The sequence below is a fragment of the Ictalurus punctatus genome, chromosome 4 (genome assembly GCF_001660625.3).
Source record: "Ictalurus punctatus breed USDA103 chromosome 4, Coco_2.0, whole genome shotgun sequence".
In the NCBI taxonomy this organism is placed as follows: Eukaryota; Metazoa; Chordata; class Actinopteri; order Siluriformes; family Ictaluridae; genus Ictalurus; species Ictalurus punctatus.
In genome coordinates, this window is record NC_071284.1 from 29,126,047 (window position 1) to 29,193,546 (window position 67,500).

Genomic DNA, 67,500 nt, shown 5'->3' on the forward strand with positions numbered 1-67,500 from the left:
TCGTAAATCCCTCTCTCCCTCCCCTTCTCCCTCTCTCTCCCTCGGTGAGTCTCAGTTAGGATGTTTCCATGCAACGAGACGCTTTAGTGACGCAGCCGGAAACGCACTTCATCGTTCACCAAAAACATGTATCCCAAACGCTTTTCTGTACCCTATATATGAGCACTACATCTACTGTATAAAACAACACTAACTTAGCCTCCCTATCTAGTGCACTATATATATAAAGAGAGCCATTTCGGATGCAACCAGTCTTTCTAATAAGCGTCTCGTTCACACAGCGCCTCTAGCGGTACAAGGAGGAACTGCTCAGGAACACAGCCGATAAATACATTTCTATTCCATATTAACCCTTTCATTAATTATTTATAGGCATGTCCAAATACTTTAGATTTTCTATCTTTAATTTTTGCTTAAAATGGCATGATGTATGAAGTTTGAGTCTGTCTAAATGTATGAAGTTTGAGTCTGTTAAAAAAGCTAAAACAGTATGCCTGGAATAATAATAAGAAATATTGTTTCTGAACATACAACATTTACAACACTGGAACTAAATTATTACATGAAGTTATTCAGATTAACATGATCATTTCGCTCTTAAGAGATTCCTTTCTCTTAAGAGTACTTTCTTGTTTGTCTCGTGTTTGTGTGCTAGTTTTCTACAGTTCTAATCGTCTTCCTCACTGCTGCTCCAGCTCCACCCTGACCACAAACCATGATCAATGTTTCCATCTGTTTCTAACCGGTTCACACTGGTGTTATGTTTACATGCTTGTGTACCAGGAACGTGAGCAGTCAGAACAAAATACTTTAAATATCATCCCTGAGGCTGTCATGATGGCGCAGCAGGAAGCTTCAGGGGGAGTGGCTACTCTAAAATGCTCCTAGGTGTGAATGAATGTGTAAAAGAAGAGTGTTCCCAGGATAGGGCCCAGATCCACATCAACTCTGACCAGGATAACAGTTTCTAAAGTTGAACAAAGGAACAAATAAATGAACAAATGAATGATTGAATGATTTCTGAGTCTACACCAGAAAATAAAGTTAAGTGGTAAAGTTAAAGTCGTATTGCTATCAGTTCTTCACTGGCTACCTTATTCCCTTCTTCATGAGTGGCTTGTGCAGCAAGACCTGTCCTCACACAAACATCACTACTAATAGTCTGTTTTAGCATTCAAACTCATTCATAAGGATTACTAGGATTTTTAACTGGCATGTCTTTGAAAATTAAATATTTCTGCCTATATCCAATGGGCTCCAAAAGTCTAAGAGCTCTAGTGAAATGTTTCTGTTTGACATTCTTTTTTCAATTTAACACAAGGGAATTCATTACAAATGATATTATCAGCAATAACTTGCTTATATGATCTAAATATGTGCAAATAAGGCAACACCAACATTTGGAGAGCAGGATAATTTTGGAAGTAAATTGTTAACCATAATTGTTAAGCAGTGACTATGCCTTGTCTGCTACATAGTATGTTCTAATCATGTTAAATAAACTATGTGAGATGTTACAATAATAAATCCAGAAATGTCATGAGAGAAAGGTTTGAAAGGTTTTAACTCTGAGTGGCCTGTATGATGTACTCTTTGTACTCTTAATCCACCTTCTCTGAACATGTGCTTGAGATGTTGTCAACAAAGTTTTCACATGCTTTTTTGCTTTGCAGTGATAGATCGTTTGCTAGATGTTTATATACCATACTGGTGCTACGGGGCTACTGGTGCCCATGTGTCTGAACTCTGTGAGCATCTTGTGGTTAAATCAAGGTCAGGTACAAACAAACAGATGGTACAATCACTGATAAGTATAGAAATGACCCTCTTTAGAAGCAAGGTTTAGATATAGAAATTTAACAAAGGATAATAAAGACGTTGGAGTCAATTATAAAAGCAAATGGTTGGTGTAGAACGTAGTCAAGCATATTTAGATCACATTCAAAGGGCGTGTGTAATCTTTTGGATTTAACGTGAACTAATCATTTTTCACTAGTAATTTCTTAACATTCCTGTTTGAGCCTTCTTTTATTACTTGTGATGATGAACAATCATTTATGAATCATAACATGCTGAATATCTTATTGGTTAAAAAAAAAAGGTAATTTCTTTGTCTTTATTTTATTTAAGGTTGTGCAAACATGAACTCTATTTGAACTGTATACTAATCATATATTATACTGTATATAGTCTGGAATATTGAGTATGCTACATAACATGCAAAATACATAGCAATAACAACCAACTCAAAGAGGCACATGGACAGCTTTACAACTGAGATGATCCAAAAACTGTTCCGAGTTAAAATGTATGAATCCATCTTACATGATTATGTGCTTGACGTGTTACAAATTGACACACTTTTCACACACTTTTTTCCTTTGGTGCACCATTTATTGGTTCACTGTTATTGTTTTTTTTGTTGTTGTTGTTTTTTTGTGACTGCTTTGATTGCATTTAATCCTAAGGGTGTGCAAACTTTTGAATTCAGCTGTATAGTAATGTAGTACAAAGTGCACATGTAGTATTGAAAGCAGTACAATATGGACATCTTCTGTTTACTTATTAAATCATCAGTTTAAAAAAAAAGTTTATCTAAATTATTACAATAAATGATTCAAACTAATGTAATAATACAACAAAGATTCTCAGAGAACTTTTTCTTGGTTGTCTCCTGTTTATTTTCTCTAGTTTTCTACAGTTCTTCCTCACTGCTGCTCCAGCTCCACCCTGACCATAAGCCATGATCAATGTTACCATCTGTTTCTAACCAGTTCACACCGGTGTTATGTTTACACACTCGTGTACCGGGGACAAGAGCAGTCAGAACAAAATACTTTAAATATCACAGCAGGTAGCGTTGCCAACTCAGGGTGTGAATGAAAGTTTAAAAGAAGAATGTTACAAAGGATATGGTCCAGGTTCACCTCAACTCTGACCAGAATAAAGCAGTTACTGAAGATGAACGAATGAATGAATAAAGGAATGGATTAATGAATGAACGATTCTACAGCAGAACATAAGCTGACAAAGCTAAAGTTGCATTGCTATCAGTTCTTCACTGGATACCTTCCGCTTGAGTGGCTCTGTTCATTACACATGATTTCATGGATACTTTCAGGATCATACACACAGAATCATACAACTTTAAAACATTCTTATCATCATAACCTTCTTCCACTTACCTTCCAATATCAAATAACATAGAATTGTGTACAGAAACTTTATCTGATTATGTTCACATCCTCAATATTACATATTGTTTGATGTTTTATTCAAGCTCCAAGCAGACTTTCTCTTAATTCAGTACAACATTTGGGCCAAAGTTCAGGGAACTACTCAGAAAACAGTTCAGTGAGTGCAAATGATCAGTAAGTGTTACAATGTACATTTATCACGTTATCTTGACAATTAATCTGTTCTGTTCTGTTCTCAAAGTATGTCCCCTGTCAACATTTTAAACATACCATGTGATTTGCACGTACGCTGCACGATCAGCTTCTATTACAGTATAGTGTATTCAATTAATTTGTATTCTAGGACAGGAAAAAGTCAGTCAACACACAAGATGTAAACATAGCAAAGAATGCGAAGTATTTAATTCAGCGAACACAAATAAACTTCACGTTCACAAAGCAAATATACTTTTCCCGTGTTGATCCGGTGTATTATGTTCTGACTCATAATGGATTTGACATGAGCCGGTACTACAAACTCGGCAGCAGATTTAAAAATATAAAACCATCAAAACTGGTATTCAAAATCTGCACTGAAAATACAACGATATATAATATAAATTCAATTTAGAAATAGAATTACAATTTATTGTCAACTTCTATCACTGGATTCCCACTCTAATTAAACCGTTAAGAAACAAATTATCATGTATTGTGAATGCACTGGGGGACAAAGAAGAAGGTTAGTCTTCCAGAAAGCAAATCAGTCAAAAAGATTAGCATATTTGCATACTTCTGTGTTTTCATGTGCATACTTGTGTCTATCCAATAGAACTGTTCACACTGGCTCCACCCCACAGCTCTGTATTTAGTATAAAACTAAGCAGAAGAGACACATTCTCAACTATCTCTACATGCGACAACATGGCTTCCAGACCCTCTCTGACTGAAGATGATTTCTCCTGTCCTGTGTGCTATGACATCTTCAGGGAGCCTTTACTCCTGTCCTGCTCCCACAGCATCTGTAAAAGCTGCCTGCACACTTTCTGGCAGGAGCGAGGAGCTCAAGAGTGTCCCATCTGCAGGACCGTGTCCTCCACCCCTGAGCCTCCATTGAACATCGTACTGCACAACATGTGCGAGGCGGTACTGAAGGAGCGGAACCGGAGGATGTCAGTGGAAATGGAGGGGCTCTGCAGTATACACCATGAAGTTCTTACCCTGTTCTGTGTAAAGGATCAGAGGCCTCTCTGCACCAAGTGCAAGGACTCCACATTACACAGCAGGCACACTGTCTGCTCCATACGGGAAGCATCACAAGACCTCAAGGTATGGAGGTAGTTTCTCAGGATTAACATAGAATATCCAATACACATTCTCGTTATACATTTACACTGTTGGTTTATGAGAACAGTTTTTACTGTTCGTCACTATGAGTAGTACAGTGTTTGACAGATGAAATGTGTACTTAAGTAATTCTTTAAACACGTAATCTTTAGTTGAGTCCTTTAGTAGTCAAATGTTCTGTTAAACAGGTCCTCCCAGAACGTCGTATTTGACAGCATAATATTAAAGAGAATCTTACACAATACACAGTGACAGAACAATTCACCTACATAAGGTGTTTAGTTACTTTGAGTATTTTCTTTTGTCTACCACATGCGGAACTTTGCAAACAACTTTGCAAACAACTTCACCATGTATCAGGCACATACACATACTATATCCTATAGTTAAAAGAATGACCAAAACAATTGACACTGATTTAATGTAACCAGAAGCAAGTGAGTGATCATCGTATTAACAACCAGCAGCTCATAAAACAGCCAGAAATTTGATCAAGTGAAACTGAAATATAAGTAAATATGAACTTCATTCATTTCAGCTGTACAGAAAACGGTCAATCAACTTTCGTACTTGTATCATATCTCCATGGTGCCCAGCAATTATTGAAATTGAATAATTGTACTGTTAGTTAATCCCCAACCCCAGAACGCCCCCCTCCTCCCTCCAAAAAAAAATACAACTTTTTATTTATTTAATTTTTATCTAGATATTCAAAGCACTTACGATTCTCGAAGGGCTCGTCTTCTCTGATCTAATAACCACACATGTTATTCGCATTTTGGCTTAAAGCATCCAGTCAAACTGATCCATGTAAAAAGCTCATCATCCGCTGTGTCAAACCTAATTTCATCAGTTAAAACCGTGTACTTTTTACTTTTTAATACCCGAGTACATTTAAAAGTAGCAACTTTTAGACTTTCACTTGAGTGCATTTTTGGCTGGATGCTTCCACTTTCATTAAAGAAAGTTTTTGAAACACTTTTCAAGTATAATTTCTCAGTATGCTTGGTTCACACTTGCCTGTGCATTCCATAATTCCTTTTGTCAGTAAATCACATAAAAACAATTAGCTAAGTGTTTAATTATTATATACATTTCACTATTGACCTATTTGAAATAAATGACAATTGAATGGCGTTACCAATTGTAAACACACACCTGGGGGAAATAATATTACACCAAGATATGTGATATTAGAATGCAGCAAGTTATAACTGTGCAGCAAAGAAATGGTTAGGTCTGGGAACCGCAAAAGCTGCTGAGCTGATATGTACATGCATTTCCTACATACACAGGCAGCATGCTACTTACATACAGATACAGATTTTCAAATAATAATAGTAATAATAATAGTAATGGTTCCTTGTTTCACCCCTATGCAGCATGTTCTCCAGATGAAACTGAAACCCTTACATGAGAAGATTAGAATCTATACGGACTTCAGACAATCCTGTCTTAATACTGGAGAGCACATTAAGGTGAGGACTAAAATGATTTCAAGTGTACATTACTTATTCCAATAGAAGACATCTACACCAACTAGGACAGCGTGGCTGACCAATTAGGCTGGGCTATAGTTGGTCAAAGTACAGTATGCCCCTGTATGTATACAGTAGCTGCACGTGATAAACTGACAACTCGATACTGTATACTGTACACTGTATATTTCTCTAGAAACAAAGCAAAAACACAGAGACAATGATCAGGAGGGAATTCGAAAAGCTTCACCAGTTTCTCTGGGATGAAGAGGAGGCCAGAATAACTGCACTGAAAGAGGAAGAGGAGCAGAGAAGTCAGACAATGAAGAAAAAGACTGACAAGATCACAATTCAAATATCTAGTGTATTGGATACCATCAATGCCGTTGAGAAACAGATACAAGGAGAAGATTTGTCATTTCTTCTGGTAAATGAGCTTTTGTTCAATAATAGTACTATAATTACTACTATACTATAGTATCATTCAATAATTTGCTCTTTTGGCAAAATTAACACTGAATTTATATTTCTTGATTTGTAGAACTACAATGCTTCACTTGAAAGGTGAGCAAAACACAGATTTCCACAGTTTTGGTCTCCTCTGTTATTCTCACTCCAAACTAACTGCACTCCATGTCTTTCTAAATTTCTGAATTTTCTTCTAGAACTCAAGCCAAACTAGAAAATCCAGAGAAATTATCTGGAGTTCTGATCAATGTGGCAAAGCATCTGAGCAACCTGAGCTTCCAAGTATCAGAGAAGTTGCACGGCTTTGTACAATACAGTGAGTACTAAGCATGATGCATTACAAATGTGAAACTATTACTGTTTACCTAATTCAGTTCTTTAAAAAAAAAAAAAAAGTGTTATAATTATCACAAGTTCATAAAAATGACCATAGATCACTCTCACCATCTCTGTCTTCTTTCTCACTTTAGCCCCTGTTTCACTAGACCCTAACACTGCCCACGCTGGCCTCATAGTGTCTGATGATCTGATCACGGTGGCGTATAAAGGCGAACTTCAGCAGCTTCCTGATAACTCAGAGAGGTTTGAGGGTTATGTGAGCGTCATAGGCTCTGAGGGCTTTAATTCAGGCACACACTGCTGGGATGTTGAGGTTGGAGACAACACAGCCTGGGCCGTGGGTATCATCTCAGAGTCTGTGTGTAAGCAGAGCGAGAACCACTCACGGTTTGGTATATGGTATATAGGTTTCTCTAATGGCAAATATGGTAAAGGATATGCACCTGAGATCGTGACCCCTCTGCGGGTTAACAAGACAATCCAGAGGATAAGGGTTCAAGTGGACTTTGACAAAGGCAAAGTGATCTTTACTGACTCAGCCCGTAACATCTGTCTGCACATCTTCAAACAATCTTTTAGGGAGAGGGTTTTCCCTTACTTTTACAGCCACTGCAAACTCCATCCTCTGAGAATATTACCAGCAAAATCTTCAATGCCCATTAAGATACACAGTTAGATAATACCAGACACCAAAGCTGTCTCTCTTTAAATGGTATCTTATTATGTACATTGCAGATGAACAGTCTATTCCCTACCAAAAAAAAGCCAAATGTGTGTGTATTATATATATAATGTATGTACATATATCTCACAGGCCACTTTAATGAGAGCACCTGTACACCTGCTCACTCATGCAATTATCCAATCAGCAAGTGCTGCAAAGTGCTGAACTTCCCTGCAGAACAGTCTACAGAGTTTATACAGAATGATGAACAAAAAAACATCCAGTGAGTGGTAGTTCTGCAGGTGGACAGATGATAATGGCCTCTGTCATTTGAGCAGACAGGAAGGCTACTGTAACTCAAATAGCCACTCTTTACAACTATGGTGAGCAGAAAAGCATCTCAGAATGCACAACATGGCTTGGCAGGTGAACTACAACAGCAGAAGATAATGAGTCTTTGTTTGTCACTTATACAGTGCAGCACAGTGAAATTATTTTCTTTGTATACCCCAGCATGTTAGGAAGTTGGGGTCAGAGTACAGGGTCAGCCATGATACAGCGCCGCTGGAGAAGAGAGGGTTAAAGGCCTCGCTCAAGGGCCCAACAGTGGCAGCTTGGCAGCACAGGGGCTTGAACCCCCGACCTTCCGATCAGTAACCCAGAGCCTTAACCTTCAAGCCATCACTGCTTTTTATTATTATTATTATTATTATTATTATTATTATTATTATTATTATTATTATTATTATTATTATTATTATTATTAAAAGATCCCACTGGGTTCCACTTCTGTCAGCCAAGAACAGGAATCTGAGGCTACAACAAAGGCGCCACACCCACACACATACACACACTTATGTACTCATTCACATCTCGGGGAATTTTCAAATGAGGCAATGCTACCATTCAGCACAGTAAGTAGTGTGTTCTGCAGATGGGTGCACTGGCTATACTAAATTGCCCTTAGATGTGTGTGTATGAGTGTGTGGATGGTGCCCTGTGATGGACTGGCAGCTCCCAAGGGTGAGCTCTCCTGCCTTGCACACAGTGAATGAAATATATAGGTGCCTTGCAACCCCATTGTGAAACCCCAAAATTAGTTATTTTGGAAAGTGACATGATAACATTTTTTTGTTTGCTAATAAAGAATTACATATCATTAGCATATGTTGTCTGTAGCTGAGTTTATGGCCCTAGTTCTTTTTGCAAAACATTAAATTTAATTAAAGTCCACAAGAATATTTTAACTTATAAATTCGGATTCTAAATTCATTTGGTGGGCCAGATTATAAAATTTATCAGGCCAGTCCCAGCCTAAGGGCCATAAGATTCTCATGCCTGATTTAAAGTGAACAAACACAGTATTGAGAGACTATTCAGAGAGTATTGAGAGAGTATTGGGAGTTTCCAGAAGTTAAGGGATATTCTTGTTTCTCTGAATTAATTGCAAGTAAAAAATAAAGAACATTACTGTGGTGTGGGAACTATGTATAAGCCAGCTTTAAATTTGATGATCAAGCTGTTCAATAACCTAATCAGACAAATCATTTTCATGTTAAAGACAAATTATTCAATCGCGTTTCAATTAAGTTTCTTGTTACTGTGATCTTTCCATTATTTTGCCTTGTGTGGCACAATCATTGATTGTAAATTACATTTATTTGACTTGAAGATTACTTACTGTGCTTGGATAATTCTTCTTGAATAAAGTCCTAAAGCTGATATTCATCATCGTCCTTGTGTATTGTAGTTGGTACACCATCTGTCAAACATGGTGGAGGAAGTGTTATGGCATGGGCATGTGTATCAGGATGAATTCTGGAGTGTATAGAGCTATACTTTCTACTCAGATTCGGTCAAATACTGCAAAACCAACAGAACAGTACAGTTCACATTATAGATGGATAATGACCCAAAACATACTGCAAAAGCAACCCAAGGGCTTCTTAAGGCAAAGAAATGTAATGTTCTTAAATGGCAGAATCAGTCACCTGACCTCAATCCAATTGAGCTACTTTTCACTTACTGAAGGCAAAACTGAAGACAGAAAGACCCACAAACAAGCAGCAACTTAAGGTGGGTACAGTAAAGGCCTGGCAAAGCATCTCAATGGAGATCTTTGCTGATGTCTGTGGGTTCCATCCTTTTAAGTATTAAAAATAATCCTTATAGAGTCCTTATATTTATGATTATGTCCAATTACTTTTGAGCCTGTGAAAATGGAGGGACTCTGAAAAATGGCAGTAATTCCTAAATGGTTAATGTAATATTTTTTTGTAAAAGCCATTGAATTAAAGCTGAAAGTGTTCATTCGATCACATCGGGATTGCTTTAGTTCAAATCTATTGTGTAAAGTAAGAAAGTAAGTACATTTTATTTATAAAGCACATTTAACACAGCAAAGCTGACCAAAGTGCTGAACAGAGTAAAGAAAAGTAAAATAAAAAACAGAATAAAACCAAATAAAGACAGACAACAGACAATAGTAAAAATTTGATTAAAATGCCTGGGAGAATAGATATGTTTTCAGCCTCTTTTTAAAAGTGGTCATTGAAGGTGCAAGGCAGATATCCAGTGGCAAATGATTCCATAAATGAGGTGCAGCAACTGAAAAAGCTCTATCCCCCTTAGTTTTTAAATGGGCTCGAGAGACATACAGAAGAAACCTGTCAGAAGATCTTAGAAATCTGTTAGATGAATGTGTTGTAAGAAGATCTTTGAGATAACAAGGAGCTTGATCATTAAGATTTTTAAAGACAAACAACAGAATCTTACATCGAATCCTAAAATGGACCGGGAGCCAATGGAGCGATGCTAAAATTGGGGTGACATGATCAAATTTCTTTGCCTTGGTCAACAGCCTTGCAGCTGCATTCTGAACCATCTGGAGACGAGCAAGAGATGACTGAGGAAGACTGAAATACAGTGAATTACAATAATCTAAGCACGAATGGATAAAAGCATGAATAACCTTCTCCAAATCTCGGAAAGACAAAAATGTTTTAAGTTTAGAAATAATCCATAATTGATAAAAAAAAAAAATTAAACTATTCTTAACGACCAAATTTATTTGCTTGGTTAAGCATAATTCTGAGCCCAGGATGATACCAAGGTTCCTATCATAAGAAATTGAGGGGAAGTGATTACGAAGCTCATTTTTCAGACCATCTCTCAATCTCAGAGTACCAAAAACAATTATTTTGGTTTTGTCTTCATTAAGTTGGAGAAAATTATTTGTTGAACATTTTTTAATATCGTCAAGACAGTCCAACAGTGGTTGAATGGAGTCACCAGCTTTCAACGGTATGTACAACTGGTTATCATCAGCATATAAATAAAAAGAGACATTAACCACACATATTGTGGTTGTGTACGGAGGCAATATTACGAAAATTGCATCACTGTCCGAATACTTATGGACCCGGCTGTATCTGCTCTTTAATTTCACCGCTCTTTTAAAAATATTTGTTAATTCACACACTTGAGAAGATCTTACAAATTAACATTAACTTTAACTTTTAGTTGGCATTTTCTAAGCAGACAAAAAATATATTTTTACACACTAAACATAGAAATTCAATGTTATCAGATTCTACTTACCCAAATCAGATAATGCAGAATTGTTTACAGAAACAAACCCTTATACAGATAGGTTTATAACCTCAATATTACCGATTTCCACATCTATAATACAAGCATATTTACTCTTACTTCAGTACAATATCTGTGCCAAAGTTCAGGTCACATCTGGGTAAAAGGTCATGGTGTAGAAAATAATTTTTTTATTATCGCAATGTCCATTAATCAAGTTATCTTGACAATTAATCTCACTGTTCCATTCTTAAAATATGTCCCCTGTCAACATTTCATACATACCATATCATTCGCACGTAGGCTTCCAGATTTTCTGAGCCAGAAATGATGTCCTCTATGATCTTAGGTGTGATTCTTTATAATCTAAAACATGAAAGAGTTAAAGACAGCACTCACAGGTTAAAAATGGAAAGGAATCTGAAATACTCTAGTATAAGTACTACAAACAATCTTCATATGCAGGCTGGAAATAGACATTTCTGGAGTTGAGCTGTTACATTCTGTTACAGGTTTATCATGAACCATTAAGTTGCTTTTGCTATGATGAACTGAACATCCAAAAACATGTTGTTTAAAGTCTATTTCTATTCATTTAATTACTTATTAAATGTCTCGGTTAGAAGTTTATAAATTCAAACATCAAGTTGACTTAAATAGTTCTATTTTTGCAGGGTTGCTATGTTAATCTCTACATTAACTTTTTTTAAACAGTTGTAACATGAATCTAATGGCTAATCATTAGTGCAAACAGTTCTGTCTCTCTCTCTCTCTCTCTCTCTCTCTCTCTCTCTCTCTCTCTCTCTCTCTCTCTCTGTTTGTGTGTGTGTGTGTGTGTGTGTGTGTGTGTGTGTGTGTGTGTGTGTGTGTGTGTTTGTGTCCAGTGTGACTGTTCACACTGGCTCCACCCTACAGCTCTGTATTCAGTATAAATTTCAGAAGGCTACCAGGACAGACAGATGCTCCACTGCCTCTACATGCAACAACATGGCTTCCAGACCCTCTCTGACTGAAGATGATTTCTCCTGTCCTGTGTGCTGTGATATCTTCAGGGAGCCTTTCCTCCTGTCCTGCTCCCACAGCATCTGTAAAAGCTGCCTGCACACTTTCTGGCAGGAGCGAGGAGCTCTAGAGTGTCCCATCTGCAGGACCGTGTCCTCCACCCCTGAGCCTCCATTGAACATCGTACTGCACAACATGTGCGAGGCGGTACTGAAGGAGCGGAACCGGAGGATGTCAGTGGAAATGGAGGGGCTCTGCAGTATACACCATAAAGCTCTTACTCTGTTCTGTGTAAAGGATCAGAGGCCTCTCTGCACCAAGTGCAAGGACTCCACATTACACAGCAGGCACACTGTCTGCTCCATACGGGAAGCATCACAAGACCTCAAGGTATGGAGGTAGTTTAACATTTTAAATACAATGCAATACATATTTACTTGTATCTTTAGTTTTTAATGCTTCACATTTACAATTGGCTAATGTTTTAGAGCAAATATGTAAACTTCAGTCATGTTTAAAGAAAGATATTCTTTGCAGAGCCCATGGAGTGCAAAGTCCTGTCAAACGAGTCCTCCCAGACTTTTGAACTTTCTGCCTTGCTAATAGAAAGACAAAAGGCTGATTTTGACAACATAATTTTCCTGAAAGTCTTGCGCAATGCACATGTTCAGATATTTGAGACATAGAAAAAGTATTGGTTTGCTGATCTGTTACACAGTATTTATTTTTGTAATATTTCCTTGTTTTAACCCCCCTTGCAGCAGGCACTCAAAATGAAACTGAAGCCCTTACATGAGAAGATTAAAATCTATGAGGACTTCAAACAGTCCTGTGTTAATACCAGAGAGCATATTAAGGTGAGGACCAAGAGTACTTTAAGTACTGTTATATTTCAATAAAGATATTTACATATACTCTGTATCTATCTCTCTCTCTCTCTCTCTCTCTCTCTCTCTCTCTCTCTCTCTCTCTCTCTCTCTCTAGAAGCAGAGCCAACACACAGAGGCAATGGTCAGGAGGGAATTCGAAAAGCTTCACCAGTTTCTCTGGGATGAAGAGGAGGCCAGAATAACTGCACTGAAAGAGGAAGAGGAGCAGAGAAGTCAGACAATGAAGAAAAAGATTGACAAGATCACAATTAAAATATCCAACGTCATTGACACCATCAATGCCATTGAGAAACAGATACAAGGAGAAGATTTGCCATTTCTGTTGGTAAAACAGCAGACCGCATTTGTTTCAGCTACTACTTGTGAAATTATTGTATGGTTCATTTGTTCTTTTCGTACAATTAACACTGAATTTATATTTCTTTTTTTTCTTTGTAGAACTACAACACTTCACTTGAAAGGTGAGTAAAACATAGACTGTTTTTTGGTCTCCTCTTTTATTCTCATTCCAAACTAAACTTTCTAATTTTCTTCTAGAACTCAAGCCAAACTAGAAAATCCAGAGAAATTATCTGGAGTTCTGATCAATGTGGCAAAGCATCTGAGCAACCTGAGCTTCCAAGTGTCAGAGAAGATGCACGGCTTTGTACGATACAGTGAGTACTAAGGGTATTGTACTGCAAGTTTGTTTTTTTTTTAATGCTACTTATTCATAATTCAGTTCTTTTTTTAATTTTCTGAATTAGCTCAAGAAAACTTCCATGAAAAGTATGTAGTATATAGCTTTTTTCACGCCTCTTCGTTCTCTTTTTCCCTCTCTCTTTCTAGCCCCTGTGGTGTTTGACCCCAACACTGCCCACGCTGGCCTCATAGTGTCTGATGATCTGATCACGGTGGCGTATAAAGGCGAGCTTCAGCAGCTTCCTGATAACTCAGAGAGGTTTGAGGGTTATGTGAGCGTCATAGGCTCTGAGGGCTTTAATTCAGGCACACACTGCTGGGATGTCGAGGTTGGAGACAACACTGCCTGGGCCGTGGGAATCATCTCAGAGTCTGTGTATGAGCACAGAGAAAATCTCTCGCGGTTTGGGTTGTGGTATGTGGGCTTTTGCAATGACAAATACGGTAAAGGATATGCACCTGAGATCCTGACGCTGTTGCGGGTTAGCGAGAAGATTGATAGGATCAGGGTTACGGTGGATTTTAACAAGGGAAAGGTGATCTTTACTGACTCAGCCCGTAACATCTGTCTGCACATCTTTAAACAATCTTTTAGGGAGAGAGTTTTCCCTTATTTTTACAGCCACTGCAAACTCCATCCTCTGAGAATATTACCAGTAAAGTCTTCAGTGACCATTCAGATGGACAGTTAGATAATACCAGACACAATGACTTAACTCAGGCCAAACAATCATTTTGAGCAGTGGTGGCATCTTACTCAGAAAGTTATGAATTCAAATCCCTGAATTGCCAACCTGCTACTGATTGGTCATTGAGGAAGTCCTTAAATCCCTACAAGATATGCTGGATCCTAGTTTTCTAGCAGTACAATATTTCACTGTACTGTACAAACATGGATATGTGACAGTATAAAATTGAATGATCATAGAGCAGGCTTGTCCAATCTTCTCTGGAAACCGCCGGTGTGGGTGTAGGTTTTCACTCTACCCAAGCAGAAACCACACCTGAGTCTATTGAAAGCCAAGCTCGACTGTATAAACACCAGGTGGAATCAGGTGTGGCTCCTGCTTGATTGGAATGAAAACCTACACCCACACCGGCCCTTGGCAGAAAAGATTGGACACCCCTGTCAAGGACAATAGAAGAGTCAGGGACATTTGTGTAGCTAATAGCTGTCATGGGGGAGTGTCCATGGACGTGGATGCAGAACTTCTTTTAAAAAAACAGAACACAGGGAAACAGACACTAGGAACACCAGAAAACCAGGAAACACCAGGGAACCAAAACAACCAGAAACTAAGGAATACTATATAAACAAGGCTAGAAAATAATTAAACTATCAAAAAGACTATGTATAGTACAAATAACATCAAATGGAAAGGAGCGGGGTCCCCAGCCGAGACGGGAGGCGAAGCGACATCCCCAGCCGAGACGGGAGGCAGAGCGACGTCCCCAGCCGAGACGGGAGGCAGAGCGACGTCCCCAGCCGAGACGGGAGGCAGAGCGACGTCCCCAGCCGAGACGGGAGGCAGAGGGACGTCCCCAGATGAGCAAGGGAGCAGTGCTGTGCCAACAAGTTGGGGGGCGGGGTTGGGGTGGAAGGGTAAATTCACCAGCTGGGACGGGCGGAGGTTGACGGCTGTAATGGGACCATGAAGCAGAGCGATGTCCTCAGCTGAACAAAGCAGAGCGACATCCGCAGCAAGACAGGGAAGCAGGGTGACGACCTCAGCAAGACACAGAGGCGGAGCGACATCCTCAGTGGGGAGCCGAGGATCTCAGTGGGGCGGGGTACGAGTGCAGTGGCGAGCCTCCAGCTTCTAACCACAAACCGTCTCCTAATCCAGTCTATCCCACTGCCCCAAATGTACCTCCTATAGGTGAACCTCAAGAGCCAAAACCCACTCCCATCACAGCACTGGAGTTCTGTTGCATCCATGTGTAGCTGGAGCATTCTGTTAAGGGGGAGAGTCCATGGAGGCGGATATATGTGCAGAACTTTATTTTAAAAAAAAACAGGACACGAGGAACCAGAAAACCAGGAAACACCAGGGAACCAGAACAACTAGAAATACTTAAACTATCAAAAAGATAGAGTTGGGTACTCAATCCTGGATTCGGATTATGAACGAACGTACTCTCCCTTCCTGACAATGTGGCTTTTCTTCACACACCTGAAGTGCACACAGAAATCTGCCTCATCGTGTACCAAATGAACTCTATGCTCAATCGCTTCTGTGTTTTATCTCACCCAGCTCAGTTACATCTGGTGCCGCGCCAGAAGCCGCTTTGGTGATAACTGTGTAAAGATGGCACAGGAAAGTATGACTTATTACACTCAATGTTTACAATACCTTCCCTAGATTACTGTGAATGGTGTTAATTATATTGTGAGGCAGTCAGTTGTTACACCCAACAGTAAGAAAGAGAAGGGCTTATATATTTCGAGTTACATCGACAATTTTTAGGGTGAGTATTCTCATGCTATATCCGACTAGCGAATCTAGCTAAGTCTCTGTTTTCTATCAGTTAATTCCTGTCTTTGCATTATTTGTATTTATTTATCTAATTAAAATGTACTTTATACAATAAATTATCTGCACTTGCATCCACCTCCTCCTCCAGTCCCTGACAACTTGAGTACATGGTTCACTGTAATGGTACTTTTTTGAGTATAGTTAAATCATAGTACTTTTACTTGAGTTTGTTTTTTAAATAAAACATTAACCTTCATTATATTTACTTTTAATCACTGATGCAGACTAAAAAAAAATATAAAGATGCATTTAAACATATAAACATTGAAACATGTTCGGCCGAACTATTGTCTTCCTGCTGTTGATACCTTAACTTTCTGGAAGCCATTAATATAATTGTATATAATACTAATAATACTATAATAATAATAACAATAATACCTATAATAGCTGAATCATTGTAAAATGAATCTGAGTTTTGCTGGTAGTACACTTCACTATATATTTAATGCTATACAAAAGTAAAGTCGCTGGCTGAGATTCTACCGGAAATAATGATGAGTCTTTATTGATCACATATACATTACAGCACAGTGAAATTCTTTTCTTCACATACCCCAGCATGTCAGGAAGCTGGGGTCAGAGCACAGGGTCAGCCATGATACAGCACCCCTGGAGCAGAGAGGGTTAAGGGCCTTGCTCAAGGGCCCAATAGTGGCAGCTTGGCAGTGCTGGGGGTTGAACCCCTGACCTTCCGATCAGTAACCCAACGCCTTAACTGCCAAGCCACCCCTGCCCCATAATATGTAAGCAGCGTTTGTGCATAGAGACTATTAAATTCACTTTAGTGGCTTATTACGGTTGGACAGTCAAATAAATACACACATCATGTCAAAATGCAGGTCTGGCCGAGTATTCATGCAAACACAGTCGGTTATATCTTAAGTGAATGTAAACAGTTGGGAGTAAAAATTGTTGTAAAAATCGGAGCTGTGTCAATACAGTATATTGGATCAGTGCATGAGGTCTTAAAGTGACCAGTCTAATAAACAATTTAAAAAAGATTGTAGTCATATCGCCCGCCCCTAAACATTAGCATTTGGTGATTCCAGTCTTGAATTTCATGTGAAATGGACTTCTTAATGTAGTGAATATCATAAACCTGCTGATGGGGATTTTTTAAAATTCATTTTAGAAATTAAAATGAAAAAGGAAGAACAGGGCTGTGTTCAGAAATGAGTTTGTTGTGATTCATAGACAGATTAAAAGCAGTAATAAAGCATGAACCTTGTTATGACATGCTGCTGAATGTAACTCTACTCTGTACTCTCTATCTCTATCAAATAACTGAAATGTCAACTCGGACTTGAGGACACAAAATAGGGTGATACTATAACAAAACAGGTTATTTTGCATTTTTATACACTTGTAATATAATAAAAGTTCTACATATACCTCTACATCCCTTTTTATTGAAACTATTTTTTTTATTAAAAAAAAATATTAAATAGCAATGCCACAATATAATAGAGGTATTTTTTGTTACATTTATTTTGCAATTGGTTTGTGAAGGTTAAAATATTAATCTAACAGCTCAGTGTTAAGCTTACAATTGCAATTTTGAATCTTTTTTTTTAATTTAATTACTTTCTGGACTCTGCAGTTAAGGACTCGGACTTGAGTCCAACTCGGTCCCTTTTGGACTTTTGGTTAAGCACTTGGTCTCGACTCTGACCCAACACTACAAAAAGACTAAGTATAATACAAGGAAGGAAGGAAGGAAGGAAGGAAGGTAGGTAGGTAGGTAGGTAGACCATAACATAACCCGAACATACCGCTCCATCCACAAATGAAAGAAAACAGGGAACTTAAATAGGTTAACTAATAAAGAAAAACAACAGGTGAGCATGATAAAACAGGAAATCAGTGAGACAACAGAAGAAGTTCTGCAAGCACAGTCAGGGTGCCCCTAGTGGTCCACGATAGAATTGCACCTGGGAGCCATGATAATAGCTGTTTTGAAGTAGTGTGCCAATGCAAATTATCACAGTCAATAATAAAGCATTAAGCCATGAGAGAGTGTGTATTATATTGATTTTAACACAAACAAGCCTGTACTTCACTTTGCGTTCGGAAAACATCCTTACCCTGACCAGGATTTATTGTTTACTGAAGATGACTGAATGAAAGAATTAACTTTTGAGATATTAAATAACAGTAAAAGTAAAATAGTAGTGGATAGTAGACAATGTTAACTTTATTGTTATGTTACACGAAAAAGACATAAGTATTCAGCAGATGAATGGGAAATCACATCAGTCACACTTGTCTGACAGATCTAATGTTTCCTTTATCTTCTACTTTGCTATGGAATGACTGAGAGAAGACAATATCCTAAAACATGTATTTGCAAACACTGTAAAACATCTCCTGATTGGCAGACCGACTCTGAACCTCGCAGCACACGTGTTTTGCTATCAATACTTTGTCACATTGGTGTGGTATGATGCTTTTAATGTGAGCCTGCTGTTCTGAGACAGAGTCCTAATTTTTTTTTTTTAGAGGAATGCTAGCTGGTCTTGCAGGGCCATATGTACCTAAATATTAAGCATTATCTGTAAATGTAAAACAAAAATGAATATGCTAAATGTGTGACTAGGAGTTATGTAAATACAACCTATGTAATAACAAATTGCTGCTTGCCAAAATGTGTTTATGAGGCTGCGGAGATGCTGGATCATCTACCTCATAACTACTGAAGAAGCCTTCTAATATGCAGTGAACATCAATGTAGTCAGATGTACTGATTTTATCATGGGTTAGGAACACTGGGAGCCCTGGATGGGATGCCATTGCAATTCCATCACAGAGACCATACACACACACACACACACATACATTCACATTCACACAGTCACAATCAGAGGCAGGTAGTAACGCACTACATTTACTTCATTACACTTACTTGAGTAAAAAGTACTTTAAGAGTAGGTTTAACTGGCCATACTTATACTCTTACTCAAATTCATTTTTAATAACGTTACTTCGCTACATTCATGGCGTTCCGTTACTGTTAAACATGCATGAATATATACAGTATGTAGTTTTAATCATTTGTTTAGATCACATATAATGTCGTCTCTGTTGTTCTCTGTTGTCCTGTTTAAATGAAGATGCTGACAAGTTTGTGTTGTTAACATGCTGTGAAAATAAAGACAGTCAACTGTTAGGAAAACCTTTGTTTTTTTGGAGTGTGTGTGTGAGATTTTGTGTTGAAAATGTCAGGTTGTGTGTTATTATGCTCATCACAGGACTGGGATATGCTGCTTCATATTGAACCCAGGTTTGATATCGTATAAACAGAACAGACAGACTTTCAAAGAGAGGTGTGACTTATAGCTCTCCATGTAGTCCGAGATTCAGGATTTTTCCCTTCATTTTAATCAGATCCGAAGTAATTAGTAGCTTAATTGCTATTTGAGTCTTTTCATTGGGATAGTTTATTACTCTTACTCAAGTAATTATTAACATTATTAACCCAAATTATGTTTGGGTACTCTACACACATCTGGTCGCAACTGGGGGCAAATTGAGAATAGCTAATCCACCTACTGAGTTAGCACACGATTCACACACAGATATGTACATACAGTACTGAAGATTCTCCACAAGAGGGAGCTATTAACATTCAATAATCTTTGTGTAACCCAGGTAAAGGACTGTGCTGCATGACCAGGTTTCACATCACTGAGACTGTGTCCTTATTTACCATAAACACACACAAACCATTGTATTTAATATTTGACTTGTGTTCTGATTAGTTGTAGGATTAACCGCGAATAAGAAAAGCAAATAGTACTTGATCTCTCACCCAATGCGGAGTAATTTTTCCTATTCCGAGATGTTGCAATAATGTCAGAAATCTTGTTGTCTAATGCACGTTATGATTCATTTATATGTTCATTGTGTTGGGGAAGGAGATTTCGTTTAAAATAACTGGTTACCTACCTGCAGCTTGATGCAACAACATTTAACATTCATTTAAATACATTGTCAGAGACAGCAGACTCATTTGCAGCCAGGAAATCTTTACTTAACTGTACTCCACTCAACCGACAGAAATTTACATCCATACATTTAATTTTAAATAAATATAGCACATTGGTAAGAAATTGAATGATTTATGCAACACCACTGCTACTTCACGAAATGGTTTGTCATTTTAACTACTTACAAGCCACTTGATTTTGAACAAGGACACTATGTGGCAATGTTACTGATCAGAGCTGTTTGCCCTACGTATATATCTCTTCATATTGTACTGTAAGAACAACAAATGGATCAAACTGTTAGTTTTATTTAGAAACTGCACTCTAGACCGCTCTCAAAAAACATAAGCTGTGTATTTTCATGTTCTCTGGCTCAGATCAGTAGTAAACTGGCTTGCTAATTAATTTGTGGAAGGTTTATTTGAAGTGTTGCAGAGTTATTTAGGGAGTCTCTGCTGCTTCACAGTCTTTATTAAGAGAAAAGAGTGAGGTGATGGTTAATCAGCGATATCCAGGATCAGTGGGGCAGTGTACTCCGAGTGACGGATACCAAAGGAGAAGCTGGGAGCTTTGGTTCTTGTGAAGTTCACCTACAAAGATATATATGTATATATATCCATCAGTTTTTAAGGATAATTTATACCAACTAAATGTGCTCACAAGGTACAAACTGTCAGATATTCCTATACTTGTGAAGATATTTGGTCCCCACTAAGATATAAAAACATGCTTATTTTTAAGAGAAACTACTTTTTGTGAAGAAAAAAAATAATGTAAGTTACTGAAGTTAAGGATAGGGTTCAGTTTGGGCACTATGTCTATGTCTATGTCAATAGAAAGTCCTATATAGAAAAAAGATCTATGACCTACCTGCTCTGGATAGTGAGCTCCAGGCCCTGGCTTCTTGGTCGTATCACCAGGAAAGCTGTTGCGGCCGACAATGCTGTACTGCGGGGATTTTGGTCTGTACACGTTTGGATCCACAACTGTGTAAGTCCCAGGACCTGGTGTCTAAGAGAAGCATAGGAATTTATTATCATTAAAAAAACCATAGATCTCCAACGTTTCCTTTTTTTTTTTAACGTGTTTTTCACATGATTTTTACCTTCTTTAAATCTTCATGGAAGCTGCCAATATTGCTGCGGCCTCTGAGGGAGATGTTCGGGGCAGATCTTTTACTCACTGATTTTGGCCCGAGCACTGGGGGAAGCATGTACGCAGCAGGCCCTGGGTGGAGGAAAAACAGAATTAGTATACGCTAGAGGATAAGAATCTGCATCTGATGTGCGATTCATGCTGAGGTGTAGTGTGTACCTGGTGTTTGGTCATTACGAAACAATTTGGTCCGAGGGTGCAGTGAGTATGCAGGAGCAGAATAAAAGGTTGCTGTTGCTGATGTCTCAGGGTGATAAGTCCCTGCAAAAAAAAAGTTATTTATATATATAACTTATTCAATATATATATATATATATATATATATATATATATATATATATATATATATATATATATATATTGAGACTTTTCTTCAAGCTACACTTTACCGTACGTGTGTAAGCAGGTTTATTGTGTGTGTGGGTGTGTTCCAACCTGGTCCTGGGGTCTGGAAGAGCTGAGGGTCTTTGGGTCGACTGTTTAGTGAATACGCAGGGTTGCCATCGCGTCCGATTCTGGTGATATTGGAGGGTATGAGGTAGCCAGGTCCGGGCGAGCAGCTGTCACTTAATTGCTGATGCTGTATTCCAAAACTGTATGCAGGAGCTTTCCATTTCCGTGGGTCATGCCCACTTTCACCTGATCAGCAAAAAGCACATGCAGGAATAAATCTGTAACGATTGCAATACACTCAGAAAAAAAAAGGGGTACTGTACCATTCCTTGTCACTGGGGTGGTACGCTCAAGCATACACCTTTCTACATTTAGTATGTAATAATAATAATAATAATAATCATCATCATCATCATCATCATCATATTTTTATATACTATAAAGCTGCCATGGTTAATCTTCTGCTTAGTTGTATTCTGCACATTACTGGATTATGGTTTACTTTATACTATAATTACAATTACAAGTATTTGATTTGCAAAATTTACAGTATATTACTGAAGATATACAGTATGATACTGTAAACATAACAGTAATGTTCTCTGTAAAGGTATTACAGCATTTTACTCTGAATGTTTCACAGTTATTTACTGTAAGTTTTACAGTAAATGTTTTACAGTAACTGTTTTACAGTGTAATTACAGTCCAATTATACACCATATATTTTTTTAAAGGTACACTATATCCACATTTCCAGATGAAAGATACAAGGCTGAGTCAAATTAAAATCTTGATTATTGAAAATAGGTTTCATAAAAGTCTACTGAGGGCACATGGTGTCTTAGTGTTTAGCACGGTCGCCTCACACCACAACAGTCGGGGGTTCAAATCTTGAATCCTGCCTCCGCCCTGTGTGTGTGTGGAGTTTGTATGTTCTCCCCATGCTGCGGGGGTTTCCTCCGGGTACTCAGGTTTCCTCCTCCATTCCAAAGACATGCATGTCCAAAGTGTCCGTAGTGTATGTAGGGTGTGTGAATGTGTATGTGATTGTGCCCTGCGATGGACGGATTGGCACCCCGTCCAGGGTGCACCCTACTTTGTACCCGATGCTCCAGGTTCCCCGTGACCCTGTAGGATAGGCGGTATAGAAAATGGATGGATGGAAATGTCTATTTGCAACTGTCACGCTTTTAAGATTTACATTTGACTCACACTCGTACACATTAAAGGAATAAAAAACTGCAGTACAGTTTAGGCGCACTTCTTTCTGAGAGTCTACAAGCAACCTGAGAGCCCGGGACCCTTCGTTTTGATTGTTTGCTCGATCATTTACCTGTAACCGCTGGGAGGGCATACTTGGGCCCGGGGCCGCGGTACAGTGCAGCAATAGGACCTCTTGGCTTGTGAGGCCTCCAGGAACCAACCCACGGATCAGGACTGGCCATACCTAATCTCCAGAAACTCAACAAATAACACACACAGTAAAATCCATAGAGATGAATGAACACCCAGAGTGTTTATTTGAGTCCAGTGGACTTATATGAATACTGTGCCTCCCCTGAGTCATCATGAAATGTAAAAAAAAAAAAATAATGAAAATAATAATGACATTTAAAAATAAATAAATATTTCTCCACTGATCTGTGATAGAAATGTAATTATTGCATGATTCCAATTATTCCAATGATTTTTATAGTCAATATCGCAGAATTTGTGTATTTTCCTGTTCAAATATGGGGGAAAGACGTGAAGGGAGGCAGCGGCGAGCTGAGCCTCCTCTCGGATTGCGCAATCCCTCACAAACTGGGTTGAGCTGCTCTTTTTTTTTTTGCTCAACTTGAGCACGTGCAATTCATCTCTCTGTATGTCACCAATGTAATGTTTGTACACACTTTTATTATATGTCCTCACATTCCATAGTCTAGTTCATGTATTTCACGTATGTGTATAACATATTAGTCTTGCAGATCTGAAATAACGCCGCAGTGAAAAATCAGGAGGGGAGGGAGCCAGTACCACTGCCTCACTGAATGGGGCGTGTGTGAGCATACGGGCTTGTTCTGCTATTATTCTTCTTCACGTATTACAGCCAAATGGCATTGTGGCCCACAATTTGTGGGTAATATGCTAGCTAAAAAAGTCAAGGAGAGAAAGTCAAGTGCACCGCATCAGTCCGTTTATTTATTTATTTTTTTGCCCTTACTGCAAAAATGGAAGGTTATATATATATATATATATATATATATATATATATATATATATATATATATATATATATATATATAAGCTAAAACCTAAAGCATTTATCAAAACTGGACTTTCAATCAAAACTGGAAGTGGTAAATAATGGAAGACCGATGCCAGAGACTTTTAAAACTAAAAGAAGATAAAGAGGACTTTTACACCAAAGTCATAGAGATGTTTGTCCAGAAGGATAGGCGAAAGGACTTCATTTACAAGTAAAGGTAAGACCATGCATACACTGCTGTACAGTCCACGACAAAAATAAAAGACCGGCCATTTTTAAATAATAACTAAAAAATTATATAAAACAAGATAAGAAAAAAAAAAGTTCTTTTAAAGAATAAAACTACATTTAACTTTTTGTTGTGGACTGTATAAACACTTTCATTTGTATTGAATGAGTAGGAATTGTGGAATTGTGATGGCAAATTAAGAACACACAGAGGGTGCAGAGCAAATGCGCTCTCTCTGAGCCGCTATAAATTTAACTTTCTTCTTTGGCCAGATAATTACCTATGTGTATGTGTAAAGAATGCTGATATGGGATATGAAACATAACCATGTGCAAGCAGCCAGCTGAATGGTGAATTTATGCTACTCTGTTGAATTCATATATTTGTAAATCTGACTTTGAAAGTGTCAACACACTGTGGGTGTTAAATCAACACTGCTGATTTTGCTGTGCAGGTATTCCAGAAACAATGCATCTCCTCTATGAATGAGAATATGCGCTCATCCTGGGTTCAGAACAAACATGCGAAGGTGAATTTCTATCATTCAGATTGAAAAGACAAGGAATAGCAAAGGAGCGCGTGAATGCTACGTTGTCATAGCAACAGGCATTGCGAAGCGCACGAGCAAGGACGCGGTAACAGTAACTTAACAGACATGAATTAGTTTGTTTACCTGAAATGGAATAGAAATTATATGACTACAGCTTCACTTTAAAGTCGTCCTCCAATCACACTCCTGAACACAAACAACCCTGTATCACAAGCAGTCCTTTTACATTTAGACTAAATTCTATTCTTAACACTCACCTGAAATCAGAGAACTTGCTCGAATAGAACCAAAAAAAAAAAACGCACGGTGTGCTTTCTTTTTCCGATTAAAAAAAAAAACAGAGAGAAAAAAGTGAGAATGGAATATTGTGATATTTTAGGAAATGTCGCAACTGAAGCTCGCGCGGACGACGCTGGAACTCACGTGCAGCTCAGACCACATATAAACAGCTGAGATTCTGAATGTTTACTTCGCTGTCACTATGACGTCGCGTCACCATGGAGACACATTTTGAAGGACAGTTCACGCTTTGTGAGCAGCCTCAACTTACACCACCAACATGGTCGATTATTATACCCTATAATCATATAGGCTATATCACATGATCTTAACTTGCCTCTATACTACAACACTTAATCAACTCTTGTTTTAAATATGATTTATAAATCAAATCTACTTACTTACTTCTTACTTCAACACACCTGGTCACATAGACCATATAATTAAAGCTAACAATCATTCATACTCATTAGTACTCTACACTAATTGACATACCTGTGGATTGCAAGATGCAAAAGACGCTTTCGTATCCAGGTTTATATTTTGGTGATTTTATTTTGAGCCCCAGGTATAACCTTTTAACAACAGACATTGTCACAAAGCAGCTTTATAGAAATCTGGAGGTATCTTGAGATCCCTAATGAACAACCCAGAGGTGAGAGTTGCAAGAAAAATCCCCCCTGAAATGACCTGAAGAAGAATCCTTGAGAGAAACCAGACTGGAATGGGAACTCAAAAGGGAATAGATATATTTGGATCTGGCTGCCAGACTTTTAAATATGACTGGCTGTGAAATTAAATACTGCATATAACAATTTAGACCAATCATCCTGTTCAAAAGTTTACATCTCCGTGGCTCTTAACGTATCGTGTTGCCTTCTTGAGCATCAGTGAATGTTTGCACCTTTTGTAATAGTCGTGACTGTACGAGTCCCTCAGTTGTCCTCAGTGTGAAAAGATGGATCTGAACATCATATAGCCGCTGTTGGAAAGTGGGTAAATATGCAGAAGATGCTGGAAAACACATTCAAACACCCATTCAAACACCATGGACAATTTAGAGATGCCAATCAGCCTACAATGCATGTCTTTTGGACTGGATGAGGAAACCGGAGTACCTGGAGGAAACCCCCGAAGCACGGGGAGAACATGCAACATGCAAACTTTGCGCACGCAGGAGCAGAGGCGGGAATCGAATCCCCAACCCCAGAAGTGCGAGGCAAACATACCACTAAGCCACCCAGTTCATAGGGGAAAAACAGTGTATTTTAATGGATTTATTTATGCATTTTTTGGTCCATTTGGTCCACAGCACTTTAATATATTTTTCCGATTGCTGACATCCCTGTAGCCACGTGGAAGCATGAGAGATGCTTGATATCTCTTACTTTGGCTCCAAACATCTTCAGCAAGACATTATAGCTCTCTGTTTCTTCTGTACGGTACTGTTAGAAAGAAAAACAGAGCGTACAAATAAAACAATATTAAGAAAATTAAAATACATTTGTAAAACTAATTATTCATTTTGATCATTCTCATCATTTCCTTTGCCATCGCGTATACATTGTCATAAAATGCATGCAGACACAAAGACACACTAACTCACACATTCATAATGAGGTGAGAGTACATATAGAATATAAACACATAAATGTATTAGCATATATACAGCCGACTGTTACCCTGGTCAGTGCCTTGATAAGCTTCTGCAGGACAGGGGCTTCAAGGTGTGGACACTGAGATGTCACTTGAGCCACACAGCTCAGCAAACAACACAGAGTGCTACGCTGTGACTAAAATGTGCATACACACATGACACAGATGCACACACAGTGACGAAGACAGCGAGACAGAAATAGTTCAGTTTTGTATATTAAGTCCTACGTTCCTCAGCTTAGCTGTTTACATCAGGAGTATGGTATCATATATTTGACAATTAAACATTTTTATTAAAAAAAAAGTGTTAGGTCAGTGTGATTTCAGGTTACTCAAGTCACCTTGTGCAGCATTTTTAGGGGATTTGGACCAGGCGTATTTGTTAGTTTACTTATGTCGTCTGCACTCAGGACAGGATCCTGTTAACACACACAGCACTATATTGTAAACCTTTACAGAGACTAGGTGAAAGCAAGATGCTTCATCGTGGTTTATATATATATATATATATATATATATATATATATATATATATATATATACAGCACCACTAAATTCACACATTCTCCACAAACTTATTCACAGGGACTTGTATTACAGATGCTACAGATTCATAAAACTATTAATAAAAACATTTAACAAAGAAATGTATAATCATTGATATGGTGAACATTAATGCAAAGAGATGTTTAACATTTATGGAAGGATTCATGTCATAGGAAAGTCTTTATATATATATAATAATAATAATAACTTCAAGAGAGAGGAAGAATGAGAGGCTGGTGAAGGAACAACTGTTCATAGATGCTTACTGTATATAACATAAGTAATAATCTTGTCTCACAGATGTTCCACAACTTTAAATGTAATAACTATAAACTGTTAAAAAGAATAATGCATCATTCATTAATATATTACAAATTGTAATAATTGGCAAATCACTGTGGTATAAAAGGAATGAAACACTTCAGGGCATGCTGTTGTGTTGAGCCATGTTACACCACCACCATCGTGGATTTACGTTCCTATAACAGCACACATTGTCGCGTTTTATTCCTTACTTCAACATGAGTCGGAATACAAAGCAGGTACTGTTTGTGTGCTAATGAGATTCATCACTAGTCTAACTGCTTCCTTACCTTTAGTTTTTCTAACCAGATCCACATCAGAGCACTTAGAACTTTCGGGTCTGTCTCCATGGCCAGTGTGGCCCATCCATAAGCGCTGATGTTCAGTTCCTCCTGTGGGAGTGTAGACATTATAGGAAAAGCCTCTACACATGTTCTGTACATATTATATAGTGCCCTCCACTAATATTGGTACCATTGGTAAATATGAGCAAAGAAGGCTGTGAAAAATTGTCTTTATTGTTTAACTTTTTGATCTTTTGTTTAAAAAAAAATCACAAAAATACTCTGCTCTCATGGATATCAAACAATTGCAAACACAACACAGGTTTATCAAAAAATATCTTTATTAAATATATGTGTGCCACAATTATTGGAACCCCGAAGAATTAATGTGAGAAAAATATATCTGAAGTATATTCCCATTGATATTTAAAAAAAAATTAGTACACCTGGGTGACTAGGAACAGGAAATTGTTCAACCATGACATCCTGTTTCACAGGGGTATAAAAATGAGGGAACACAATTCTCTTAGTCATTCGTAACAATGGGTAAGACCAAGGAATATAGCTGTGATGTGCGGCAAAAGGTTGTTGAGCTTCACAAAATGGGAAGTGGCTATAAGAAAATAGCACAGGCATTGAAAATGCCCATTTCCACCATCAGGGCAATAATTAAGAAGTTCCAGTCAACTGGAAATGTTATGAATCAACCTGGAAGTTAGTTGCAGAAGTTAGTTGCGTCTTGGGGCCAGAAAGTCTCCAAAACTACAATCTGAAGTCACCTACATCACCACAAGGTGTTTGGAAGGGTTTCAAGAAAAAAGCCTCTACTCTAATCCAAAAATAAACTCGAGCGTCTTCAGTTTGCCAGACTCTACTGGAACTTCAAACGAGATCGGGTTCTATGGTCAGATGAAACCAAAATAGAGCTTTTTGGCAATAAACACCAGAGGTGGATTTGGCGCACACAGAGAGGTAGCCATATGGAAAAGTACCTCATGCCCACAGTTAAATATGGTGGCGGCTCTTTAATGTTTTGGGGCTGTTTTTCTGCCTGGACATTTTGTTAGGATACATGGCATCATGGACTCATGATATCAACAGATATTAAATGAAAACCTGACTGCCTCTGCCAGAAAGGTTAAAATGGGCCGTGGTTGGACCTTCCAGCAGGACAATGATCCAAAACATCCATCAAAATCAACACAAAAATGGTTTACTGACCACAAAATCAAGGTCCTGCCATGGCCATCCCAGTCCCCTGACCTGAACCCCATAGAAAACCTGTGGGGTGAACTGAAGAGGAGAGTCCACCAGCGTGGACCTCGACATTTGAAGGATCTGGAGAGATTCTGTATGGAGGAACGGTCTCAGATCCCTCGCCATGTATTCTCCAACCTTATCAGGCATTATAAGAGAAGACTCAGAGCTGATATCTTGGCAAAGGGAGGTAGCACAAAGTATTGACTAAAAGGGTGACAATAATTGTGGCACACATATATTTAACTAAGTTTTTTTTTTAAATATAAATGAACCTGTTTTATGTTTGTAATTGTTTGATATCCATGAGAGCAGAGTATTTTTTGTGATTTTTTTTTTTTAAAAAAGATCAAAAAGTTCAACAATAAAGATGATTTTTCATAGCTTTCTTTGCTTATATTTACCAAGAGTGCCAATATTAATGTAGGATACCTCCTCACTGTACCTCCTCACTCAATAATACTGTTATAACTAAAGACCACAGTTCAAAGTAAAGTGACTAAAATGGCCTAGAAATGTACATAAGATTAGCTATTGATATATTGATGTATTGTAGTGACACAGAATACAAAAACGAGAGTCCAGAAAGTTGGGAACACTTTACAGTAACAGTACAAGGATAATCATACACTAATACCTGAATTAATACTTACTTAAATATGAACTAATGATGTAGTAATCACAAACTAATGAAGAGCTAACCTTAACTACGTTGTGAGTCTTATGAACTCGTGTGAATAACAACCAACTTAAGTACATGTTAGTACATGTTTGTTAGTTAATGTATTAATTCAAACAAAGGGATAAACTAGATCAAACACTTGTTTTAAATGTTAATAGATAACAGCATCTGCTAAATGAATAAATCTTACTTTATATATTTCACCCAAAGGAGCATTGCCCCAGGCCCGAGCCACCCAGAGCACATACTAGTACTACAGTGGGATTAGAAGAGAAATAGATGGAGAATAATTCAAAACAGGCTGAGATGAAATTATTGGTGTTTATTATTCGTGTGTCTTTCTACGACCTATAAAGAGGGTCAGTGTAAATTCTGAAAGTAATCCAGCAACATCCAATGATCTTTTGGATAGAGCACATTTGATTTAGTTTACACATACGTGTTAATTAACACATTAACAAACAAACATGTACTAATGTACTTCACGTGGTCGTTATTCAAGAGTTCATAAGACACATGTCGTAGTTAAGGTTAGCTCTTCATTAATTCTTGATTAGTACATGCCTTAACTCATCATTAGTTTATATTCAAGTAAGTATTAATTCATGTATTAGTGTATGGTTATCCATGTACTGTTACTGTAAAGTGTTACCGAAAAGTTTATATCTCAAATATATTTATGTAAAAAAATATTTTTGCAGTACATTTATTACATGTTTGTATCAAATTAGTTTACTGAAAGCACTATGCAGGTTTGTTTGGGTTTTTTTTTTTTTTTGGAAAAGACTCAGTAAAGGTTTCTAACCTGTAATAGTGCAGCTCTTTGCAGGATTTTGCTGCCTGCGGGTTCCTGTTGTGCCATTGCTTTAGCAACAGCTCTTGATGCGGTTGACCCTTTTCCATACTTGTTATTTTTACAGAGCTTTGTACATAAAACAAAACAAAACAATAAAAAAAAAAAATCCACCATCACTGTATATCAGCAAACAGGAAACCTGCATTCGTGGGGTGGCTAGAAGTTCAAAAAACGAACAATTCCACTAATCTTTACCTTTTGTGCAGAACTGTATGTTTGTCAGTGTATGGAAATCAACTCACCTCGATATTGGAGCTGAATTTTGGGAATTCTTTAGATGTTTTCATCATGCACATTGCCCTCTTGCCAGCATTGGGCTTACCCAGGTGATGATTTGATGATGATATGTGTGTCTGTCTGTCTGTTACACAGTTAGACTCATTTATCCAGACACTCAAAGCAGGATTTACCGATTCCTCCTTTCTTAAATGACTCGAAATTCCATTATAGACTTTACCATCATTCCCAAACAGTGTCGACCTGTGTATAAATTTCATGTCCTGGAGAAAAGACAGAAGAATCTCAGGTTTTTATCATGAATTGAAAAGTTTAGAACCTAGAACAATGTAAGAAAAGCCGTGAAACCAAAAATAGCACTGATTTATGATTCACTTTTATGCCGACATGTGATTCATGTTAAGATGTGATTGTATGTGTGTGTATGTAAAGTATCCTAGCATTTAGTTTCACCAAAGTATCTTAAAGTCAAGCAATGGTTTTGTGAAACACAGTTATAATTTGTTCTCACCTTGTTTAGAGAAATTTTGCTGAGGTCTGATTCACTGTAACTGCGCTTGTTCAAAAGCATTTCCCTCTTCCTTTCTAAAAATCCGAAAGGCTCGTCCCAGGAAGAGACAGACACGCAACGGTCTTCCCCTTCCACCAGGACAGGCAAATACCACTGACGTGCCAATACATTCCTCACAGCCTGCTGTAGAACCAAAATGGCTGCTTTTTTCTCCAGTTCCTGCCGAACATCTAGAGGACTGGCTGTTCCCTGGGCGAGGGCTGTCAGCAGGCTGCACAGAAAATGCAAGATCTTTGGTGTGTGTGCAAGGGAATGGGCCTCTTCACCATGTAAGAGCATGACCTGGCGCTGAAGATACTGCCTCATACTGAATGGGGCACCAGGCCGCATGTTTGGCATTGGGTACTGCACAAGCTGGGAGCCCAGGAGCCTCGCAAAGTCAAACACCAGGTTGATCTGGGCACGGGTCTGAATCGAGCAAGGCCTCTTTATCCGCACATAGTGCACAGCCTCGCTAGCACTGATCCTTAACGTGTAGATCAAGTAGCATGCAATCAGCACTCCTGTAATGTTACACCGATTGTCAGAAATCATACATAAACAAATTAGTGTTCACTAATACTTGTATGTATATTTAGTGAGCTAATTATTTGGTAAGTTCTGGTTCATAATGGGCATGAATAGACATGTTTGAGCTTAATATGTAATCTTAAGGCTTGCCTGTTCTGCCCAGTCCAGCATGACAGTGTACAGCCACTTTACCCTCCTGCACAGAGAAGGCCAAAACCTTCACTGCATCTAGAATCCCCTCCGGAGATGACACGCCAAAATCAGCCATGCCAAAGTTATAGAAGTAAACTGACCAAGAAGGAGGCAATCACATAAAACACTGCACCACTTACTGATTTTTTAAAAATCGGTTATACAGTAAACGTGTGTATGAAAGACTGACTCTGATTCTCCATGAATATCTGAGGTGAGTATGTGAAGCCGCTGTCAGGCTCCAGTTCAGGACCGCAGTGAGCGTGCTCACCTGGCAGCTGCATATTAATGATGGATTTAATGTTCAACCTGTAGACACACACAGACACTCATGCATACAGATATGTCATTACTTATTCATTAAATAACCAGTCTTTATCTTTAATAATCTTTAAAAAATAATAATAAATAAAATAAAAAAACAGTAATCAGACTCTTACTTCAAACTTTTACTTGTATTAGTGTTACATAAACAATCAAAAATATGACATTTTTCAAAACTACCTTGCGTCAGACAATTCACTGCTGAATTGTAACTGATTGTTCCAATTAACAAGTATATATTTAAATGATGTAACTATATATTAAAAGGTGTATTATGCCTATAGACAAGTCTATAGACCATTAATAGTCCCCTGTAAAGCAGGCTCAACATTTAAGCTGACATTTTGTAACCTACTTTTAAGTGGTCTTTATAACACTTGGTGCTCAAAACTGAAAAATTTCACCACAACCTAAATTATGGATCAGCGTATAAAGCGACGCAGTGGATAAATGATCTGCAAGCAAATTGTGTTTTCACATAACTAAAACGTACATGTGAAGAGTTTAATTCATAAATATATGCCAGCTTATTGCCCTAGAAACAATATACACAAAAAACAGATACATACCATATGATATGAATAATCCATTTTTATTTTGTTAAATACAGTATAATTTATGATAGATGATAGTAAGACGTTTCTTATATTTTTATTTTGCCATATTAGTGTTTAGATATTCAGTATTCTGATACTATACTGATATCGATATCAAAGTCAATATTGTTATTGTGACAAACCTGTTATAGCGGTAAATGAGTCAAAACACTTACTTTTTAAACTGGTCTATTAAGTTGTACGTCTTAATGAGATTGGTGGATGGCCTTGCCATGGCAACAATGTCGTCAGTCACCCTTAAATCAAAAATAAATAGACGTTTGGTGTAAATTGTTTTAATGACTGGCTTAAACCAGTGGTTTGAGGTTTACAATATATTTAATCTGACATATAATATGTTATGAAAATTTGCGCTTCAGTTATATGGAACACTGTATAACAAATATTCGTATAATATAGCAGACATTCTGAGAGAGGAGACTCACCAGCTAGAGAAGAGGCCCTTAATGGCCTGTTGGCTTGGTCTCCAGCACACTGGCCCCTCATAGCGGCAGTCTCTTCCCCCACAGGCCAGCAAGCAGATGACCTTTGGGGGAATGGCCTTTACCAGGGTTTCCCTGGCCTGGGAATATGAGGGCTTTGGCACTGGAATCAGCGAGGTCATACCGGAGACAGGATGTAGACGGAGGACAGGTAGAGTGGACGGAGATCAAACACTGCTAGTTAGCAGGCTACACTACAGGCACAGGTTAAGTGAGGCAGTTTGGTGGGAACCTGCATGTAATTGGCTGTATGCTTACATCTGAGCAGTAATAACTAGTTTTCAGCATTGCTAAGGGATAAATAGCTAAAGAGAAAACAAGAAATTATTTGTTTTAGGCACAGGAAGAACCATACAAATAGAAACTGAGTAAAACTATTCACACCCTTCGCTGGCACCAGCTGCAGGTTTTATGTTATCCGCATTTACTAGAATGCAGACATTTGAAACTCTGGAAAATTCTTATTCATATTCAGTAAAAAAAAAAAAAAAACAACATAACATTAAAACATGTATCACATAAAAGCTTTATATAATCAGTCCTCAAGCAATAACTTACCTGTCTTTGGCTCCATCTGCACAGGTGACATATGAACAGTGTGCATGCATGTGTGTGAAATAAGTAACGGTAATCCCACACTGCCATGCTGTAGATGCTCGTAAGATTGACCTAGCTTCAGAGCACTCTAATCCTTATTAACTGTCATAAACACATTAGTGGACATACAGTACTGTGCAAAAGTCTTAGGAAGCCTATTTTTTTACAACAAACTTTGTTATAGATTTTTATTTGATGACTTCTACATTATCGAGTCAGTACAAAAACATTTTAGATTCCCAAACATTAGTTTTTAAGCACAAAATTAAAATGTTACAGAAAAATGTTTGTATGTCAGTAAAGAAAGCAGCAGATTAAGCGGTAGGAGACACTTTTTAGACAAAAAACACAATGAAGGCTGCTGGGTTTTGCTGCAGAAATAAGAAGCGAGTGTGGCAGTCAAAGTCTCCAGAAGAACCGTGTCTGGTTCTGCAAGATGCTCAATAAACCCTACAGATCATTTCCTTATAAAACTGCACTAATTCTACCTGCGACTACTTTTCTTTTAAGCAAAGGGTCGTCACACCAAATATTGCCTTTCTTTCATTTATTACTGTTTACTGCTCTATATAATATTTTTAAATGGAGAAACATTTAATTTCATTATTTTTGAAGGCATATTTGCACTACAGCATTTCTTTGCATGACTTTTGCACAGTACTGTACATTCACCAATCATAGAAACATCTGATTATATAACATGGCCTGACCACTCCCATATATGACTTCATATACATGGTGATAAACAGGTTAGTATTAGGTTTAGTATTGTTAAACAATCAAGCTGCAGACAAGTGCAGGAGAGGGATTTGTACAAGCCCAAAATGTAAATAAAAACAGAATGCAATGATTTGCAAATCTCATAAACCCATGTGTTATTCACAGTAGAACATAGAAAATGTATCAAATGTTTAAACTGATGAAATGTACCATTTTAATAAAAAAAAAATAAGAATGAATTTGATGGCTGCAACACGTCTCAAAAAAGTTGGGATGGGGCAAGAAATGACTGGAAAAGTAAGTGTTACTAAAAAGAAACAGCTGGAGGAACATTTTGCAACTAATTAGGTTAACTGGCAACAGGTCAATAACATGATTGTGTGTAAAAAATAAAAAATAAAAAATCTCAGAGAGGCAGAGTCTCTCAGAAGTAAAGATGGGGTGGAGTTTGGATGGGAACATTTGTTGCTCTAAAACCTGTATATACCTTTCAGCATTGATGGTGTCTTTCCAGATGTGCAACCTGCCAATTCCATAGGCACTAATGCACCCCCATCCCATCAGAGATTCAGGCTTTTGAACTGAGTGCTGATAAAAAGCCGGAAGGTCCCTCTCCAAAAAACTCCGGGTACTCTGGTTTCCTCCCCCAGTCTAAAGACATGTCTTGTAGGATGATTAGTGTTTCCTAATTGTCTGTTGTGTGTGTGAGGTGTGCCCCGAGTTGCCTAGGACAGGCTTCAGGCTCCCTCCAACCTTGTGTAGGATAAGCGGCATAGATGGATGGATGGATAGATGGATGGATAGATAAAGCGGCATAGATGGATGGATGGATAGATGGATGGATAGATGGATAGATAGATGGAGGTGTGCTGGGAGTAGGGAAAACACTAAAATGTGCAGGATATGGGGTACTCCAGGACCAAGCTTGGGGAATCCTTTAACTCCGTGGTTTTCAAAGTGGGGGCCGCCAGGGGGCGCCCGGGGAGGGTCTCAACAATTTGGTGTGAAGAATAAATAAATGTATGTTTTCTCTTTCTCACTCTCAGACAACCACACACACAATCAATTCCTAATATAATGTAAAGATGTAATTAAATAATAATAAAAAAGGGGGATATATTCAGAAGTCTGTATTTTTAATGTGTTTTAAAGACATCTTGCAAAAGGGGGGCCTCGGTCAAATTTTAATGCCATTTGAGGGGCCTTGTCGTGGAAAAGTTTGGGAACCCCTGTTTTAACTTATAGGGTCTTATAGGGTCAGGTGTGGATATTGTTTAAATGTACAAGCTAATCGGGACTTTTTTGTATAAACGTGAATGTTCCATTACTCTCAATGAATTGACCAATTTCCCAACATTGCTGAAATATCAAACGTGACCTTACAATATCTTTAGAATGAGCTGCAGCTTTCCAGCGTTAGAAACTTCGTCGGCTTTTATTTTGACACACAAAAGCGACCTCTCGCGTTCCGGCTGATCTACACGCTCATTGGTTATAAACGCGCACGATGTTGGTCGTGTGACTTACAGTAACGCGGAAGTAAACAAATGACGCGGTCGGCTCGAAATAAACTGTGCAGTTTGTAATTTGGGAGAAGGTAGCAATAATGTAATCAAACTCAGATCAAATACATGCGTCCTTTTTGTTCTCTTGTCTTGTTTTCCAGTAGGTTTTATTTCAGACTGAAATGTTAGACCGTTAAATTGATAAACAACTCCTTCACGTGTTCACCATGTGACCAAACCAAAGCACCGCCATATAGATCTTATGACATGATTAGCGTTGGATCTGTTGCATTTCATTTTAATCAGGAATTATTGAATGCAGACAAAGCTAGTTATCATTTATATCCCCAAGTTTAACTGTAGATGATGCCATGGACTGGAATGCGACAGAATCGATCATCCAGTCTGATGAACAGCACGCGGAAAGCAGCGAGTGTGTGGACGCGAGAAATAAACGCGAGGAAGAGAAGGTTGAGAATCAGACTGTTAACATCAGCTTGTGCGGATCCACGCCTTTGCTGTGGAGGGCGGCCGACATTAGGAAGTGTAGAGAAGAGGTCGGGGTGATCGGGACTCTTGTGGGGTCTCTGGCCAGACAGCCAAGGCAGAACATCAGACTGGGAAGACCGCTGGAACTCCTGCAGGAAGAGGCTCGGTTGCTGGTGCAGACTGGAAAGGCGACTGCTTTACGGCATAAAGAGGTAACCACTGACCTCAGAGCTTGATGCTGATGAGGAGTGTTACGTCATAGTGTTTGATATCAAGGCACTTACATGCAACCAACAATATAAGGTGTTTTTGTGTGATAATTGTCATTTTTTGGTGCATATTTTGTGTGTCAAATGTCAACTTAAGTAAAGTGGGTTTTTATTTCATTACTCTATACAGCTTGTACACATTGGAACAAAATCTTGTTTCTACAGGTGCATCGTGCAATGACAAAAGTGTCCATACACAGGGGAAATATCTTCCCAAACTTTCATACAGTCATTTATATTATACACATTACCGGGCAAAAATTTGGAGACACTCGACTGAAATGTTTCACATGACCCTTTAAAAAACCTCTTGATCCGAAGGTGTATGATTAAATGTTTGAAATGGGTGTTGTAGACAATATATATATATATATATATATATATATATATTTATATATATGTGTATATATATATATATATATATATATATATATAAATATATATATATATGTATATATATATACATATTTATATATATATATTTATATATATGTGTATATATATATATATATATAAATATGTATATATATATATATATATATACATATATATATATATATATATATATATATATATATTTATATATATATATTTATATATATGTGTATATATATATATATATATATATATAAATATATATATATGTATATATATATACATATTTATATATATATATATTTATATATATGTATATATATATATATATATAAATATGTATATATATATATATATATATAAATATATATATATATTTATATATATATATATATATATATATATATATATATATATATATATATATATATAATCGTGCCAACATGTTAATTTCTTTCATTAGAAAACTAACATTTTATTTACAAAAAAAAAAAAATTTTTAAACGGATGACTTGGTGTGAAATATTTCGAAAAGCAGCCGATAAGTGTCCAGTGTAGGTGGGAACTGCTTTAATACTGATTAAAAAGCATCTCGGGGAGATTCCTCAAGAAATTAGTTGAGAAAATGCCAAGAATACATTTCTGGAAATTCTAGGCAAAAAGGGGGTCTACTATGAAGATATTAAATTATTTTGGTTTTGGATTTTTTATCACAAAATAATTCCCATAGTTCCATTCGTGTTATTCCAGATGGAATATTTTGATGACTTTATTATTATTCTAAAATGTGAGGAGGGAAATAAAAATAAAGAATGCGTGACCGGTAGTATTATATTTCAGAAAATCTTTAAGAACGCCTTAGACAAAAGAAGAACGTATTGAAAGCATTCTCATGGCTGGATCGGGAAGCTGTCGCAAGGTTGAGATGGACTTTAACAGTAAACATGGCGGGCACATCACACATGACACTGCCACCAAACTTATTAACAAATTGAAAAAGACTGGAAGTGTTGCGGACCGATCGAGAAATGGACGTCCACTAACATCCAGTAACCGATGTGGTGCTGGCAAACATAATCCCCAAGAGTGTGAGATGAATGCAGAACAATTCATACACAGAACAGGGCAATAATACACAGGACATGGGCTGTAAACTATTGGTAGGGTAGCGGTAATATGTGTAGTGTTCCATAAAGTGTGTGCTTCAGCCTTGTAAAGTGTAGGTGTGTAGCATCAAGTACAGACGCAAAAGAAATCTGTAGACTTTGTGCAACAGAGGCTACATAACGTGCTTACCAAAGTTTGTTTGTCTTTATAACAGAATTAAAACTAAATTCATTCATTTTCATTAAGTGCTTTATTCTGGTCTGGGTTGTGGTGGACCTGGTGTCGGTCCTGGGAATACTAGATGGAACACCAGTCTACTGCAGGGCATCATGCAAACACACATTCACGCACTCATTCAAACCTAGGGGGATCAATATTAGTGGATTCTTTCAGTTACATTTTTCTTTTTAATCCCATTTTTTATTCACCCATTTGTTTAATCCCAAAACTGGGGATTGAATGGGTTCAGTATTGTGTGAATAATATTGTTTACATATTAATCGTGTTTTCGCATTGACTTATTTCCACAGCTGTCTGAAAATGCAGGAAGTCGTTTGAAGGCGGTTGAGTTGTACCGGGCCAGACTAGAGCAGAGTTATGAGGAGCAATGTGCTCTCGCCCTGGAGGAAAGGAAGGCTGTACTGCAAAGAGTAATGAATGAGAAACAGAATGGTGAGTGACACTCCATAGAATATTCAATACTGTAAATACAAACAACACCAATGCATTCACTCTGAATGATGACTAGTGTGTGCCTGAGCCTTTCTATTTACAGAATAGGCAAAAATAGGTTTTAGAAAATAAATATTATATACAATGATTCAAATTTTCCCGTCAAAATAATTGGAGAAAATATTGACTCTTCCTGTAACAAAAATCATTATTGCAATCTTTCTTTAAACAATAGTATTATATCCTCCAAAACATATGCAAAACATGTATACCCGTTAATAAATGCAAACAAATTGACATTTTTAAATTAATTCTATTATTATTATTATTATTATTATTATTATTATTTAAAAATTACCCTCAGTCTACAGGACTCCTGTAACAGGAGTTGTCATTGCTTATGATCATAACCAGAACATGAGGTTCTACTATTTTTAATCCATCCAAATATGATACTGAATATGAAAACACATAAGCAGTTAACATGCCATTAAACACAGTTATTTCTATAATAAAATTATAGTTTAAAAGCTTGAAACAGTTCAAGATTTCTGAAGAAATGGAGGTAAGAGTGATATATTTCTAATAGGATTGCCAATACTTCTGAAATTGACTGCATTTTGTATTTTATTTATTTATTTATTTATTTATTTATTTATTTATTTATTTTTTAATTTTTTTTCAGTCCTTACAGGATTTTGCAGAGTTTTTTTTGTGATTATTACTGCCAAAATGTTTGATTTTGTTGAGGCTTTTTTTTTAAATTTGCGATTCAAGTTGTGGAGTTTTTTTGTCCCTTTTTTTTTTTTTTTGAAAATGACTTGAATTGGTGAAATTGCAATTGCACTAAATTGTTTTGCATGGTCTTTCGAAGTGATGTTTGTTGGTAAATTAGACTTTTTAGCTGTACTCATTTTTGGCTCATGTGAATCGAAGAAGGCTTTGGCTGAATGCGCGTTGTGATGACGTCACATGACCGGTCTTGGTCTAAATCTGCGGTAATTTTGAAAAACTGCAAACTCATCAGAATATTGCAGAGTATTGCTTGATTTTGAGTTCATTTCTGTGATCGTAAAATCCTGGAGGGAATGAATATTAGAGCTTCTTTTAAAGCTTAATTCCCATCGTGTCAGTATATAAACCGATTATTTGAATGTTGCTCTATCTGACATGGAGACTGTACATTTTTTGTGTCTTGTCTTTAAGTTCATAAGGATAATGAGGGAGCAGAGCTGGCAGTAAGGGAAAGACTTGAATCTCTGGAGAAGAGCTTCTCATTCCCACGCTCTGCCATGGCTATCCAACTCTATACTGCTCGTGCTGGCTTCAGTCACTGTCCTGAGGAACATGCTTTCTTAGCTGCTGATTGGCCAATGCCTAGAGACGAGCGCTCGGAGACGAGGTTCCGGGTTTATAAGGATCTTAGGAGTAAAGGCTTCTACCTAACTACAGCAGGGAAGTTTGGGGGAGATTATTTGGTGTATCCAGGTGAGATCATTATGGATGAATACATTTTTACTTGATCTTGCAGTCCTGTTATAAAGTACTGCAGTAACATGGTGTTCCGAGCCATTACACAGTTAAGTGATTTGTTAATTGATCATTATTGGATAATTATCGTGTTATTTTCCTTTTCCTACAGGTGATCCACTCCGCTTTCACGCCCACTTCATTGCCCTGTGCTTGCCTATGGATGAAAAAGTACCACTCTGTGACATTCTCGCTATTGCAAGGCTTGGGTCCAATGTAAAGAAAACAGTGATACTTTGCTCACCACAGGATACCAGTGACAGCGGAGAGGAAATAGAAGAGGAGGTTGTGTATTCATCTCTGCAGTGGAGTGGAATAGTATAGCATACAGGGTGAACAGACCCAGAGGAGTGCTCTCTTTGTCTTTCAGGACTTCATAAGCTGCTGGACTGAGCCTGTTTGAAAGCATGAGTATTTACTATAAAATTTAATCTGTTCATTTTCTCATGGCTGGTCATTTGTTTTCGATTTATTTCCATGTCTACCATAAAGCAATATCTGGGATGTATCCAATAAATATCTGGTTCTGGTGGATGTTTGCCATATGGTTTCACCATGACTGTGTGAAGTGTTGAGGACATGTGGTTTTCTCTTTTTATGCTGACATAACTGGCAAATAAATTAATGTTTGTTCCATATAAAATACAGTGCCCTCCACTAAGATTGGCACCCTTGGTAAATATGAGCAAAGAAGGCTGGGAAATTTTGTCATTATTGTTTAACCTTTTGAGCTTTTGTTCAAAAAATTCACAGAAATACTCTGCTCTCATTGATAAGATGCTTGAGTTTGTTTTTGGACGAGAGTAGAGACTTTTTTCTTGAAACCCTTCCAAACAACTTGTGGTGATGTAGGTGACTTCGGATTGTACTTTTGGAGACTTTCTGACCCCAAGACACAACTGTCTTCTGCAATTCTCCAGCTGTGATCCTTGGAGACGATATAGACCCACGTCCAATTCCAGGTTGATTCATAACATTTCTAGTTGACTGGAACTTCTTAATTATTGCCCTGATGGTGGAAATGGGCATTTTCAATGCTTGTGCTATTTTCTTATAGCCACATGCCATTTTGTGAAAAAACAACAACCTTTTGTGAAGCTCAACAAACATTAACAAAAAATTTAAGGTGCTATTAGGGTGTTCAAAAGTTGAAAAAAAATAGCATTATTGATTTTCATATTTAGGACAGAAGATGGATAAAGATATACTATATGGTCCGACGTATGTGGACACCTGACCATCACACCCATATATGAGTCTTCCCCAAAACTGTTGGTACAAAGTTGCATACAATTGTCTAGAATGTCTTTAGCATGATGATATCTGTAGTATGAAACAAACTGGCCTAGCCCTGACTTGTTCCAGCATTTCTTTTGTACAAAGCGAACCGTATGAAGACATGGTTTGCTGATGTTGGTGGGGAAGAATTTGGGTGGTCTGCACTTATATAGAGCTTTTTTAACCTTAGCGGTTCTACAAAGTGCTTTACACTGGTTCTCGTTCACCCATTCACACACACTCACACACCAATGGTAGCAGAGATGCCATGCAAGGCGCTAACTTGCCAATGGGAGCAACTTGGGGTTCAGTGTCTTGCCTAAGGACACTTTGGCATGTGGAGTAACGTGGGCCTGGAATCGAACCCTATGATTAGTGGACAACCCACTCTACCACCTGAGCCACAGCCTCCCAGAGTGGCCTGCTCAGAGCCCTGACCTCAACCCCACTGGACACCTTTGGGATGAACCTCCTCACTCGACATCAGTGCCTGACCTCATTAATGCTCTTGTGGCTGCATGAGCACAAATCCCCTCAGCCATGCTCTAAAATCTAGTGGAAAGCCTTCCCAGAACAGTGAAGATTATTATAACAGCAAAGGGGAGAATAAATCTATATTACTGCTAGTGGTTTTGGAACGGGATGGTTAACAAGCATTATCGGTTATGAGGGTCAGGTATCCACATAAGAGTAGTCCTTTCTCAAAATTGGCATATAAAACTGTTTAAAATGATAATTATAAGATAGTAAAATTTCTCTCTCCCATCCCTTCTACATCATGGGTTCTTGAAATTTTAGCAGCCCAGGTCCTCTTTAACTGTAAAATAATCCCATGGACGCCCTCAATGGATGCCCTATTTAATTTATGAACATAATCCTAAACTATTCATATAATAGGTTCATTATTTAAATGTATATAATAATGTAATGACTATTAATTGGAAGTATTGAGCTTTTATTTCTAAAATTTTCACTGACAGAACACACTAAACCCAAGTAAACATTGTGTTTTTGATTTGTTGAGGTTTGGATTAAACCCTTCATTTAACCAGTCACTTCCTTAGCAGACATGGACATATCTGTACGAACCAATCGTGGTTACATTTATTTATTAAGAAAAAAAAAATTACAGTCTTGTTTAAAAAAAAAAAAAAAAAAAAGGTGGTCTGACGTCTGTATATGACCTTGGCAGAAAAGCTGTAGTGATTGTTTACAGCCATTGGGCGCTAACGAAGAGGAAGAAGAAAATAATAATCAAATCTCGGGTAATGAAATCTCGCGAGATCGTGGACGGCGCGGCCAAATCGCAGGCAGCAGAGGGGAGAAGGGAAAGAGAGGCAACTCATATAATAACTCATCAAAATGTCCGGACGATCAGTACGAGCAGAAACGCGAAGCCGTGCAAAAGATGATATCAAAAAAGTCATGGCGGCGATCGAAAGGGTCCGAAGATGGTAAGCTGAACAATATAAAGACGGTTAAGTTTCCTACTGTAAAAGCAACAGCTAAGCTAGTCATGAAAACACAAACTTCAGTGTGGCCTGTGGGCGGGGCGAAGTGTGGATTGACAGTTGTACGGTCGAGAGGTGACCAATAGCATGCCGACTCTTGACCGTTATGCAAAAGAGGGCGTGTCCTAAGAATGTCAGCCTGAAGGCGTAGCTCAGGTGAAGATGAGCTAACTGCAGTACCGTTCGTTTTACCTCATTGGCAACTAGGTGTTTATATTTCTAGGAAATTGTCGCACAAAGAATATATAATAGATGAATATAATGGAAATGTCGAACTTTCCATGTTTGATGTTGTGTCTGTGGATGTGAACAAGCTATGCTTACAGCTATACTTTGAAATACTAACCTAATCCCTCTGTCTTTCAAATATCAAGAAAGTAAATATTAAAAACATTTAATTAAGATTAATTAATGCAAACACTTGTCGTAATTAAAGTGGATTATTTTTGATTTTGCTCTCACAGATACGAATGCAAAATCAAGCAGACTCTATAATATTCAGCGGATCTTGCAATTTTCAGCCAGTTCATACAAAGCCCTGTTCGGTTCACTTGCGAAAGTTAAAAGGTCTCATTTACCAACAAACATCACTGTGAAAGACCGTGCAAAACAATTTCGCGCAATTGCATTTTGACCGAGTAGTTTTCAGCAATTTTTTTTTTTAAAAAGGGGGTGCGGCGCAGCGAAATCGAGTGTTTTTGGCTGCGAAAATCACACACCAAAAAAAACGTATGTGAAATTCAGTACGGACTGCTTTGTGGGAAAAACCACCAATGGTTGTAAGAAAAAATGCAAGAATGGTATGAAGAAGTGAGGCTGGGGCTGATTTTGTTCTATCCCAGACTGTAGATCCATGCCACGTCAGGTCTGGAGCGAAACGCCACCTAGATTATATTTGTCAAGCCGCTTCACTGAGACATCCATACCACATCGTCAAACGTGGAAAACATCCGTGAGTGTACTGAACATGAATGAGGTGGATTATTTACTCTCTAATATCTTCCTAAAATGGCTTTAGATGAGAAACCAAAAGCACACGTTGTCCGGTGAAAGTACAAATTACACACAGGAAAGAACTGTTTAGTGTTTTACAACTTTTCTGTGCTACTTGGAGGACACACGGCATGAACCCAGGAGTCATTACAGACAAAAAAGATAGAAATCATGAATGCAGCTACTTATCTGCCTTTAGCTTATTTTTATATATGGCATCAATGAGACCTTTATAAGATGAGATGCAATGCTTAAACCCTAATGGTTGGATTCTGATATGGATTAGATTTTAGCCTCCATTAGTCACTGATTATTTCAGACATTTCAGTCTGTCAGGTCTGTTTTATAATTATATATGCTTCATGTAACGTGTGATGCTTTTCATATAGGGAGAAAAAGTGGGTAACTGTGGGCGACACATCCTTACGAATCTTTAAGTGGGTTCCTGTATCAGAGACGAAGCAGGTATGAGGTCTTAAATTAGGAGAAATAAATTAAGAGAAGTGTCAGCTCATTTACAAGTTGACATTCTGTTTCTCTCTTCATCTCAGATATTTAAAGCTAAAGGCCCAGGAGGGGCATCGAGGGAACTGAAGGGCTTTCCTACAGACGTGGTGCTAGAAAATGCTCGCTCAGTCTTACTGGATTTCCAAGGTAATGTACCTGAGAACGATGAATTCAGAAATGTATTATTCAAATTGTAAATGTTCCAGTTATAAATGTAAAGGCCCATGTTAAGGCCATGCTCATATAATTTTTTGAGTTCAGTGGGAAAAAAAACAAACACATAACCTTTCTCAGTTACATCTTTCAGTTTGTTTGATCATGCTTTAATCTTGCTTAACAGATGACAATAGTAACCAGAGTTTCTTGTCGGATGCCTATCAGTCGAATAACAAAGTGGACAGCAGCAGTAACTCTAGTTCACAGCATGCCAGTGGGGCAGTGAGCCCTACTCACACTCCCTACTTCCGCACAGAGGACTCGCAGCCACCCACCCTGGGACAGGAGACCATGGAGGGTAAGGCTTGTCACACATTCTTTACTTTATCAATGACCATGACAACAGCTGTTCTATATCTTCCATTTTTATGTACCAGTACAAAACATTGATAATTCAGGTATACCATCGTGAGAGATTTTTTTAAAATATCTATTTAGACCAGTTGTCAGTGCAGCTGATTGTAATGAGTCAGAATTCTAGCTTATATTTATAGAGTAATCCAGTCGACAAAATAAAATATATTCATGTTTGTCAGATATATAGTATTTGTTGTCATATCTTTTCAGGGGAAAGTAGCTAATATACTGTACACTCAAACAGTCGCTAGAAGTTGGCAGAGGAATCATAGACCAATTTGCATATTCATGAATCTCTGTCATCCTTTGCATATTGAAACATGTTACATGAAGGAGAATTTTCTGAAGACAGAATATTTGCTAAGGACACAGTGAACAGTGTTCAGGGTTGGGAACAGTGATTGGTTGTTGGGAAACAATGGTGATCAGTGATTGGTTGTTGGGAAACAATGGTGATCGATGATTGGTTGTTGGGAAACACTGGTGCTCGATGATTGGGAAACAATGGTGATCGATAATTGGTTGTTGGGAAACAATGGTGATCAATGATTGGTTGTTGGGAAACAATGGTGATCAATGATTGGTTGTTGGGAAACAATGATGATCAATGATTGGTTGTTGGGAAACAATGGTGATCGATGATTGGTTGTTGGGAAACTGGTGATCAGTGATTGGTTGTTGGGACACAATGGTGATTAATGATTGGTAGTTAGGAACACTGGTGATCAGTGATTAGTCATTGTGAAACAGTGGCGATCAGTTATGGGTTGTTGGGAAACTATGGCGATCAGTTATGGGTTGTTGGGAAACGATGGTGATCAGTAATTGGTTGTTGGGAAACCTAATCACACATTATGCATCAAAACATCTGCTATTGCATATTTATACCGTATTTCTTTTAAAGCCTATTTCATCCTCTCATTTTGCTCATAGAGCCATCAATGGCCAGCAGTGAAGTCACTGATGAACCTCCAACTCTGATAAAAGAGGATTTGCTGCCTCTGTCTGCTCAGGTAATATACCTTATCTTAAGTAATATTATATATGCTCTAAAGACAGCTAAAGAAACTGCCTATGAGTTATCCAAATACCTTATTCTGTGTGTGACTGTCACTTTTACAGGAGGATGAGGATGTGGCAGTTGCTCCGCCGTTGAAAAGAGTTTGCACAGAATAAAAGGCTTTTACTAAAAGCCAAGTCTTAAGATAGACACATCATGATCAAAACAGCTCACCTGGACACATGGGACTGAAATGAGCAGCCATGTTGTGAACTCTGTGTCTGTCGGCTGCATTAGAATTTGATAAGGAAACAATGATATCACTTCCCTGGACCGATTAACTAAAATTAGCAAGCAATTAATAAAAGAAACAACTACAGATCTCTATCAAAACTGTACAAAGGACTGAAAAGGCACAAACTATGAAATGGTTGGAAATTAATTTAAATTTTTTCCCCCAAAGTTTTTACATATTTTTACCATGAAGTATTTACTTGAAGACAAATCTGTAAGTATTATATTTGCTGTAAATAACTCCATGTGGGAGAGAACACTATAACAGTATAGTGTGTCATGGCATCATTTTAGAACATTTAAGTATCTACTCATTTGTATTGCATTTTAAAGCTTTTCTAAGTTTGTGTAGAATATTTGCTTTCACTGTGAGTGCATGTGTTGCTTTATTATTATTATTATTATTATTATTATTACTATTTTTTTTTTACTGCATGCATGAAGGAGCAGTTGTTTAGACGTTTTACCAAACCGGATTTATTTGTTAACAAGCTAAATTTAGCAACGGTAGAGTTCAACAAAGTCATGTTGGACTCAGCTCAGGTACCTTAAGTTGAAATGTTAAATTGATCTTTCAGAATCAGAGAGAAGCAGATACAAATGGAGAATATAACAAAAAATTTAACATACTGTACTGTGTGGTGTTAAAGTTATTTTCAATACATAATTGACCAGCAGTTCTAGTAATTCCCTATTTTCAGACTTGCACTGGAAATATCAAGGTCTTGACATTTACATGCTTTGTTTTAATAGTCTATGGAGATGTCTTTTTAGAAAAAAGAAATTCTATAAAATATCAACATAAAATGTGTGTGATATGAGTATGTTTCAGAATTAATCTAATAGAGTATGTCTTCACATTAAACGGCTCAAATAAGTATTTTTCAAAATATTTTTGAAACATGGAGTGTAATCTGAGCAAGAGACCATAACAGAAATATGGAAGACATTGGAAGACAAAACCAATGGGTATCTTTAATTAGGCTTCAAAGAAATACTTCAGTGATTCTCAACTTTCAATTTCTACTTAACAGAACTGTAGAGCAACTGTGTGATCACCATGAAGAAGGATTTCGACACGTTTTCCCTGTGTTGAAATGGAAAAATTGTTTACTCAACACTTGCTTATAAGGGAAGCCTAAGGGCAGCTGTTGGAGCCGTCAGTCAATGTTTATGAGAAACGTATTTTTGTAGAATGCGTTCATGAACTTTTATGAAAAAGTTAAAAGGAAATTAAATTATAAATCTGCATCACTCATTCTTTCAGAGCTGTGACTTTTTTCAGAAGGTTGAATTTGTCTGATTGTTATCAGCAGTCAACTGGCAAAGATTAATTAGAATATCTATTGTTTAAAAAACATTACCCTATTCACCTGAACTTGTTGCCACACTGTAATTTTCTTTATCTCTGAAGTGATATCAACAATGTTTTGTATCTTTAATATGTATCTTTTACCTGTGAAGGGAAATGTTTTGTTCCTTTAATTAACTTTTAGAGTAAAGCTTTAAAGGCCTAGGCCTTTAAAGTGGTATTAAAGGCCCTTGATATTACCACCCCATTAACAAGCAAACATCCAGTTTGGTATTTTTTGTATTATTTTTTTTTTATATACAAGAGTGTTTAGTATTTTGCTTCAGCAACAAGTTTAGAATTTGTGCTCTGTGCACAGTTCAGTATCCTGATTGTACTTGGGTGGGGTCTTAACACATCTTACTGTTATTTCAGACCAGTTTCTCTCTTTAACGAAGAAGACATGACTATCAAAAGTGGCCTTTACCTGGACGTTGAAACTTTTGGCTAGCACTAGTGGAACGATAGTACCACTGCCTGACCATTTGATTTCATTAGTTCACAGGTTCCCAACCTTGGTCCTGGAGTACCCCCTGTCCTGCACATTTTATTGTTTTTCCCTGCTCTAATGCACCCATTTCAGCCTCAGAAAGGGTAGATAATTAGCTAAGTATTTAGTTGAAGCAGGTGTATTGGGAGCAGGGAAAACACTAAAATGTGCAGGACAGGGCCAGAGTTGGGAACCTGTGCATTCATTGCAGAAAGGACCCTTGTCAAACACATTTCAGCATACTCTCTACAGACATGTTGTGGTAGGAAGTACATTAACATTACATGATACCTTTAATGACCCCATGCAAATGTACAGTTTACCCACTGCATCATGCATTACATAAAAATAAAGAATTGCCATTTGGTAGAAATGTGTTCGCATGACATCTATAAAGCAGGCATCATAAACTAATTTCCAAAATGACTCCTGTTATTTAGATTAGATGCCATTGTACAGAAAGTGTATATATTGTGATATCTGAATGATGACAATAATGTGACAGGCTTGTTTAAATGTATGCTAATCTCACGTTGTCTCAAACTTCTTGTAGCCAGAGAACCCTTTTCTTCTTCTATTCCTAAACTTTGCACTGACCGACCGACGTTAGGTCCAAGCCGCTGATTTATTGTCCTACTTCACTGCTGAGGAAAAAACAATACAAACAGTCACAGAAATTCTAATGGTTTCCACAACATATACCATTAGAAAACATCAGCTATTACCAAATGTCAAAGGTGTTCTATTGGTCCTTAATGGTATCCACTAGACATAACAGGCCACCAATAGAAGGCAACAAATTACCACTAGAGACCCACAGGGACCGTTACAGTTTCCATTAAAACCAATACAAATTCTATGAGGGGGTTTCTATTGGTTTTTTATTGGGTTATATTTGAGTTACTGTGGTTTCCATTGAACTCATTCATGTGCCCAGACAACCAGGTTAAACACTATAAGTACTTAATATTAAATGTAGTAACGATGATAATGGCGAAATGGTGAAAATCCAACCTACTTCGTTATCCAACTTCTCTAAACGGAGCTTTACCACTTCCTCCTAAGCTTTTATATCAGGGGCGTTGCTATGATTTTATGCTGGGCGTGGCAATAACGACAGTCAGCCAAATAGGCCAATCAAATCCCTCCGCTTCGGTAGCTAGCGCTGCTCAGAGCCAATCGGTGGCCGCGGTGGGAGGGACAAATGTGTCGGATTCCGCGCGCTGCCGGTCGCGGTGTGGTGGTGTTCGGGGTCGTCCGGGAGTGTTTACCGGTGGAGTCGTATCTCCCGCCATTTTTTTTTTCAACCTGACATTCTCTTTCTCTCATTTGTTCTTTTGTAACAAATACACCCTGCGACCATCTTGGAAGGGTCAGGAGTGTTTGTTTGTTTGTTTGTTTTTTTGCTCCTCGCGAACAGAAGAAAAGAACAACAGCATTCGTCACCCAGTGAAGACCAAAGTGCATGCTGGGAGTTCTTTTAGAAAGCGCGCCATCGTAATCCTTGTGCCGGGCGCCTTGCATTCACTGCGCCGGGGCTGCGACTCGGGGAGAGCCGTCTCTTTCCATTCCGGCTTTTGGTGAAGTTTATTTGGAGCGCTGTTTTCTTTCCTCTTTAAAACTATTGGATGTTGACGCGCTATGCCCCAACCGTCTCCTTTAATGCGAAGAGAACCGAGGAGAGGACGTTGCTAATCCCACCGCGTCGCACTTATTGTTATTTAGCTGAAGCTAAGCTAGGCTAAGCTAACTCGAGCCTAGCTTTGATGCTAGCTAGGCGTTAAATGTCGAGGAAAAGCGCCTTGTGTGATTTCTGTCTAGATTCCCGGAATACATGTTTGTACTGGCGGTCATTTTAACTTAAAGCTCTACACCACGCCGAAGTTTATTTGTGGGAGAAAACAGTCGTAATGGCGCCGCTGCTGGGCCGGAAGCCGTACCCGCTCGCTAAGCCGCCAGCCGAGCCGCCGGGCCCGGCAGAGCAGCTCTACATCATCCCGCATACCAAAGAGGCCTTCATCAACAAAGAGTATCCTTTCCTTTCTTAGCAAGCTTGCTAACTAGCGTCATGGCTTTTCAACCACAACGCAGTGCTATACACTCTTACACTTTATATCAAATAACAGCGCGTTTATTGTGATTAAAATTAGCTTAACGTTTTTTTGTTGTTGCTGTAGTAATATGTCCCGGTTTTGGAGTTGAGCAGTATGTGAAACAAAACTCTCCAAGTGTCTAATTTGCAACATTTAGTGGCTCTATATGTCGTATTGAATGTTTTGTTTATTTGTCCTGAGTTAGCACAGGCTAGTTCTCTGTCACAACCTTTTCATTGAAGTTAGCTAGGCTTTGTTTGCTGTAATGTGATTAGTAATGTCAGGAGCTGGTGCTATTTTTAAAGCCGGTGAGACAGAGAGTCGAGCCAGACTCGTATTTGGTGTGAAGAAGCTAAAGCCGAGATGGTTTTTGTGGTTTCGGTGCCGCTGAGTGAAGCTCGTGGAATGATCTTCCGGTTAGCATACACGCTAACATGATGTAGCCGATGTGCTTGTAGTGGTCGTAGGGTGTAGATAGACATACAGGTGTCGTTTTCGGTTTTTTAGCTTACGACATCATTTGTGGGTGCTGATTGTTTTGTGAAGGACAGGGGATCAGACTCGGAGCTGGATTTCATCTCATCTCCTTTTACCCTTCTCTGAGAGTTGATCTGAGGTGCAGTGAAGTCTGCACTAAACTCTAAAACTGCTGTTGTTTAGTATAAATACTCGGTGATTTGACACATGCAACTGTCAAACCACTTCTCCATGCTCTGTTTCTAACGTCACACACACACTGGTGTTACAGGGATCTTCCAAAGACGGGCTGGTATCATTCATTTTAGTTTTTGTTAATCCCGGTGGAGTTGGGATTCCCCCTGTATTATCACCACGTCATCAGAAAGCGCTTCAGATGCAGATATGTCTTGGCATGACTTGTGATCAGGGTTTACAGCGCTGTATAGAAAAGCATAAAGCTTCAGAAAGTTGATACAAAACGATACGGGTATCTTTCTTTTTTTGCTTTCAGTTTTGTTCTATCCAGTTCCCATACCTGCTAACTGGAATCTTCTAGAGTTAACACGCCTTAAGAGTGTCAACACGCTGTCTCTTTGACGACAGAGATTTGAACTCATGTAGCGACAGACCTGACGATAGGACGCTTAGATTGTTGTGCCACTAAGCAGCGGGTCGTCAGAGCCACTCGTAATCTCCCAGCATCATATTCCAAAATATGTCTTGTCTAAGAGCTGAGCCTGATGCCGCACCTTTTAATAATTGAGCTTCTCTGCTACACCCGGTTGTTAATTATGAACAAGGCCTCTCTTTCTCTCTCACACACGCATGCAGAGCCCAGGATGCAGGGTTCTACCGTGAGCAAAGCATAACGTCACCTACTCTCGCATGTAGGTGTTTTTACAAATTCAGTGTTTTATGCCTTTTTTTTGTCTCTGCTGTGCTGTTTTGTTTGTTTGTTTTCTTTAACCGTGCTGTTCAGAGAGTATGAGGCCCGAATGCAGAGATACAGTGAACGGATCTGGACGTGCAAAAGCACCGGCAGCAGTCAGCTCACACACCTGGAGGCCTGGGAGGAAGAGCAGGAGGTCACTGAGCTGTGAGTAACATCATCACTGAACAAGTGCTACTCTTCATCTGTAAATCAAAAGGCATTTAGTCCGAGCGGTTTAATTTTGTAGCTACCAAGCAGGTATTTCAGATTCATGTTTTACACCGCATGATTGTTTATTTGTGGTAAAGTTTCAGCATGTGAGTCAAGAACAGTTAAAAAAAAAAATGAATAATTGGTCAGCTTCTCCCGCTGCTCTATACCGAATCAAGTGAATGTCACTTGAGCACACTTTCACACTTTGTCTGCTGGCCCAACACTTTTCCAGTCTCATAACAGAAGCGTAATTTTCCTCACAGTGTACCATGGCTGCACACACACACACTCATGGAGTTGCATAAACACTGAAGATTAGAGCCTGTGATTGCCCTTGTGTCTACATGTTAGTCTTAGTGCTGGTGGTTTCCCCTATAGCGCCCTCTGCTGGTGTGAGTTATCACAGCGTTTACAGTTGCTCTTTGATAAATGATTGATTTTAATTTAGTCTAGGTAGCCTGCTTTATTTATTCAAATCATTAAATCTGTTTTGCTGTAAAAAGCCATTTACATTCTGTAGTAATATAGAAATAGTTCATCAGATTACATATTGTGACACGGTTCTTTGCATTGTGGTCAGATGTTTGTTTTTGAAAGCTGTGTTTGTGGTCTTGTGCTTTATTCTCTCCAGGCTGCAAGAGGAATACCCTGTGTGGTTTGAGAAGCCAGTTTTGGAAATTGTACATCATAACACGGTGTCGCTGGACAAACTGGTGGATCTGGCCTGGGTGGAGATTCTCACTAAATACGCCGTAGACGAGGAGTGTGACTTCCTGGTAGGAATTTCTTTCCTGAATGTAATTCCATGATTATTTCTTAACGTTGTTGTTGTTTTTTTTGTTTGTTTGTTTGTTGTTGTTTTTTTAACTTTCTTATCTCCTAATTTTTTCTGTCTTTCACCACAGGTCGGAAAGGATAAAAGTTTGCGAGTGAAGGTGGTGAAAATTCATCCTCTGGAAAAGGCTCAGGAGGACCAGACGCAGAAAAAGTTGGAGGGAGCGTGTGATTCTCCGTCCAGCGACAAGGAGAACGCCAGCCAGGAGAACCAAAAGAAAGAGCCGCCCAAAGAAGAGGAGAACAACAGGAGAGAGAGCCTTTGTAAGTAACTGTAATTTATTATCTTTAGAGATTTTCTATAGGAACAAACTTTCACTGTACTGCGAGACTCTGTAATATTCAACGATATATCTTTTTTTTTTTTTTCCCGGTAGGTGATCGGGCACGTCGTTCCCCCAGAAAACTCCCCACCACTATGAAGGAGGAGAAGAAGAAATGGGTGATGCCTAAATTTCTGCCCCACAAATATGACGTGAAGCTCCTCGACGAGGACAAAGTAATCAGCGACGTCCCTGCTGACAGCCTCTTCAGAACGGAGAGGCCTCCCAATAAAGAGATAATGCGCTACTTCATCAGGCACTACGCTCTCAGGCTTGGCATGGGAGAGAGCGCCCCGTGGGTGGTGGAGGATGAGCTGGTGAAAAAATTCAACCTACCCAGCAAATTCAGCGACTTTCTCTTAGACCCACACAAGGTAGCGTATAGTTACTGACTTGGGGTTAATTCAGTTGCTTTTGTTTCGCAGCAGCAGTCAGTAATACCGGGTTGTTACCTGTTGCTGAAAACTAGATTGTGTAAATGTATAACATAAAAATATAAACCTTGCTGCTTTTGTAATGACTGTATTTGATGTATTTAGTTCTTAGCAGAAAATCCCTCATCCAAGAGAAGGAGTCTCAGCTCACCGGAAGGAAAGCCCAACAAGAAATTGAAGCTTCAGGGCTCAGAGTCAGGCATGGACGCAAACGGCGTCAACGAAAAAGGAGAGAACGAGAAAAAGCGGAAGAAAAAGCAAAACATGCCTCTGAGCCCCACTCTCTGGGCAAACATGCAGGTAGGCATTTTGATGAATGTCGCGTTTGTTCATGATGCCTAGATGTAGTACGTTAGCACACGAGCAGCATGTTTTGCTGTCCAAAAAGTTTTTTAGGCCATCGTTATATGGACAAATTATAGCGTAAAAGAAGGAAACAAAATAATGGTTAAAAATTACTGTGATAAAGCAATATGTAAAAAAAACAAAAAAAAAACCATATCCGTGATATCTCATGAACGAGTACTTTTTTTCGTTTCTAGTCCCAGTGCCTAAGTGGTTTTCATATAAGCGAAGCCTGGCTAATCAGTACCTGATCCTGTTTTCTTGCACTGTCTTTATATAAAAAAAAAAAAAAAGTGCCAGTTTAGATCGGTGACTCCAATTTGCCTCTAGGTTTTTGTGTGACGTCTGATGATTGCTTTTCCAGAGTGTATCTTTCAGCCAGTTTTCCAGATCTGCTGTAGCTCTGACAGGATAAAAATGCTTACTGAAGATGAGCAGAAGTATTTCCCCCCATCTGTGTATTTTGAATTATTCTACTGTGTTTTTTCAGGTGAAGAACCTGAACGGCTCTCCGCTGAAGGTTAAGAATTCAGGCACGCCCAAGAAACCGACGGACGGGAAGAGGAATCACAAGAGCGGCGCAACCAAAACACCCAACAGCCATAAAGCCTCGAAAAAAGACGAAAAGACCTCTAAGAAGCCCCGGATGAAGCAGATGACCTTGCTGGATCTGGCGAAGAGTCCCGCTGCTGCGGGCAGTCCTAAAAAGAGAGCACGGAGCACCGGGCCTGGCACGCCGAAGCTGGGTAAACCTCTGCCTCCCATGGCTCTGCATCTGCTGCGCTTTTATAAGGAAAACAAGGGCAAAGAGGACAAGAAGAGCACGCTGTCTTCGTTAGTGAGCAGGGCAGCGAAGACCTTGTCTGCGGAAGACCGCGGGCGACTCCCCGACGAACTGAAGGAGATGGTGCAGAAGCGCTGGGAGCGGCTGGAGGAGAAGCGGCGATGGGCTCTCATGAGCGAGGAGGAACGGCAGGAGGCGATGCGCAAGAAGCGGGAAGAATTGAAAGAGAAGCTGCGTGAGAAGGCGAAGGAACGGCGCGAGAAGGAATTGCAGCTGAGGCGTGAGCAGCAGCGACGCTTCGAGGACCAGGAGCTCACCGGAAAGAGCCTGCCCACATTCCGGCTGGTGGACATGCCCGAGGGCCTGCCAAACGCTCTGTTCGGTGACATAGCTATGGTCGCAGACTTCCTCAGCTGCTACTCTGATCTACTGTTGCCTGACAAGCAGTACCCGATCACAGCGCAGTCACTTATGGAGGCTCTAGCAGGTGACAAGGGAGGCTTTCTCTACCTAAATCGTGTCCTGGTGGTGCTGCTCCAGACGCTGTTGCAGGATGAGCTGGCCGAGGCCTACAGTGAGCTGGACATGGCTCTGTCTGAAATCCCGCTGACGATGCACTCCGCGTCGGAGTTAGCACGCCTGTGCCTGCGCCCGACCGACGTGCTGGGTGGCGAGAGCGCCCGCGACTCTGACGACTGGCACGGCGGTGGCTGTTTCGACGACGTCTTGGGTGCGGAGCTCCTGGAACGGCTCGAGACGACCGAGGTGTTTGAGCTTGCGCCGGCCGAGAAGGCGAGTCTGCTGGTGGCCCTGTGCCATCGCATCCTCATGACCTACTCTGTGGAGGACCACGTGGAATCGGCGCACCTGCGCTCTTCTGAGCTCTGGAAGGAACGCATCGCCACGCTCAAGGAGGCCAACGTGCGCCGCAAGGCTGAGAAGCAAAAGCGCAAGGAGCAGATGGAGTCCAAGACCCAGGATGTGGCAGTTAAAAAGGAGAAGAAGAAGGAGACGAACGGCAAGGAGGACGTGTCCAAAGTCAAGGTGGAACCAGAAGACATGATCAGCACGGTGAAGAGCCGCAGGCTGATGGCTATGCAGGCCAAAAAGGAGAAGGAGGAACTTGAACGCCAGAACAGAGGTGAGCGAGAGACAAGAACGTGTGATAGAAGATAGAGGGAGGGAGGACAGAAGAGATTCTGGTTATAATTCAAACGATAAGCTTACATTTGCGCAATTGGGATTATGCGTAAATACTAGGTTTACACGAATCAGTCAGTAATCTGATCACGTTTAGAAAAATTCTCCAGAGAGTCTCAATGTTCACTGGTGCTACAGCACAAATTATGTTGTGAAAGAAGCGGAAACTGCACGAAAAGTGAGGGTGAAGCACATCCATGTTCTTGAGAAATACAGGAAGTTGTATACTCTTAGCCTCTGTATTTACCGTGCTGTTCTTCCGTACGGACGTAGAGCGCATGGAGAAAGAAGCTGAGGAGGAGCGGATCAGGAAGCAGAGGGCTGCAGTAGAGCGTGCCTTCCACGAGGGCCTAGCTAAGGCCAAGCTGGTGATGAGGAGAGCGCCACTTGGCACTGACCGCAACCACAACCGGTATACACTCGCTCACACACACTCACTCATCTAAAAATATACCAACAAAAACATCCCTATAATTAAAGACATTGGTTCCATGGATTAAAGCCTCAGGAAAAAGAGCAGAGTTATCAGTAGTTGTTTTTATATTGTCACAAACATAAGTATTCACAAATGAAAACGTTTTCCTTTTTTTAGATCCTAAGAGTTGTAGTGATGTTTAAGCCTACCAGCGCCTGAGACCTGGGAGAAGCACGAGCAGTCGTTCATGTTTGTTTAAAAAAAAAAAAAAATTTTATTGGTGACTATTTGTAGGTAAACGGAGAGTTTTTAGTTATAACTGGTCTGAATTTTAAATTAGTCACTAGGTAGATCAGATAAGATGCATATTTTTCACATGTTTATGGTCTAATGCTGAAAATGTGTCGGCGTTGTAAAAAAAACACGCTTTTCAACACCACCAAATCCAAGGAGTTATTTATAAATGCAAGAAGAAGAAAGCCCAGAAATTCTGTATTTATCATTCATTTCCATCCCTATAGAGAATCTCCTGCCTGATCACTAGCCAAATGGCTGGTTTCTGCTTTGGATAATGGATGCGATAGGGCCATCATGTTGCCGTTTGTATTTATTTATTTGTTTGTTTGTTTGTGTGTGTGTGTAGGTATTGGCTGTTCTCTGACGTTGTTCCTGGACTTTATATAGAAAAAGGCTGGGTGCATGAGAGCATCGACTACAGCTTCACTCTTCCACCTGAGCAGACACAGGGAGATGAGGAAGAGGAAGATGAAGAGACGGAGGGTGAGGGTGCTATCGACGTTTACTTGAATGGAGACAATTCACAATACAGAGATATTTTCATTAATTTTGTTTATTTATGATGAGTGTGAAATGACAACTTGCCCTCTTGTTCCAGCAGGCATGTTTGAGTGAAATCTTGCATTTGTTAACGATACTGTGTGTGTTACATGCACCTTTTATCGTTACCAATAAAGGTACTCATAAGTTCACTAAATTCATTTGAAATAAATCCAGCATTATCTCTTCTCTAGATGTGGAGAAAGAAGATGAGGCAAGTATAGCCAGCGCTACTAATGAGAGTGGCCAGCAGGGGGCTCCAGCTCCGGAGACCTGCATAGAGACGACCGTGCCCAAGCTGGGCCAAAACCTCTGGTAAATAAATCTTAGAAATTCTTAGAGTTCAGTGAAAAGGCGGGTTTGCTTATCTACTTCTATTTTATTGTATCTGTGGGAGCATTTGAGGTTAATGAAGTGGTATGCAGCTCAGCTCTATGTAGACCATAGCTAATAAGATATGCAACCCAAGTAGTTAGCGTCTTTTTTTTTTTTGTTGTTTGTTTTTTGTTTTTTTTTTCTCCCAAGCGCACACATGCCTTTTATGCACGACGGTTTTGTAGAATGTTTTCTCTTCACTCAGGTTTGTGTGCGACACTCAGAAAGATCTGGATGAGCTCATAGAAAGCCTTCACTCACAAGGTGTGCGAGAGAGCGAACTGAAAATGCAACTGGAACTCAAGTGAGTGCGTGTGTTCCCTGAGCTAATACATGAAGTGTTGTGCATGTACATTGTGCTTTATGATTGGATATTTGTATTATTTATTTAAGGTACCAGGATATCATGCACTCCATCCACCTGAGCCGGAAGGTGAACACCGGTCTGCGCACTTGTGATGGCTACCAGGAGCTCCTCAAATACCTGCGCAGCGACATCATCGAGGTATCTTCGCGTCTGGAGAAGGGCGGACTCGGCTTAATGGAAAACACGGCCGTGTTCGAGGAGCAGGTGAGGGACTTGGGGAGAGGGATCCTCCTGGTGCTTGTGTTTTGAGGCGGGTCAGTAGGTTTGAGGTTTGGGCTCTCCCGTCTCATCCTGAACGCTGTTATTGTTAGGAAGGTGGCAACATTTTAATAAGGGTCTTGATATGTCAATTGGTTTTAATCATATTCATAACGTTTAAGGTGTATAATTAAATTAAACGTGAACATTTAGCAGATTTTTGTTTGAAGAAATTCATTTCCTCCGAGAACTGAAATTGTTTCTTGATTTAAAATACATAAATAAATAAATTATTTTCTTTCAGGTGCGACACCTGGAAAACCTGAAGGACTTTGGTGAGTGTGTGATAACGTTGCAGGAGAGTGTGGTTAAGAAGTTTCTTCAGGGCTTCATGGCTCCGAAGCAGAAGAAAAAGAAGAAGCAGACAGGGGAAGAGAGCGGAAAGACTGAGGAAGTGGATGAGGAGAAAAAACTGGCTGAGGAGGCTAGGGTGAGTGTGTGTGCATGATTGTGTTAATTTTGTGAGAACAGGTTTTTCTGTGTTTCAACCAGGATTAATGTTTAAAAAAAAAAAAAAAGAGGTTTTATTGGATTTCTTTCTGCAGGTGGCGACTGCTGTGGAGAAGTGGAAGTTTGCTATACGCGAGGCTCAGACCTTCTCACGCATGCACGTGCTCTTGGGAATGCTGGACGCGTGCATCAAGTGGGACATGTCAGCGGAGAACGCTCGCTGCAAAGTGTGCCGCAAAAAAGGTACGACTGCAGCAGGTTTATGGCGTCTCATGTAAGGTTCTAAAGCAACACTCTGTAAAGAACCAAAGTACGTTTGCTGCAGATTCACAACCACAAAATGTCCTTAAACTCTCCACTTTTTTCATTTCCCAGTAGGAGAGGACGACAAGTTAATCCTGTGTGACGAGTGCAACAAAGCCTTCCACCTCTTCTGCCTGAGGCCTGCACTCTATCGCATTCCCGAAGGGGAGTGGTTGTGCCCGGCCTGCCAACCGACCATCGCCCGCCGCTGCTCGCGTGGAAGGTGAGAGAAGGAAACGTGTCTGAGAATGTACACACCCGTAACACGTCCATACTCTCTCGGGCATTCCTTATATACAAGAGCACACCCCGATCCTCTTCTCTCATCTGTGTGTGATCGACAGAAACTATAACGAAGACACGGAGGAAGAGCAGGATGAAGAGGATGAAGAGGAGGACGAGTCAGAAGAGGATGACTCTGAGGACGAGGAGCAGAGGGATACAGGGCACAGCTGTGAGTCATTATTATTATTATTATTATTATTATTATTATTATTATTAAACCTTGATATCTCCTCCTCCTTTCTCCAGCGCTCACCAGGGTTCCAGAAACCATTCACCTGACGCACGTTTTAACTGATTGACTTACATTTTCATTGTTCTTTCTGATTTAACAGTGAGACCGAGGAAGAAGATGAAATCGTTCCTGAGGCCCAAAGCTCAGAGCAAGTCATCGTCCAAGAAGCATTCGCCACCAAGTGCCAAAACTGCATCTAAATCTAAAGCTGCTGCCAAATCACGGACAAGCAACAGTGCAGACATTGATGAATTGGTGAGTTTAAAAGTTAAAATAAAATTGTTAAATGTACACGTGCGTTAGGGCATCAACTGGATTTTTTTTTTTTTTTTTTTCTCCAAATAATTTATTTTGAGAAGAATACACCCCTGTATTAACCTGATACATGCATACTGGAGCATGTGTAACCCTATAAGCAACAACACAAGTCTGTACATTCAGGTATGTATAGTGTGCCCCCAACCCCCCCCCCGGGCATTTGGGACTGTTATGTTGGGTTGGAATGGGAATTGTTGGTTAAACAAAAACCAGAAATTGTCCAGTGACAAATATACTTCCAAAGGTGGGTGTGTGTGTGGTGGTGTGTTTTTTTTTTTTTTTTTTTTTTTTTTTTTTGTGTACCTTGTTTTGATGATTAAAAAAAAAAAGTACACATGCGCGTGTCACGAGAACTGATACTTCGGTACCAAGTTGGTACCAACATTCTTAAAACGTGACTGTACTTGTTTTTCTGGAGTAGTGTTAGCACCGTTTGTAATGAAAGTACTGAGCTTGCTATTCTTCCGGACCTGATGGGGGCAGCAAATACACGTAAGTGTTTTACTCGGTCCACAAGTGGTGAAGAAGAGGGGGAACGCCTACAAGCACACGGGAAAAACTACAGAAGTTTAGCTTGGCTTAACAAGTTTAGCTCCGCCCTGACTCGAGAGGAAAGCTAGTATCGGTTTCCAGTGTGCAACCGATGTTATCGTTCATTTCAAACAAAGCGAGGAAAAGGTCCTATATTATGTTTGTTTGAGGCAGCTGGCATTGTAGCTGTGAAACCAGCTAGCGTTATGTTCCATGTAATGTTAGCGATAGCCAGTTATTTTTTTAAAGACGCTAACACATTGCAATGTTATAAACTACCTCCTAATGGGCCTCCATACATCGCCATTCAGCCCGTGTCCCGTCAGCTAAATGTAGCCTAATGTCACTAATAATTATTCAAATGTTCATGCTTTTAATAAATCTTTTTGGCCTGCCACCATATCAGTGAATTTAAACTAATGCTTGCATTCAGAGTATAAGGTGTGTGCGCGCGTGCGTGCGTGCGTTTAGGAGTGCACCTTCGGAGACACATTGGCAGACAGTGTTTGATAACTAAAATTCTCTCCCTCGCTCTCTTTGCCAGTATCAGCCAGAGGAAGATGTCCTCCAGGAGAGTTTTTATTTTATTTTATTTTTATACCACACCATGGTATCGACTTTGGTATCGAATATCATGTTCTTTTGGTGGTATCAATACCGACTACTAGATTTTTGGTATCGTGACATCCCTAGTGTGCACACATGGCAACTGCGTATGAATGAGAACAAAGATTCTTCTGAAGAATTGACCCTGCTTGGGTTATGCCACACAAACAGGTTTAACATTTTTAGGCATCTCATAATGATTGTGGTTAATTTTGCATTTGACTTCTGCAGGTGCGCCAGAGCTCCAGAACAGGAGGAAACAAGCAAGCACAGGAGCTTGAGAAGTGCGAAGAGATCCTCCAAAAATTGATTAAATTCCGTTATAGCTGGCCCTTCAGGTACTCTCTCTCTCTCTCTCTCTCTCTCTCTCTCTCTCTCTCTCTCTCTCTCTCTCTCTCTCTCTCTCTCTCTCTCTGTCAAAAGTTTAGACACTCTATTTTTCCACATTTTAGAGTAGTAATGGTCATCAAAACTCTGGAATAACACAAATGGAACTATGGGAATAATGTTGATTAAAAGTTTAGAGTGTGCCTATTATGGTTTTTCAAATATTCCCTTTCATGTAGTGTGTTATTTAGTTGTTTGTGAATGCAAAACGTCTGCAAACATTCAAAAATCAAAGCGCACGACAAGCTGAGTTATCGACTCCCAAAAGAAGGAACCGATTCTGAACAGCTGAAACGAGTCGTTAGTGATTCCAGACTTTACTTCCTGTACGAAACTACCTAGGTTTGTAACAAAAGACCCCGCCTCTGGTCTTCATCGGCTGCTCGCTGACAGACAGAGCTGATATTCTTTATGGTAGTGTGCATTTCCTTTTAGACACACGCGGTGGTAGACCAATCACAACAGACTGGAACATCTGACCAATCAGAGCAGAGTATGCTCTCTGAAAAGAGGAGTTTAGAATGAATAACTTAGGACTGATCATTTAACAATGAGCTCATTAAAGTGGTGTGTTTTTTGTTTGTTTGTTTTTTTAAACCTTAGATGCAGCTATTGTAAATCTATTGTACGAGTCCTCTAAAACAAAATTAGGCACGCTTCAAAACCATAATAGGTGTGTTTTAATATTTTAGCATCTTCAAAGTAGACACACTTTTGGCCTAGAATTTTCAGAAATGTATTGTTTTCTCAACTGATTTCTTGAGGAATCTCCCTGAGATGCTTTTTAATCAGTATTAAAGGAGTTCCCACCTACCCTGGACTCTTACTAGCTGCTTTTCAAAATATTTTGCTCAGTCAACCGTAAAAAATAAGTAATTTTGTAAATAAAATGTTTTCTAATGAAAGAAATGAACAGTTATATTTGTTTACAACACCAATTTCAAACATTTACTCATACACTTTCAGATCAAAAGGTTTTTAAGATCATGAGAAACATTTCAGTCGAGTGTCTTTTGACCGGTAGTGTACATGCCATAATTTATTTTCAGGCTACCTGTGAGCTATTAATGTTAAATATCTGATATCTTAAACCTTTTATTTTTCTGGACAAACTCCCCAGTCGATGTATATGCACACTACATAGGGCATAAGTGTTTTAGAATCTGTGCAGTATACTTTGTCCAGTATTTTACCTTTTTTTTAAAAAAAAACAGACTCATTTAAAAATGTGATTATTTGAAGTGCATCACAGGCCCTGTTCACACCTGTAATTAACATACGTTTTTGGGGATGGGATCACACGTGGACTTCGCTAAGTACAGGCCCGAATAGGATCAAACGTCTCTCGAATACTCCCTGAAATCCGATCGCGCGAACCAAATCCGGTGGTCTGGGATGTATACAGCCACGTCACGTTTGTAGTCTGAACGTGAATAAGTTTCGATGCGTCCCAGAAAACATTTAAGGAGCGTCTAATCGACTGCATGCGTTGCTGGAAATTATCATCACAAGGCTGTACTGAACAGTAGAGCTTTCTGCCTACTGGATAAGTGATGCTATAACAGCAAAGGTTTTTCATAGCTTCCTTTGTCACCTCATCTCTCTTTCATTACCAGGCCACACAGTTATAACATTTGAGACAGTCCGTACAGGTAAACGGGACAGGATTTGTGGGACATTTCCAACTGGAAACAAACACAGCAGAAGACTGCTGTAATAAATGTCAGACAGCCTTTCTCCAGCAGAAATTATTCATGAAATCTGGTCCCTGGAGATCCGTTTGTTACGCAGGGTTTGAACGGCTGCACGTCTTCCAGGACACTTGTTAATGCTGGGTGTGACCGGGGCCTCAAATTTCATGCAATTATTCAGTCTAGCATCAAACAACTAAGAATCGTTTACAACACACAGTCTTAGATGTTTGGTTTAAATATGTCGGTATTGAATTGTGAAATGAACTAACAGCTCTAGTAACCTTCTCACACACCTGGACCTGTATGAGCACTCGTTGCATTTCCCTAACTGGGTTCTCTTTACGCGTTCAGAGAGCCGGTGTCGGCGGAAGAAGCCGAAGACTACCAGGATATCATCAGCACTCCAATGGATTTCAGCACCATGCAGAGCAAGTTCAAGTCGTCGCAGTACCGCAGCCCGCAGGACTACATCGAGGACATGAAGCTGGTGTTCAGTAACGCTGAGGAATACAACCAGCTGGGCAGCAGCGTGCTGCAGTGTATGAGTCGCACCGAGCAAACGTTCACCGAGCTGCTTCATAAGATCCTACCCGGGGTTACCTACCTGCGCCGCAAAGCTAGGAAACGCAACACTCTGCTACAGGACGACGACGAGGACGATGAGGAAGATGAGAAGAGGGTGAGGAAAATACAGAACGGCAAACAGGAAAGTTCTGCCTCTAAAAGTCGGGAAGAGAGCAGCAGCCGGTCCACGAGACACGGCAGCAGATGGCGCAGGCAGGAGGGGAGTGAAAGCGAGGACGAGGAGGAAGAGGACAGGGTCACAAGGAGGAGCAAACGGACAGCAGCCTCCTCAAGCCGCAAGGACTACCGGGAACAGGACAGCGACAGTGAGAGAGAGAACAGGAGAACTCGCTTGAGGAAGTCAGGGAGGAGGGCAGGTGATGACGAGGAGGCAAGCAGCGATGACGAATCAATCGGTCAGCGACATTCCAAGAGGCAAAAACGCTCACTATAAAGTCCCAGGGTGCTTTTTGTGTTTTGTGTTTTTTTTGTTGTTGTTTAAAATGGATTCTTGTCCTCCTTGATCTTCTACCTCCCTCAGTTCCAAAAGGCAAAGTGGACCCACTCTCACAGAAACCTCTCAAACTACCCCATGTAGATTTTTTCTTTTCCTGGTTTATTAGACTTGACGCTTTGTGTTCATATTGCTAAATACGAAAGAAACTGATTTATATTTGTAAGTTGTTTATTACTGGTGACTTTTTTTTTTTTTTTTTTTTCCTTTCTTTTTTCCTTTTCTCAACCAGGAAATTTATGATCTCTGATGAGATGATCTCTGTGAGCTCTTAAAAGGCAATTTTTGTTTCAATTTTGGCCTTAAGCCATTTGCTTCATGTATATTTAAAAAAAAAAAAAAAAAAAAAAGGATTTCTCATTGGGATAACTTGACATATGTCTGTGTCTCATTTTGATGATGTCAGAATGTCAGGTAGGGCTGCTGAATAGAATTTCAGAAGTACCAGGCAGGTTGCCTGTGACTGAATATGTCCTAGATCTTTTTTTTTTTTTGTTTGTTTGTTTTTGTTTTTTTTATTATACGAAAATAAAATAACGCACTATAATTGGAACTCCAGCTGTGCTTGTGGTGTACCGATACTACGCACTATTTTCTTGGGGACAACCAGCACCAAAAGGGTTATTTGGAATTCATTGTTTTTGTTGAATTTTTCAGAGTACAAGTACCTATGAATAAAGCATTTTTCTGTATCTGAAATCATGTCTGCTGGATTCAACTTTTGTTTCTGTAAATTTGAGTTTATAAACTTTTATAGTGTCAAACCATTTACTAGTAGTTTGGCAAAGACAAATCTAAACGCCTCAATACACCCAGTTCAAGTCAAGTATTGTCTTAAAATTAAAGCTCTTCTCATCTTAGTGTTGGTGCACCTTGTGCTCTCTGGATTTCCTAAAAGATTTTGTAGGGTTCTCTTTTTATCTACATGTAATTCTAGCAGAGGAACTATGGTGTTTTTTGGTTGTTGTTTTTTTTTTCTTTCTTTCTTCTCCAAAAATGTTTTTCTTTTATTTAAAACACCTACCACTGTCTGTTTTTCCCATCATTTTCAAAAATTAGTGAGAAATCTGTCCCGAGCGCTTTGAGTGTCAGAGGCTCTGTGTTGTGCTGAACGTATTTGTGTTTCTTAACCTCGATGATTGATTTTTATTTTTTATCATAAAAGTTGCTTTTTTTTCTTTTTTTTTTTTTTTTTTTTTTTTCCTTCTTCTTCTTCCCTTTACCTGGTTGAAGCTTGGATGATGTACATGTGCTGGGATCACTGATCGTCTTTCACTGCCATGTGTTTCCCAGCTTTGCTTCTGCAGATCTGCCTTCTAGGAGAGAGGCTGATAATATGACTAACGTTCTCAAGAGCTCAGGGATTACAAACCTAAATCAAAAAAAGCCTCGATGTAGTGAAAACAAAGGTAAATGGTGCTGTTATCCCTGGCGACCTGCAGGTGGCAGTCTAGTACAGCGTTTATATGCTTAGCTTACATGTATCACTATGATGACCTGCTTATGAATAAAATCTTCATGTAGTCCCTTCTGTTGGAATGAACAAGACAGGACCAATGTGTAGTACTTCAGCTGCGTCCTTCTGAAGTAATAGCTCTACAGCTTGTATCTATCAGCCCCTTTTTATTTGTGTATATGGGTATGTAAATACAGAGTTCTTCAATCAAATTAGGAGTACTTTAAATCTGTGATTATTTTGCCAAAAGATTGGGTGAATTAAGGATTTGGTTAAGGTGCAAGTGGTCTTGTACAAACCAACTGTCTTTTTAGGTCGTGATGCTTAGAATAAACTGACTTTCCTGTTTAATGTTGAGGAATAAACAAGAGAATTACGCACTCACACCCGTTCTCTTTAATCCTGGATTAGGCCGAGTGTTCCTGGAATCATGTATATATGAATGAAATGTCTTGGTGCAAGAGAGCTTATGTAAGGTTGTGTTCATCAGTGTGTGATCTGCAAAAGCTGCTTCAATATCAGCACTCTCGATCAGGTTGTTTGATTTTTTTCAAATATGGCCCCAGGTCTGAATTGTTTGTATTTTTTGGTAACCTTAACACCGTGATTAAGATCAGTCTGAACCTCGAGGAGGCTGAACTTCATGATTGTAGACCCAGAATGATGCTGACGAGCCAACCTGTTTTGTCCTAGTTAACATTTCCCCCTTCTTTTGATTAGCACTTGGATTCTGTGTACATCTTAATGCTGTTTATGTTCTCGGTATATTTTTGAAAGAATAATTTGGGGCATGTTACTCATCGGAAGGTTGACATCTGTTTCCGGTGTGAATTTAAAACCTTGCAGAAATCTACTGGCTTCTATTTCCACCTCAATTAGTGTTGAAGGGCTTGGTGGGCACATTTCTATTTCCATATATAGATTATTTACAGCCTACATGTTAAATTGATCACGATCTCATATGTACGTTTATAAGCAAGTTTTGTTTTGTTTTGTGAAAGTTCCCCCAATCTATTTCAGTCATCACTGCCCGTTGTAAAACCTTGTAATATAATAAGAGGTTGGGGACAGCTTAATGAACCAACCTGAGGTTGAAATTTTTTTTCTTTCATTTTTTTTTTATTTTTTTTTTTATAATAAAACCTTGAACAACGTTCAAAATTTGTCTTTGTCTTTCTTCACCCTTCAGTTGCCTGCACTTAAGCTATGAAAAGAGTGATTACTTGACCGTGCTGTGCAAATTGGGTACGCTCCAAAGTAAGAGTGTACATTGGCAGTAAGTTTGGGTCATGGTAAAGGTGTGAAAGCACTACAGTCACAACAAGCAGGAGGCAAGAGAGATTTTTTTCCCTTTCCCTCCATGAAAGCAGCTTATTTTTGTCTTAACAATTTCCTCTCGTGTATCTGCATGTGTTCCCCCCGTTACCCAAATTGCGGATGGAGAGAGAGGGGTGCTCCTTTCATTCTTTTAATTATAGGCACTGGTGTTTTGCTTGGA

At 39.1% G+C, this 67,500-nt stretch overlaps 8 protein-coding genes across 13 annotated transcripts in view; 5 read left to right on the forward strand and 3 right to left on the reverse strand.

The window, feature by feature from the left end:
• The window catches only part of rabl2 (RAB, member of RAS oncogene family-like 2), a 10,936-nt gene extending 10,860 nt beyond the window's left edge, over nt 1-76 (reverse strand). Inside the window, exon 1 of one of the 2 annotated variants that reach the window (XM_053678131.1) lies at nt 1-76. This exon is cut by the window's left edge and continues 173 nt beyond it. The gene's annotated coding sequence lies outside the window, so the exon portion shown is untranslated. The other variant, XM_017466312.3, reaches the window with a different exon arrangement.
• Nucleotides 77-4,064: 3,988 nt separating this feature from the next.
• LOC124627004 (E3 ubiquitin-protein ligase TRIM35) lies at nt 4,065-9,196 on the forward strand. Its single transcript, XM_047153311.2, has 6 exons — nt 4,065-4,505; nt 5,906-6,001; nt 6,198-6,428; nt 6,543-6,565; nt 6,667-6,785; nt 6,940-9,196. The coding sequence occupies exons 1-6, from the start codon at nt 4,101-4,103 to the stop codon at nt 7,482-7,484; spliced, it is 1,419 nt and encodes a 472-aa protein (XP_047009267.1). The 5' UTR covers nt 4,065-4,100; the 3' UTR covers nt 7,485-9,196.
• Nucleotides 9,197-12,001: 2,805 nt separating this feature from the next.
• Nucleotides 12,002-17,573, forward strand: LOC108264750 (E3 ubiquitin-protein ligase TRIM35). Its single transcript, XM_017466594.3, has 6 exons — nt 12,002-12,455; nt 12,827-12,922; nt 13,050-13,280; nt 13,394-13,416; nt 13,493-13,611; nt 13,784-17,573. The coding sequence occupies exons 1-6, from the start codon at nt 12,051-12,053 to the stop codon at nt 14,326-14,328; spliced, it is 1,419 nt and encodes a 472-aa protein (XP_017322083.3). The 5' UTR covers nt 12,002-12,050; the 3' UTR covers nt 14,329-17,573.
• A 2,608-nt stretch (nt 17,574-20,181) lies between these two features.
• odf3b (outer dense fiber of sperm tails 3B) lies at nt 20,182-25,208 on the reverse strand. 4 transcript variants are annotated; one of them, XM_017465094.3, is made up of 8 exons: nt 24,995-25,208; nt 24,861-24,923; nt 23,044-23,171; nt 21,753-21,956; nt 21,477-21,578; nt 21,268-21,389; nt 21,033-21,173; nt 20,182-20,752 (listed from the first exon to the last, which is right to left on the reverse strand). In XM_017465094.3, the coding sequence occupies exons 3-8, from the start codon at nt 23,153-23,155 to the stop codon at nt 20,660-20,662; spliced, it is 774 nt and encodes a 257-aa protein (XP_017320583.1). In that variant the 5' UTR covers nt 23,156-23,171; nt 24,861-24,923; nt 24,995-25,208; the 3' UTR covers nt 20,182-20,659.
• Nucleotides 25,209-25,543: 335 nt separating this feature from the next.
• Nucleotides 25,544-36,376, reverse strand: zgc:77752 (PTP_PTPDC1 domain-containing protein). The gene is made up of 11 exons (XM_017465528.3): nt 33,477-36,376; nt 33,207-33,287; nt 32,301-32,419; nt 32,069-32,206; nt 31,349-31,911; nt 30,843-31,100; nt 30,550-30,666; nt 27,812-27,913; nt 27,014-27,091; nt 26,699-26,809; nt 25,544-26,461 (listed from the first exon to the last, which is right to left on the reverse strand). The coding sequence occupies exons 1-11, from the start codon at nt 33,653-33,655 to the stop codon at nt 26,333-26,335; spliced, it is 1,875 nt and encodes a 624-aa protein (XP_017321017.1). The 5' UTR covers nt 33,656-36,376; the 3' UTR covers nt 25,544-26,332.
• Nucleotides 36,369-41,365, forward strand: tsen34 (TSEN34 tRNA splicing endonuclease subunit). The gene is made up of 4 exons (XM_047153312.2): nt 36,369-37,056; nt 39,126-39,267; nt 40,474-40,755; nt 40,910-41,365. Exons 1-4 carry the CDS (start codon nt 36,727-36,729, stop codon nt 41,119-41,121), a joined length of 966 nt encoding a protein of 321 aa, XP_047009268.2. The 5' UTR covers nt 36,369-36,726; the 3' UTR covers nt 41,122-41,365.
• A 1,941-nt stretch (nt 41,366-43,306) lies between these two features.
• bcl7bb (BAF chromatin remodeling complex subunit BCL7B b) lies at nt 43,307-48,209 on the forward strand. Its single transcript, XM_017466294.3, has 6 exons — nt 43,307-43,529; nt 44,969-45,044; nt 45,131-45,233; nt 45,427-45,600; nt 46,593-46,672; nt 46,782-48,209. Exons 1-6 carry the CDS (start codon nt 43,438-43,440, stop codon nt 46,833-46,835), a joined length of 579 nt encoding a protein of 192 aa, XP_017321783.1. The 5' UTR covers nt 43,307-43,437; the 3' UTR covers nt 46,836-48,209.
• Nucleotides 48,210-50,019: 1,810 nt separating this feature from the next.
• Nucleotides 50,020-67,133, forward strand: baz1b (bromodomain adjacent to zinc finger domain, 1B). 2 transcript variants are annotated; one of them, XM_017466292.3, is made up of 19 exons: nt 50,020-50,823; nt 52,326-52,442; nt 53,122-53,266; nt 53,396-53,588; nt 53,702-54,021; nt 54,187-54,381; nt 54,917-56,351; nt 56,684-56,822; nt 57,469-57,605; nt 57,857-57,977; nt 58,243-58,341; nt 58,431-58,608; nt 58,907-59,092; nt 59,208-59,355; nt 59,488-59,638; nt 59,760-59,869; nt 60,033-60,187; nt 61,619-61,725; nt 63,820-67,133. In XM_017466292.3, exons 1-19 carry the CDS (start codon nt 50,705-50,707, stop codon nt 64,484-64,486), a joined length of 4,722 nt encoding a protein of 1,573 aa, XP_017321781.1. In that variant the 5' UTR covers nt 50,020-50,704; the 3' UTR covers nt 64,487-67,133. The 2 variants fall into 2 exon arrangements, with proteins under 2 accessions (XP_017321781.1, XP_017321782.1); XM_017466293.3 differs by having other exon boundaries at nt 59,491-59,638.
• The last annotated feature ends 367 nt before the right edge of the window (nt 67,134-67,500 follow it).

Excerpts from the sequence above, each read along its gene's own strand:
- LOC124627004 (XM_047153311.2), top strand. The coding sequence starts at position 4,101 with ATGGCTTCCAGACCCTCTCTGACTGAAGATGATTTCTCCTGTCCTGTG. Across the intron at positions 6,566-6,666 it reads TACAATGCTTCACTTGAAAG|AACTCAAGCCAAACTAGAAA; the intron begins GTGAGCAAAACA and ends ATTTTCTTCTAG. Across the intron at positions 6,786-6,939 it reads GCACGGCTTTGTACAATACA|CCCCTGTTTCACTAGACCCT; the intron begins GTGAGTACTAAG and ends TTCTCACTTTAG.
- LOC108264750 (XM_017466594.3), top strand. The coding sequence starts at position 12,051 with ATGGCTTCCAGACCCTCTCTGACTGAAGATGATTTCTCCTGTCCTGTG. Across the intron at positions 12,456-12,826 it reads AAGCATCACAAGACCTCAAG|CAGGCACTCAAAATGAAACT; the intron begins GTATGGAGGTAG and ends CCCCCCTTGCAG. Across the intron at positions 13,612-13,783 it reads GCACGGCTTTGTACGATACA|CCCCTGTGGTGTTTGACCCC; the intron begins GTGAGTACTAAG and ends CTCTCTTTCTAG.
- odf3b (XM_017465097.3), bottom strand. The coding sequence starts at position 23,155 with ATGGCCAGTCCTGATCCGTGGGTTGGTTCCTGGAGGCCTCACAAGCCA. Across the intron at positions 21,579-21,752 it reads CTTCCAGACCCCAGGACCAG|GGACTTATCACCCTGAGACA; the intron begins GTTGGAACACAC and ends TTTTTTTTGCAG. Across the intron at positions 21,174-21,267 it reads TCCATGAAGATTTAAAGAAG|ACACCAGGTCCTGGGACTTA; the intron begins GTAAAAATCATG and ends TGCTTCTCTTAG.
- zgc:77752 (XM_017465528.3), bottom strand. The coding sequence starts at position 33,655 with ATGACCTCGCTGATTCCAGTGCCAAAGCCCTCATATTCCCAGGCCAGG. Across the intron at positions 31,912-32,068 it reads TGCTGGACTGGGCAGAACAG|GAGTGCTGATTGCATGCTAC; the intron begins GCAAGCCTTAAG and ends GTAACATTACAG. Across the intron at positions 26,810-27,013 it reads CCCTAAAAATGCTGCACAAG|TCACAGCGTAGCACTCTGTG; the intron begins GTGACTTGAGTA and ends TGCACATTTTAG.
- tsen34 (XM_047153312.2), top strand. The coding sequence starts at position 36,727 with ATGGACTGGAATGCGACAGAATCGATCATCCAGTCTGATGAACAGCAC. Across the intron at positions 37,057-39,125 it reads CTGCTTTACGGCATAAAGAG|CTGTCTGAAAATGCAGGAAG; the intron begins GTAACCACTGAC and ends TTATTTCCACAG. Across the intron at positions 40,756-40,909 it reads AGATTATTTGGTGTATCCAG|GTGATCCACTCCGCTTTCAC; the intron begins GTGAGATCATTA and ends CTTTTCCTACAG.
- bcl7bb (XM_017466294.3), top strand. The coding sequence starts at position 43,438 with ATGTCCGGACGATCAGTACGAGCAGAAACGCGAAGCCGTGCAAAAGAT. Across the intron at positions 43,530-44,968 it reads ATCGAAAGGGTCCGAAGATG|GGAGAAAAAGTGGGTAACTG; the intron begins GTAAGCTGAACA and ends CTTTTCATATAG. Across the intron at positions 45,234-45,426 it reads AGTCTTACTGGATTTCCAAG|ATGACAATAGTAACCAGAGT; the intron begins GTAATGTACCTG and ends CTTGCTTAACAG.
- baz1b (XM_017466292.3), top strand. The coding sequence starts at position 50,705 with ATGGCGCCGCTGCTGGGCCGGAAGCCGTACCCGCTCGCTAAGCCGCCA. Across the intron at positions 53,267-53,395 it reads ACGAGGAGTGTGACTTCCTG|GTCGGAAAGGATAAAAGTTT; the intron begins GTAGGAATTTCT and ends CTTTCACCACAG. Across the intron at positions 60,188-61,618 it reads GTGCAGACATTGATGAATTG|GTGCGCCAGAGCTCCAGAAC; the intron begins GTGAGTTTAAAA and ends TGACTTCTGCAG.